Raw genomic sequence first — 50,705 nt, 5'->3', positions numbered from 1 at the left:
AACAGTCAAAAAATAGCGACCAACGTTGGTCGCTATTTTGGTCAAACAGTCAAAACTTAATTAGCTACCAAAAATAGCGACCAACGTTGGTCGCTTTTTGTAAATCCAGACTCAAAAACGGGTTTCCCCCTCCCATTCTCTTATTTTCTAAAACAAAATTTCCCCAACTCTCTCTCAACACATTCCCTTCCCCTTCTTTATTTCCCTCACACAAATCAATCCCCCCACCCCGCGCCACCATTGTGACCGCCTGAGCCACCGCCGGAGCCGCCTCTGCCACCGCATCCACTCGCTGCCGCTGCCCCTTTTCTCTCCTTCTCCACCTAAAAAAAAACCTAGGTTTGAATTATAACCTTGAATCTTTGTTATTTCTAGTTTTTGTTACAATTATTTCAATATTGTAGTTTAAGGATATGAATTTGTGTTTAAATTCTTTGAACATTGTATTTTATTGAGGATTAGGGTTTAGGTCTTGTTTTAGTTAGCTTTGTTAATTAATTTTATTAACTAATTAATTTAATTAGTGTTGAATTTAGTTTAGTTAGATTTGAATTACACTTTGTATTGTCTTGATAGTTTAGTTAGAATCTAGGGCTTAGGGTATGAATTGAACCTTTAGGATATGAATTGAACTTTTAGGATATGAATTGAGCCTTTAAGATATGAATTGAACCTTTAGGATATGAATTGGACTTCTAGGATATGAATTGGACTTTTAGTTTATGTATTGGATTTTTAGTTTATAAATTAAAATTTTAGGATATGAATTGAACTTTTGTGGATATGAATTGAACATTTAGGATATGAATTGAGCCTTTAGGATATGAATTGGACTTTTAGGATATGAATTGGACTTTTAGTTTATGAATTGGAATTTTAGTTTATAAATTGAAATATTAGGATATGAATTGAAATTTTGTGGATATGAATTGAGCCTTTAGGATATGAATTGAACCTTTAGGATATTATAACGACCCCACCGGTCGTTTTGAGCTTTTGCACTTTGATCGCCAGTTTTCGGGCATGACTTGCCCCGTGTTATGTATTATGACTAATGTAGATCGTTGGTTTTGGTTTTCAGGAAAATTTGGAATGAATTTGAAAGAAACAGTTTCAATTGAAAGGTTTGACCAAGAGTTGACTTATTTGTATATGAGCTCGGATCGGAGTTTTTATGATTTGGTTAGCTTCGTTAGGTGATTTGTGACTTAGGAGCGTGATCGGAATTGATTTTGGAAGTCCGGTGTAGAATTAGGCTTGAATTGGCGAAGTTAGTAATTTGGCGAATACCAGTTGATAGGTGAGATTTTGATCCGAGGGTCGGAATAGAATTTCCAGAGTTGCTGTAGCTTCGCTATGTCATTTGTGATGTGTGTGCAAAATTTCAGGTCATTCGGACGTCGTTTGGTCGGGTTTTTGATCGAAAGAGTAATTCGGAAGTTTCTGAATTCTTAGGCTTGAATCCGAGGGTGATTCGATGTTTTGATGTTGTTTTGAGCGTTCCGAAGGTTGGAACAAGTTTAAATGATGTTATGGGGTGTGTTGGCATGTTTGGTCGGGGTCCCATGAGGCTCGGATAAGTTTTGGAGGAGTTTTTGTAAGATTTTGCCGTTTTGAGCATAAGCATGTAATGATCCAAAGGTCCATTTTTAGTTCTAGAGATCGAAATTTGATTTCGAGACTTCCGGAATTTTGACAATGAATTATAGGAGTGATCTGGAAAGTTTGGTTTAATTTCATCAAGTCGCGATTGGGTTTTTGACGCGAAACATGAGTTAATTGTTTAACGAGCGAAATGCGTATCACACTGAGCAAATCAGCTCCGAATTGAGTTTCGATTGAAGGGCTATGTTCGTATTATTATTTGTGACTCATAGGAACAAGAATCATCGAATTCCGAGTTTGTATGATGGAGTTAAAGCCTTTTTAGTGAAATTAAAGATTGCTAGTGCATCAGATCTGGTGTGCACCTTTTAGCGACCAGATTTGGCACTTTTAGCGACCAGATTTGGCTTTTAGCAACTAGATTCGGGTGTACTAGTGTTGTTCTATTTTTTTTGCTCATTTTGACATTTTTTTTTTGTGAAAGAACACGGCTTGGGGCGATTTTTGAGCAAGAAATCATGGAAAATCTTGAGGTAAGTCACTTGTGATCATTTCTACTCCATAATATTGAATTATCATCGAATAATCCGACTAGATTACATGTTTTTGAGGTGTAAATTGGGGATTTGGACCTAGGGATTTGAAAATAAGATTTGAAGATTTGGAGGCCAAATTGTTATCGGAATTTAGTAATTTTGGTATGGTTGGACTCGTGGTTGAATGGATTGTCGGATTTTGTGAGTTTCGTCGAATTCCGAAGCGTGGGCCGGGGGGCCGGGTTTGAGCAATTTTGGGATTTTGATGTTAACTTGGATATTTTCGAGTGGGCTTTGCTCCCTTAGCATATTTTAATGATTATGTACTGATTGTGGCTAGACTTGGAGCATCCGGAGGTCGATTCGTGCGGGCGAGGCATAGCGGGCTAGAGTTTGGACCGGATCGAGGTGAGTAATGATAGTAAATGATGTCCCGAGGGTTTGAAACCCCGGATTTGCACAACGTAATGCTGTATTGAGGTGAAACACGCGCTTAATGGCGAGCGCAGGGTTGTTTACTACTGGGGATTGTGACTTGGTCCGTCCCGATTAATATTTTTACCGCGTATTTTACTGAAATGTATTTGTTATCAACATGACTTGGGCCTATTGCCATATTTTGGGCTTCATGCCGACTGCTTGAATCCTTCGTGGATTTTTTATCACTGTTTCCTCAGTATTTTGATATACTACTTGAACTCAGTCCTGTTGATTATACTGTTTTACAAACTCAGCTGCTTTAATTGAACTTTGAGACTTAAATGATATTTCCACTGTTGTTTGGGCTGAGCACTACTATTTTATTGATGCCTGAGGGGCTTATGATGTTTTTTGGACTGAGTGAGGCCGAGGGCCATATGTGAGGAGGCTTTCAGGCCTCGAGTGTATTGTGAGGAGGCTTTCAGGCCTCGAATGTATTGTGAGGAGGCTTTCAGGCCTCGAGTGATATGTGAGGAGGCTTTCAAGCCTCGAGTGATATGTGAGGAGGCTTTCAGGCCTTGAGTGTGATGTGAGAAGGCTTTCAGGCCTTATGATATATGCCACGAGGTGGCTTGATATTGCGCTTGGGCCGTAAGGGGCCCCTCCCGGAGTCTGCACACCCCTAGTGAGCGCCGTCGACGATAAATGGATCGGGCTGCACGCCGCAGCGAGATATGGATCGGGTTGCACGCCGCAGCGATATGTGGATCGGGCTGCACGCCGCAGCGGCTACTATATGATACTGTTCTGAGAGTGATCTGAGAGAGAGAGAGAGAGAGCCCGAGGGGCTGAGAGTGTTTCTGAGAGTGAGCCCGAGGGGCTGGTACAATTTTGAGATATTGCCCGAGGGGCGAACTTTTATGTGCTCATCTTGCATATTTACTTACCTTTTTCCTGTTATACTGTGGTATTTGTGCCCGAGGGGCGAATTTTCTGTGCTTATCGGCACTAACTATTTTGAAATCATTTTGTAACTGTTGGAAAGATCATTTTCAAAAAGAGATTTAAACTGAGTCAAGAGATTTCCAAAGAATTTCACAGTTTCACTGCTTTCTAAAAGGATTGTACCCTGCTTCTATACAGCGTATTGGTTGCTTTACGTGATTTCTTACTGCTCAGATGTTATTTAGCTTTATTACTCACTGAGTTGGAGTACTCACTTTACTCCCTGCACCTCGCGTGCAGATGCAGGTATTTGTTCACCCGGTAGCGGGTTTTGAGCTGATTAGAGACTATGCTATCAAAGTTGGGCGAGGTGACTGCTAGCGTTCGTGGCACCACATTTCTTCCTTTTATTTATAAATCTTATTTTGTATATTTCCGGCTTGTAGTTGTAACTTCACTCTAATAGATGCTCGTGACTTGTGACACCCCGGTTTGGGCTGTGTCGGGATGGTTCTACTATTATTATCTATGTTTCCGCAAATTATTATTATTAAATCATGTTTCATAATTGCTTAAATGGTGAGTTACTGCTTAAAAGAAGACTGGCTGGCCTTGTCTTCACGAGAAGCGCCATCACTACCGGGCTTGGAAATTGGGTCGTGACAAGTTGGTATCAGAGCCTAGGTTACTAGGTCTCACGAGTCATGAGCAGGTTTAGTAGAGTCTCGCGGATCGGTACGGAGACGTCTGTATTTATCCTCGAGAGGCTGTAGAACCTTTAGGAAAACTTCACATTCTTGGAATTCTTATCGTGCGTCCTTGATTCAACTTGAAATGTAACTCTTGAAATTTCCTTCCACGCGTTCGTATGCGCACATGAGCGCTCAGTATCAGATGTGCCTTGATGGCTTGTGATTCCCCGATCGAGGGGCGAGATGTGATTTCTGTGAGTTGATGTTGGGGCCAGTCTGAAGGACTTGAGGCCGGATCTTTGCCTATGGCTTGAGCACCGAGGTGCTGATTGTGTGAATAAGTGATTTGAACTTATATGTTCGGTAGTGTCCCTATTAGTGGAAGTGACAGCTGGGTAGTTATGTGAAGAATGTATTAGTACTGCGGGATGTATCTATGTGACTTGGAAGTGACGAGGAAGGTCTGCTCGATGAAAGATGAACTATTAAGTGTATGATTTCCATTGTGATTGGATGTGTAGCACCGAGTTATGGGCGCGTGAAGAATCTTTTCGTGTCTCCTAGTTGAGAGTGAAGTAAATTATATGTTGCGATATGAGTTCAGACTCAGGAAGACTAAGTGGCTGTGTAATGTGTATGACGGTGGAAGGTATACGAAAATGTTATAGTGAGGCGAAACAGGTGGGTTATCTCCTGCGGAGTGTTCTGAAGTGGTGTGATCCTTATGTGTATGTTAGAAGGTCTCATGTGTAATTGAAGGGTACGTGTTGAAATTTGAAATTTTGGGGTCGCTTAAGAGAGTGGGCTTAACTGTTGCGGGGATGAAGAGGTTTGTAGAAGATTTACAGTACTAGATGATCTGTGTTTTCACAAACTTATAAATGATTTGAGTTTAATCTCGCTATGGTATGGTGGCATCAATAGAGTAAAAGTGTTATAAGTTATTGAGCGTATCTTGATCTATGGCTTCGAGCCAAGTGGGGGAGTCTGTTGTGAGCAGTTGATTGCACGGTTAGTGCTTATGTTTGGTTCCAGTTTGGGGCGTGCGAGTGAATTAGCTATGGCTAGAGTAAAGGAAGAGTTTGACAAAGGATATATTATGCTTCACAGAGTATGAGAATCACGGAATGTCTAGAGTGTTGTTGGTAAAGGATGCTCGGCGCATAGAGCAGGAAGTTGCTTGGTTGTATTGGGATGAGGATTTCATTTTGCGGTATCGGAGTGCCAATGAGGCACGGGTGGTTCTGTTCGTTAGTGTCCAAGTAATGCAGTTTGAATAAGAGTGAATGACTTGCGAGGATGGCTCTAATATGTTCAAGATCCTACAGGGAACAATCGGGTATTTTAAAGTTGCATATGTGGTTAGAAGCTGTTGTTTTCATTGGAAGGGGGCAAGACTTGTAGTATTTCGATGTGAATTATGGGTTCCTATGTATCAGTACCAGGAAAGTAAAGGTAACGGATTCGGATTCGCAGGAAGTTCTTCAGATTAAAGTATTCGGGAACGTGATGTTTTAGGAATATTTAAGAGAGTATTCAGCGGCTTATGGGTCTTAGACAGCGTGGACTTATGCCTGGATCTCGTGAGGTAAATCTGGGTTGAGAGATTGTGGCACTACAGCAAGAGGAAGCATCAAGTTGGAAATGAATCAGAAGGAAATTTAGATAGATGGAGTAGCTCGATAGTAGATCGAATCGGTATGGTAAGGATATGATCAATTCTTTATATGTGTTTGAGGTAATGGGTTCCTACAGGTATTTTGCAGCAATGCTCATGGGTTTTGATGGCTTGCTTAGCTTGGTATAGTTAGAAGGATTCAGTCCTGGCAGTTTAATTTGTGCAAACGGAATTGGGGGAGTTCTTGTTGATTCCTACCGTGGCTGGGGCAGTGCATTTTCTACGAATATGAGAGGTATGGGATGTGTAATGATTTTTCTTCTAGGTGGGATAAATGGAAGTTCTTGGCTAGTTGAGTGCGTAGATGTCTGTGGCTTGGAAGGGAGATAAAAGTTTTCCTGTTATCCTTGAAGGGTGTGGTATAGGCGGTATGTTGTGGAGAATCGAGATCTGCGTGTATGAGGTTTCAGTTCAGTTCTGAAAGGAAGTTCATAACACTCTTAGGCAGCGGGTAGCCTCAGATGGTTAAGGAAATGGTATTGTTATTTGGAAGTGATTTGACGAGAGTATAGGTTTCAGAAAAAGGGTAATGTGATTAAGTTGATAGCACTTCGGTAGTATTGCAACACTTCTTGTCAGATCGGCTGCTGATATTCGAGCCTACTTGGCAGCACAGAAGAATCTTAGAGTATCTCTCGTGGAATGATTGAGTACTAGAGGTGAGTTATATGCGAGTGGCGAAATTGGGATCAGATATGGTAATTCGTGTGTTTTAGGGACTTGGAGATCGGAAGTTCCCATATACAGGTTAGCTCGTGGTTGTGGATGACAAATGTGGGTAAGTTAGTCGATGTTAGTATGCGCTATGATTCAGTCATTGTGAACTTTCGAAGGATTATTTATCCATTGTGGGTAACTAGAGTTGATGTGTAGTCTATTGGGAGACCTATATGGATATGTGTCCGGCATCGGGACGGCTTGTTGACTTCGAGTTGCTGCTGGCGAGGGATGTGTTGATTCGGTTGTTAATGAGCTATTAGCAATTAGGGGGATCTATGAGTTATCTCTCAACATTGTGAGACGTTACGATCTGTTGGTTATAGGCACCTATGGTGCGGTTCTATCGGATATGTTCTACCGAGTTTGCGTGGTATGTGTTACTTATTTCACCGTGGGTATAATGATTTGTTTCGGTTCCCGACATCAAATTGTGCGTGGCTGTCGATTTTGATCATAGTGACTCGAGGTGTTTCATGTGTAACAGTGTTTGGATGGGATCGCGCATTGTAGCGAGGCTACGTGGAAACATGACCTTTCGGGGTAGATTCATGTGTTCTATTTCTAGGATGTGAGACGGGGTCTCAGCTTTGTGTTGTGATGGTACTGATGAGCCTGAGGTACAGCTCTTTCGTCTGGGGGTCATTTTCATGATTTGAGTATGTTCAGACCGTTTTTTATTGGTGCGCGAATTATGCAAGTTGTGGCTTAGGCCTGTATTGATGTGTCATGTCACCAGAGTGGTGTGTTGGATTTGAGGTGATCGTTGGGGTCATTAATGAATACGAACGGATTTGATTTCAGCTTGTTGGAAGGATAATATCGAGGTTCGGCTCGGAAATCTGCTGTAGTATTAGTCAAAAGGGAAGTGGCTTCTTGAATGGTTGACCTGAGAAATGGTTACGGTTTATTGCGTGTTTCATTTATCGTCGGCAGTATATAGAAGTATTGGAATATGACCTTAGTTGATAAGAGGTTTTCTACCGGTATTCGGGTGTTGTGTGCAGCTGCTGTGAATAAAAGTTATCGTGAGTGTTTGAGTTATATGGTATATCATATGATTACGCCTGAGGTTGCAGGTATGGGTTATTACAGCTGGTTCGGGCTTATTCTAAATATAGATGTGAGGTTCTGATCTTGTGTATGATTTCGGAAAGTGAGATGTGGTTCTATGATTTATGGGCTAGACTGGATTGTGTGATTTTAGTTAAAATGTGTTAGCGGACCTATATGAGATAGGGTGACGTAGGATCACCCCCGGGTATATGCATGGTAAGGTTATTCAGCTATTGGTTGGCTTCTAGGACAATTCTGGGTACGTTCGAGGACGAACGTGTGTTTAAGTGGGGGAGGATATAACGATCCCACCGGTCGTTTTGAGCTTTTGCACTTTGATCGCCAGTTTTCGGGCATGACTTGCCCTGTGTTATGTATTATGACTAACGTAGATCGTTGGTTTTGGTTTTCAGGAAAATTTGGAATGAATTTGAAAGAAACAGTTTCAGTTGAAAGGTTTGAATTTGAAAGGTTTGACCAAGAGTTGACTTATTTGTATGTGAGCTCGGATTGGAGTTTTTATGATTTGGTTAGCTTCGTTAGGTGATTTGTGACTGATGAGCGTGATCGGAATTGGTTTTGGATGTCCGGTGTAGAATTAGGCTTGAATTGGCGAAGTTAGTAATTTGGCGAATTCCGGTTGATAGGTGAGATTTTGATCTGAGGGTCGGAATGGAATTCCGAGAGTTTCTGTAGCTTAGTTATGTCATTTGTGATGTGTGTGCAAAATGTCAGGTCATTCGGACGTCGTTTGGTCGGGTTTTTGATCGAAAGAGTAATTCGGAAGTTTTGGACTTCTTAGGCTTGAATCCGAGGGTGATTCGATGTTTTGATGTTGTTTTGAGCGTTCTGAAGGTTGGAACAAGTTTGAATGATGTTATGGGGTGTGTTGGCATGTTTGGTCAGGGTCCCATGAGGCTCGGATAAGTTTTGGGGGAGTTTTTGGAAGATTTTGCCGTTTTGAGCATAAGCATGTAATGATCCAAAGGTCCATTTTTAGTTCTAGAGATCGAAATTTGATTTCGCGACTTCGGGAATTTTGACAATGAATTATAGGAGTGATCTGGAAAGCTTGGTTTAGTTTCATCAAGTCGCGATTGGGTTTTTGGCGCGAAACATGAGTTAATTGTTTAACGAGCGAAATGGGTATCACACTAATGAGCTCTGAATTGAGTTTCGATTGAAGGGCTATGTTCGTATTATTATCTGTGACTCATAGGAACAAGAATCATCGAATTCCGAGTTTGTATGATGGAGTTAGAGCCTTTTTAGTGAAATTAAAGATTGTTGGTGCATCAGATCTGGTGTGCACCTTTTAGCGACCAGATTTGGCACTTTTAGCGACCATATTCAGGTGTATTAGTGTTGTTCTGTTTTTTTTTGGTCATTTTGATGTTTTTTTTGTGAAAGAACACGGCTTGGGGCGATTTTTGAGCAAGAAATCATGGGAAATCTTGAGGTAAGTCACTTGTGATCATTTCTACTCCATAATATTGAATTATCATCGAATAATCCGACTAGATTACATGTTTTTGAGGTGTAAATTGGGATTTGGACCTAGGGATTTGAAAATAAGATTTGAAGATTTGGAGGCCGGATTGTTATCGGAATTTAATAATTTTGGTATGGTTGGACTCGTGGTTGAATGGGTTGTCGGATTTTGTGAGTTTCGTCGAATTCTGAAGCGTGGGCCCGGGTTTGAGCAATTTCGGGATTTTGATGTTAACTTGGATATTTTCGAGTGGGCTTTGCTCCCTTAGCATATTTTAATAATTATGTACTGATTGTGGCTAGACTTGGAGCATTCGGAGGTCGATTCGTGCGGGCGAGGCATCGCGGGCTAGAGTTTGGACCGAATCGAGGTGAGTAATGATAGTAAATGATGTCCTGAGGGTTTGAAACCCCGGATTTGCACAACGTAGTGCTGTATTGAGGTGAAACACGCGCTTAATGGCGAGCGCGGGGTTGTTTACTACTGGGGATTGTGACTTGGTCCGTCCAGATTAATATCTTTACCGCGTATTTGACTGAAATGTATTTGTTATCAACATGACTTGGGCCTATTGCCATATTTTGGGCTTCATGCCGACTGCTTGAATCCTTCGTGGATTTTTTATCACTGTTTCCTCACGATTTTGATATACTACTTGAACTCAGTCCTGTTGATTATACTGTTTTACAAACTCAGTTACTTTAATTGAACTTTGAGACTTAAATGATATTTCCACTGTTGTTTGGGCTGAGCACTACTATTTTATTGATGCCTGAGGGGCTTATGATGTTTTCTGGACTGAGTGAGGCAGAGGGCCATATGTGAGGAGGCTTTCAGGCCTCGAGTGTATTGTGAGAAGGCTTTCAGGCCTCGAGTGTATTGTGAGGAGGCTTTCAGGCCTCGAGTGATATGTGAGGAGTCTTTCAGGCCTTGAGTGTGATGTGAGAAGGCTTTCAGGCCTTATGATATATGCCACGAGGTGGCTTGATATTGCGCTTGGGCCGTAAGGGGCCCCTCACGGAGTCTGCACACCCCCAGTGAGCGCCGTCGACGATAAATGGATCGGGCTGCATGCCGCAGCGAGATATGGATCGGGCTGCACGCCGCAGCGATATGTGGATCGGGCTGCACGCCGCAGCGGCTACTATATGATACTGTTCTGAGAGTGATCTGAGAGAGAGAGAGAGCCCGAGGGGCTGAGAGTGTTCTGAGAGTGAGCCCGAGGGGCTGGTACGGTTTTGAGATATTGCCCGAGGGGCGAACTTTTATGTGCTCATCTTGCATATTTACTTACCTTTTTCCTGTTATACTGTGGTATTTATGCCCGAGGGGCAAATTTTCTGTGCTTATCGGCACTAACTATTTTGAAATCATTTCGTAACTGTTGGAAAGATCATTTTCAAAAAGAGATTTAAACTGAGTCAAGAGATTTCCAAAGAATTTCACAGTTTCACTATTTTCTCAAAGGATTGTACCCTGCTTCTATACAGCATATTGGTTGCTCTACGTGATTTCTTACTGCTCAGATGTTATTTACCTTTATTACTCACTGAGTTGGAGTACTCACTTTACTCCCTGCACCTCGCGTGCAGATGCAGGTATTTGTTCACCCGGTAGCGGGTTTTGAGCTGATTAGAGACTATGCTATCAAAGTTGGGCGAGGTGACTGCCAGCGTTCGCGGCACCGCATTTCTTCTTTTTATTTATAAATCCTATTTTGTATATTTCCGGCTTGTAGTTGTAACTTCACTCTAATAGATGCTCATGACTTGTGACACCCCGGTTTGGGCTGTGTCGGGATGGTTCTACTATTATTATCTATGTTTCCGCAAATTATTGTTATTAAATCATGTTTCATAATTGCTTAAATGGTGAGTTACTGCTTAAAAGAAGTGTCCTGTATTGGTCTGGCTGGCCTTGTCTTCACGAGAGGCGCCAACACGACCGGGCTTGGGAATTGGGTCGTGACAGATATGAATTGAAATTTTTGTGTATGAATTGAACTTTTAGGATATGAATTGAGCCTTTAGGATATGAATTGAAATTTTTGTGTATGAATTGAACTTTTAGGATATGAATTGAGCCTTTAGGATATGAATTGGACTTTTAGTTTATGTATTGGAATTTTAGTTTATAAATTGAAATTTTAGGATATGAATTGAACTTTTGTGGATATGAATTGAACTTTTAGGATATGAATTGACCCTTTAGGATATGAATTGGACTTTTAGTTTATGTATTGGAATTTTAGTTTAGAAATTGAAATTTTAGGATATGAATTGAACTTTTGTGGATATGAGTTGAACCTTTAGGATATGAATTGAACTTTTAGGATATGAATTGGACTTTTAGTTTATGTATTGGAATTTTAGTTTATAAATTGATATTTTAGGATATGAAGTAAGGAATGAATATCGGACCCTACTGACGTTCAACCGACGACCGGGCCTAGTGGTGCTTGCGGCTTTTCCTATTTCGGCTTGGATTGAAAATACTGGAAATTGAACTTTTGTGGATATGAGTTGAACCTTTAGGATATGAATTGAACCTTTGAGATATGAATTGAAATTTTTGTGTATGAATTGAACTTTTAGAATATGAATTGAGCCTTTAGGATATGAATTGAAATTTTTGTGTATGAATTGAACTTTTAGGATATGAATTGAACCTTTAGGATATGAATTGAAATTTTTGGATTATGTATTGGAATTTTAGTTTATAAATTGAAATTTTAGGATATGAATTGAAATTTTTGTGTATGAATTGAACTTTTAGGATATGAATTGAACCTTTAGGATATGAATTGAAATTTTTGTGTATGAATTGAACTTTTAGGATATGAATTGAGCCTTTAGGATATGAATTGAACCTTTAGGATATGAATTGGACTTTTAGTTTATGTATTGGAATTTTAGTTTATAAATTAAAATTTTAAGATATGAATTGAACTTTTGTGGATATGAATTGAACTTTTAGGATATGAATCGAGCCTTTAGGATATGAATTGGACTTTTAGTTTATGTATTGGAATTTTAATTTATAAATTGAAATTTTAGGATGTGAATTGAACTTTTGTGGATATGAGTTGAACCTTTAGGATATGAATTGAGCCTTTAGGATATGAATTAGACTTTTAGTTTATGTATTGGGTTTTTAGTTTATAAATTGAAATTTTAGGATATGAATTGAACTTTTGTGGATATGAATTGAACTTTTAGGATATGAATTGAGCCTTTAGGATATGAATTGGACTTTTAGGATATGAATTGGACTTTTAGTTTATAAATTAAAATTTTAGGATATGAATTGAACATTTGTGGATATGAGTTGAACCTTTAGGATATGAATTGAGCCTTTAGGATATGAATTGGACTTTTAGGATGTGAATTGGACTTTTAGTTTATGTATTGAAATTTTAGTTTATAAATTGAAATTTTAGGATATGAATTGAACTTTTAGGATATGAATTGAGCCTTTAGGATATGAATTGAAATTTTAGGATATGAATTGGACTTTTAGTTTATGTATTGGAATTTTAGTTTATAACTTGGATGTACAATAGGATTTATCCTAATCGGCGGGGATTGCGGGATGATTTTGTAGAAGGGGTTGATGACTTTATTAGACATGCAATGGAACTTCCATCAAGAATAACTTATATACAGTACCTGGTAGAGTGGGTCTTTAATTGTTGTTCTCATTAGTGACAATGATGATGAGAAGGCAATGGCATGTGTTTCAAACGGTGATGGTGTAGGTAGGAATTTAACATTTCCTAAGTAGATAAAAGAAGAGGTTATAGAGGAATTCTCTACTTCATTTTCCAAGAGGAAAAGAAGTTTAATTGAGAGTGACAAGGTTGACGGTAATGGAAAGCTGTCCGTTGCTCATGGCAGTTCCCATAAAACGGGGATCATAAGACTCTGTGATGACAAAGACGAAAGGAAGTTTTATTCTCAACTTTCTTCCAAGTCTGATCCGTACAATCTTAATAGGATTGGTGATATTTCTTCGGATTCAGACAATGATTTGAGTGACAAAAGTATGGAAATGCTAATCAAAAGAATTAAAGGTAAAACGTTTTTTTGGAAGAGAAGGATGCTGAACTCTGCATGAACGTGATATTTGCACTTTATAGGCAGCAGATTTCTCCAAACTTCTCTTTCTTAGAGAAGCGTTTTACCTTTAATTCTTTTGATTAGCATTTTCATACTTTTGTCACTCAAATCATTGTCTGAATCCGAAGAAATATCACCAATCCCATTAAGCTTGTACGCATCAGACTTGGAAGAAAGTTGAGAATAAAACTTCCTTTCGTCTTTGTCATCACAGAGTCTTATGATCCCCGTTTTATGGGAACTGCCATGAGCAACGGACAACTTTCCATTACCGTCAACCTTGTCACTCTCAATTAAACTTCTTTTCCTCTTGGAAAATGAAGTAGAGAATTCCTCTATAACCTCTTCTTTTATCTGCTTAGGAAATGTTAAATTCCTACCTACACCATCACTGTTTGAAACACATGCCATTGCCTTCTCATCATCGTTGTCGCTAATGAGAACAACAATTGATCAAAGACACACCTTGTCAGATACTGTATCCAAGTTATTCTCTGTATCCAAAATGACAGAGATATTATCTTCAAAAGCTCTACTCCCGAAGTATTTTCAGAAAATCAAGGTTAAAAATATTAATAAAAATTATTCAAGTTTATTTGGTGTAAACCAAACACAAGTTTATTATACGTCTTATACTTCATCTTGGTCCAATGAATCAAATATCTGTCAATAAAAGTATATTTAGTAGTAAATATTTTTGTCATTATTTAATTGTCATATTATAACTCCACGTTATGATTCCAATACTAATTTGTCCACAGACCAGAGCAAGAGACAAGAAGTATGGATTCTTCAATGTCAACTGACTATTTCATTATGGTAATAATTTAAGAACCAGATCATCACTATAATAATGTACTAGATTGACTGTCTGCATTTAGTTATGAGCTACGTTAATATTCTGACGGAGGCCTGAATATTCCTAACGGGCCACAGTTTTTATCTTATTGGCCTACTTAAGATAAATTTGGCAGGCGGAATTCTATGTCCCATCCTTCCCATTTGAATCTTTTAATGGATTTCAACTGTGAATTTTTTTACGGGAAATGATATTGTATAATCTCTCTCTATATATATATATATTTTTCGATTACATATCTGTCAATAGTTTCCGGCGTAAGCTAAACATGATCTTTGCCCTGTTTATAAGGTAAAAGAGAGTAAATCATCTCTTTAACGAATAACTTAATAGCAATCTTCAACCTTTATAAGGTAAAAGAGAGTAAATCATCTCTTTAACGAATAACATAATAGCAATCTTCAACCTTCATCAGAGGTTTCAAGTTCGAAGTGTTTCTCCGTTTAATGGATTTTATACTGTGGGCGAATTTCGAATTAGTTAGTCCAGTGAATTTTGAGCGGATGGTTAAATTTATTTGTTTGTTAAAATAAACGGGGGGGGGGGGGGGGGTCAATATAAGAGGCCACAGTTTATATTATAGTACTGTTGTCTGGTTGAGTTTTCTCTACTTCATGTTAATGATGCGAAATAAATAAAAAGAAGGCAATAGAGGATTAAATCTATTGGCTTGAGGCGAAATCATCATTTTCTGTCCTGATATAATTAATTTAGGACGGAACCTGAAGAGAATGATAATATGATTACTGTTATATATTTTTGAAACCATAGACTAACCGATCAGTATAATAATATGGTGTCTTGTGTACAAAAGATGAGAGAGGAATTAGGGTATAACAAAACCAAGGGAATGGATGGCTGTATACTTGCATGTTAAAAAAAGATGGAGTAGTGTGAAGGACATAAAATATAACGTTGAATTGTGAGTATTAAGATTGTAACTCTTGTCCCACCATGTTCATCATATGAGAATATTAATTCTCCTGTGTGTTTCTAATAGATCTAAAAATATATATGCTAAGTGTAACAAGCATTTTTATGTACAAACTCAATATGTTCTGTTAAAAGACCCAACAAAAAATTGTGGTATATCGTTCAAAAAAGAATATAACAAATTTTCAGTTTGAAAAATAATCAAGACAAGAAAATAGTAACAAATGTAATATTTGATTTCGGTAAGCGATGAGGATTACAATATCTCAAATTTAAAGAGATGCAGTCCTCAGATTCTTCTCCTAATAAACATCAATCAAAGGCTTGAGAGTTTGATCTTGAACTTGATGGACTTCGAATTTGATTCAAGAGCTTGGTATTGGTTTATTGTGCGTCGTTAATGTGATGATCGTCTGAACCAGAATTTGAGATTCGTCTATCATGAACGGAAGATTCGAGACCGCCTGCTTGGAATCTTGATTTGTACTTCATCTTCGGATTTGATCACGTTCGAAGATCTCACATTTAGAGGGAGTTGAATGCTTCATAGCTTGACAAATGGTAGGATTTTATGAGCCGCTTCATTTGACTTGGCGCCACGTAATTTGGCATGTGGCGTTGGGCTGGGCTTTAGGGTGAACTCGTAGCCATTTGGACCTTAGGCTAATGAAACAAGCTTATCTTTTAGAAGCAAATTAGCCGAGATAAAGTAAGACCTTTAATTCAAATCGATGTGGGACTTAAATAATTTATCTTGATTTGGGTTTGACATTACTTGAATTTAGAAATTATTGAAGTTTAATATGAACTTTAATCTCATAAAGTTCATATGTCTACAAAGAATCCAACCAAACTTATACTTACTAGCTACATGTTTATCATTTTCTACAATATGTTAAAAAAGAAATATTTTTCTAGTTATATACACTGACGATGTAATTTTTGTTATACTGTTAGTATTGTTTAATTCATAATAGCAAGTTAGTTATCATTTTTATTAAGTTAATAATCTAACAACAGGTCTCTCTAGCCTAGGGCTCTCGGCGCACGTTAAGTTAACATACGCCAACTGTGGTAGCTATGGCCAGAGGGTGAGGTCGACCGAAGAAACACGCAATTGTAATAGTGGGACGTTAAGTGCTACGGTAATAGCATAGACCCTAGAAAATGGAGGTGAACAAGGAATTGCAACACCTGTAGCGACTCAATTCCCATCTCTTTCACCCTTAGCGTCGGCGATGAAATTGACCACTGGATTGAGAAATTAAACCTCAATGGAGATCCAAAGGCGCAATTGAATGGAAATTAAAGACCACAAGGAAGCACAAGCGCTAATGTTCCAAAGACTAAATACCCAACACAAGGGAACTCTGAAGCGGCACCGAAGCAACAAGTTCCAGAACCTACTTGGACTGGGCTGCTCACTCGCAATCGCGTTGTAACCAATGATATGTCTCTGGATTATATACCCCCGAAATTGGTTTAAGGAAATGTAATAGTAAAGCTTGACAAAGAAGGAACGGAAAAGGAAATCAATAAATGGAAGTCGGCATTAACAGTTTGTGTAATAGGAGAAACACCTGGATATAACTATATGAAGAAGTATGTGAAGCAAAATTGGAACAGTGTTGTAGAACCTGAAATCTATTATCATGAGGAGGGATACTATGTTGTTAAATTTCAAAGCATAACAGATTTGAATAAAATTCTATTTGCGGGCCCTTATAATATTAATAATAAACCTCTGATCTTAAAGCAATGGACGCTAGATTTTGACTTTAATGCAGAATTCCTCACAGAGCTACCTTTATGGGTTAAGTTAAATCTGCCCATGAGCTATTGGAGTAGGGTCTCACTGAGTAGGATAGAAAGTGCTATTGGTGTCCCTAAATATGCAGATAAGTGCACGACAAAGCGGACAAGAATATCTTGTGCCAAAATGCTCATAGAAGTTAATGTCACCAAGCCTCTGCCATCTGAAATAATAGTGGATCCTTCAGGGAAAATATTCCAGCAGACATGTGCTTTTCGAATGGAAACCTGAATACTGTGAAGGTTGCTTAATGATCGGGCATAATTGTGCTGCACAAAGGTTGCGTGAATTGAAAAAGGAGGAACCAAAGCAAGCTGACCCAACAAAAATGAGGAAAGGACATCAAAAATTGGTTCCAACTTGGGTGCCAAAGGTTGATAATCGCATGCAAGCTACTTCCGATGGTGATCAGCAGGGGACTAGCTATGCAGCTGTCACCAAACAGGTTCAGCAACCAGAAGAGACAGTGGAAAATAAAGGATAGACCCACAAGCCAAGGAAAAATAATTATTTAAATGGAAGGCAGCTAAGGAAATAAATGGCAGACTTATAAATCAAATAGTGGAAGTTGCTATACTAGTGAGGAATGAGTTTGAAATCTTACAACAAGATGAAGTTGTAGTGGCAAACCTACTCCTTTCTGATTTAGGAGGGGGATTCATATGCCATCAATAATGTCCTGGTTAGCATGGAATGTGAGGAAGTTAAATAAAAGTTATAAACAAAAAAAAAATAGCTACATACCTTAGAGAGAATAAAGTAAAGTTAGTAGGATTAGTGATAACAAGAGTAAAGGAATATAATGTAGGCAACATTAGCAATAAAATTTCTAGATGGGGATTTGAAGCTAACTATACACATGCAGTTAATGGGAGAATCTGGATCCTTTGGGGTAGTAATATATACCATATTAAGATTATACAGTAGGCAGCACATCTTCTATATTGTAATGTGGTTATCAGGAATCAAGTCATTGATTGTGATATGACAGTGGTGTATGGTCACAATACACTAGAACAGAGGAAGGAATTATGGCAACAACTTATAAGAATCTCACAGGATATCTCCAAACCTTGGCTTATCTAGGGAGATTTCAATGCCATATTATGTCCACATGATAGAATACATGGTACAACAGTAACTAGTATGGAGATAAGGGATTTTGCTGAATGTTAACTTGATGCTAAATGAGTTACCATGGAAGAGAGATTACAATACTTGAACAGATAGACAACAAGGGGAAGACAAATCTGGAGTAGAATTGAAAGAACTATGAGGAATGCAGACTAGATGATGCAGTTTGGACACCTCACTACTGAGTACAAGCTACCACATATCTCAGATCATAATCCTATGTTGATACCTGCTAACATGAGGGAGCCAAGGATCAAACCACCATTTAAATTCTTCAATATTTGGTTAACACATGAGAAATTTCTTAAGCTAGTGGAGGAATGTTGGACACAGAGCTTGCACCTGGATAAATTGAGAAACATCTGGCTAAAATAGAAAGACCTTAGGGGAAAATTGAAGATTCTAAATGAAACTGAATTCGAGGGTGTTGTAATGAGAATTAAACAAGCCAGAGATGACCTGCAAAAGATCCAGACCAAGATGAATATGCAATATATAGATGCACTTGCATAAGAAGAGAAGAGTATAATCTGTCAACTTGAAAAGTGGTCCATGGTTGAAGAAAGTGGTATGCAACAAAAGGCTAGGGCGATGTGGATAGAGCTTGGAGACTCTAATACTAGCTATTTCTCAGTTGTTATGAGGGATAAAAAATAAAAATAAAAATAAATCACAGGGACTGATTCTTAAGATGGAAGGACGCTGGTTGAAACAACAAAAATAAAGGAGTAAATTATTCAGTTCTATCAGTTACTCATGGGCACAACATTACCCAGTGTGACTGTAGTAAATAGAAATACCAAGAGAAGAGGTAAAATCGAGAACCATGCCCAGTAGCTCAATTTACGTGAAACAATAACAGAGAAGGAAATCTATGAAAGATTATGCTCCATAGGATATGACAAAGCACCAAGGGTGGATGTATATAATGCAGTATTTTATATATGTATATAAAATAAAAATAAAAACATGGCCAATCATTAAGCATGAAGTCATAGAAGCAGTAAAGGAGTTCTTCACAACAGGTATCTTGTTCAGAGGTATCAATTGTACAACAGTTACTTTGATTCCAAAGGTAACCAACCCTGCTACAATTAAAGAGTATAGGCACGTTGCTTGTTGTACTGTTCTCAAAAAAATCATAGCTAAAATCTTGGCAGGAAGAATACAGAAGGTTATTGCTAGCATCATAAAAACTCAAGTTGGATTCATTCCTAGGAGAAAGGTTGTAGACAATGTGATCTTGGCATATGAATTGGTTAAGGTATACAAAAAGAAATATATCTCACCTAGATGTATAATCAGGGTGGATATTCAGAAAGTCTAAGACACAGTAGATTGGAGGTTTTTAGAAGCTGGAAGAGTTGCAATTTCCTCCAAATTTTTTTTAGATGGGTGATGGAATGTGTTTCAACAGTCAACTACCCTATAGTAATTAATGGAGAGCCAACCAAATCATTTGATGCTTCAAGAGTCTTAGACAAGGGGACCCAATGTCACCCTTTCTGTTTGTTATATTCATGGAGTAATTAAACAGAAACCTTAGTGAGTTGAGGGATGAGAAGCAATTTAAATATCCTCCTAAGTGCTTAAAAATGAATATCACTCACTTGAGTTTTGTAGATGACTTGCTAATGTTTGCCAAGCGGGATAACTTCTGTAGGTCTACTGCACAAAAAGTTTGGCAACTTCATAGTTGTCTCAAGTTTGCAAGCTAATCTGTCAAAGAGTGCTATATATTTTGGTGGAGTTTCAGACCCTATCAAACATGATATCCAGCAGTTGTTAGGATATGGGCAAGGAAAATTACCTTTTAGTTACTTAGGGATTCCATTGGCTACAAGAAAATTGAAGCTAGTTGAATGGCAACCCCTAATCACCAAGATCACTGCAAGGGTATCTCCATGGGTAACAAAGAAGTTGTCATATGTTGACTGAGTCCAATTGGTGAAATCAGTACTATTTGGAGTTCAATCTTATTGGGTTCAGTTGGTCATAATACATGTTAAGGTGATAAATGTCATAAAAGCTTATTGCAGAAACTATATTTGGTCCAGAGAAAATGATATTACTAGAAAGTCATTGGTGTCCTGGAGTAAAATGTGTGTGCCAAAATCAGCTGGAGGTCTAAACCTCACAAATTTGAAGATCTGGAACAAAGCAACTATAGCTAAAACTTGCGAGAAATTACATAGTAAAAAAAATACTCTATGGATCAAATGAATACATGTGTATTACATAAAGGGGAAACAATTAGTGAATATGTCTATTCCCCAGTAAACAAGCTGGATGATAAGGAAAATAATCAAGGCAAGGGAGGAGTTGGGTAATGTATGATTCATCAGGTAGCAGAAGCATGATTGGGAGCATTTACCTGAAAATGATTGGGGAATTACCAAAAGTTACCTGAAAGAATTTAATGTGTATGAATGCAGCAAGGCCGAAAGCAGTTTTCATGACATGGCTCCAACTTCAAGACAAACTACTCACAGCAACAAGGCTGAAGCGGGGGAATGCAGATAGATACAAGGTGTCAAATGTGCAAACTAGCAAAGGAGAGCAAGGATCACTTATTTGCTGAGCGTGAATTTAGTAGACGAGTGTGGGGTAAGCTAATGGCTTTGATACAAATTGCTTGGCCAACAATGACTTCACGAGATTAAATGCAAAACTGGATAGAGCGAAGTATAAGAGGAAAGACAAAACAAGCAAGAATTGTAAAAATGATATATACAGAGCTCATCTATGTAATATGGATTGAGCGAAATAACAAAAGTTTTGTGCAGAAAGAGAATACAAGTGATGTTATAGCTAGAGAAATAGCTTATACTTGTCATGTTCGCGTTGCTGATAACCTTAGGATGCCTCTATAGAATTTTAGATTTCCTCGCTAAGATGTACATGATAGTCTCCATCAATGAGGTTCTTTCGTTTGATATATGATCCTGAGTTATAAAGTTTAGCTGGATTTGTAAATATTTTACTTGGTAATTAATGAAAGTTGATAGTTACCAAAAATATAATCAATATTTATCGTAGAAACCCATTTATTATCTGATAAGTAACTTAATTGACCAAATTTTCTTACCCTATCGATATATAAATCAAACTCGTAAAATATTAACTGCAGAAATTTTATACGTAGTGTTTGACCATAAAGTGTTAAACTTTTTGTTAAACTAATTAATGATAAAATATAGGATAAATCTTAGATAAGGATAATTAACTCTAGATCTAAATATTTTGAACAAGAAAATGAGATATAATCAGACTTATAGCTCGATTTAAGATCATTAAAAAACATCAAGTATAAACAATAAGCTTACATCTTTGGCGTGTCGTTGCATAATGTAAGAGCAAAAAGGAAAAAGAAGGAATGCCATTAATAACTATGAGATCTATCTTTATTGATTTGGCAATGATGATTACAGAGATTGGTATATGCTATCTAAGCCTTCTCTTGGTCCTCAGTTCTTTTCTTTTATCCAAGAGAGGAAGCCCCCCTTTCTTGTCTTCTTACCTCCTATATATATTATCAATATTCTCTTTTGTCCATCGGTCCTTAACCAGAATGCCTTCATCCCTTGACTGTCCTTCACGTCGCATTCCTCAAATATATGATATTTACTTCACCATACAGGATTTTTGATGGTTTGATCTCGACAGTGGTCGAGGTCTTTGTTTAATTACACCCTGTGGGTACAACCACGGCTTAGTCGACCTTTTACTATTCCTGTTAGCGCTAATCCGCGTGTGGTCAGAATGCTTTATGCGAGGGGGCGAGAATCTCTTGGCGAGATAGCGACGTGACGCTTCGAGAACCGCGTCGGACCGTTACGTCAGTTCAAGATTGGATCGTCACGTTAGTTCAGGGTGTCATCAATATTCCCCATGCGTTATTATAGCGCACGTTTTCTAGGTATTGTGTCGTTTCTCGTGCCCTTTCCCATTTTCTAACTGGTGGCTCTTGGTTTTCCCGCTCAGGACATTTATATCCCTATGAATAAGAGGGGAGCTCCTCATTTGAATGTTACGTTTTTCAATTGTTTAAGAAAAAATTTCACAAGTCTTCTCTTCTTTCTTTAATCTCTCATATCTCTGCTTCTGCTAGGATTTGCAGTGACCATTGCCTTTTTCATTTATCATCTTCGCTTCTTTCGATCAAAGAGAACAAATGGCTAGTACTTCTTCCCGCTCTGATAAAGCTGTAGGTTCTCCGGTGCCGGAGAATGACGCACCCCTACTCGAAGAGGGAGTGGAAGATGAGGGGTTTCCGACGGTGGATGAAGTGGTTCCTCGCCCGGGGAAAGCGAGGACCGATTTTAACAGTCCCACCGGAGATGAACCGAAGCCCGTTCCTTCCACGATGGATGCTGCGGCGATCGTGGCGTTCAAAGCCAAATGGGGGATCCCTGGTCATATTGAAATGGTGCCGGCGAATAAGGATATAGTGCATTTACATCGCTCGGGCTACTGCGCGTTTTACGCGTATCCCTTTGTCATCGGGTACACACTTCCCCTTCCTTCCTTGGTGGTTGATTTTTGCCGTTTTTATGAGGTGTGCTCGGCTCAACTCTCTCCGTATGCGTATAAGCTTTTCCTCATGCTTATCAAATACGCCAAGCTGGCCGGTCGAGGAATTTCTCTAGGGCACATGCTCCACCTCTTCGCCCCCCATTTTCTTCAAGGTACGATGATTCATATGTGTCATCGAGGAACCAAGAGTTTCTTGGTGAAGATGGATGACAAGACCAACCGCCGCTTCTGGGAAAACTACTTTTATGTCCGAACAGGGCATGTCGTATCGAACCCGACGGGGTTTCCTGAGACGTGGAATTTCGCTCGTACGTTCTCTTTTCCGTCTACTTTGTGCAATTTTTCTTGAGATGGTTGTCGGTCGTCTCCTTTTAACGACTTCGCTGAGGATTTGCTTTTGTTTTTGTAGCCGAGAGACTACCTCCCCCGCTAGTTTCCAAATCCATGAGTGGGTGAGCGCGATTCTCCCCCACACAGTGGGGATTCGTGAGTGGGCGTCTTTCCATGAGAAGTTTGGGCGCAAGCTGCTTACTGGTGAGTTGGTTCGTTGTGGTTCCGCTTTGTTCTCTTCTTCACAGTTTTTTTTGTTTTACCTTGTCGTTATGTAATCAAATCCCTCCTTACTGACATGTCGGAGAGGAGTGAGAAGGACGAGGGATCCTCCGCTCGTATTCCGTCAATCGGTTCCCTCTACCCGACCCGCACCAAGAGCTTCTGCTGGTGAGGGTATAGAAGGTCTGGCCGCACGTTGGACCGCACCCGCGGCCAAAGCCGTACGCTTGGACGTTACTCCTCAACCGGAGACTCCGGTTCCCGCAGTCTGTTCAATAGACGAGTCTTCCCGCGTTATTAGTGGAGAGGCCCCATCGAAGAGACGAAGGGTAGTGTTGGAAGGGGCTTCTTTAGCCGAAACACCCTCGAGGGAAACCTTATTTCGACGACACCCAAGACCGGTGGTGGTACCAGTCTGGACGCGGAGATGACGCTCGTTGCGAGCGTTCAAGAGGCTATTGTGACAGAGGGACGGAGTTCTGAGGCCGTTGTTGTTGTTCCGAGCAGGACATCGTCATCTCGACCGAGTTGCACCCCTTCTTCGGTCAATGAGAGGGGGAAGGCGTCATGGTTGAGGATTATGAATCCGAATCCGACATCAGCCCTGAGGACGAAAGGATATTCGAGGAGGGCTTCACCCAAACTTTGGTAAGGGCGGAAGGCCCTTCCCGTATACTCGAAACTTCGTCGGATCTCAACCTGTTGCAAGATACGGTGGATTTGGTGCCACAATTTGATCTCTTGTGCTCCGCCGCTAAAAGCAAATCTCTTCAGGAGGTCAACGACTCTGGGTCGTCACGCGGCATGGCCGCGACGGCGTTAAGGGTAAGTTCCCCTTTGATCTTTTTTGTTTTGTGACCTTTGTCATTATACTGACTCGTCCTCCCCTCTCTTCTTTTTATTTTTGTAGACTTACATGCTGGAGATCGAGAGTGCTCGTAAGGCTGAGACGCGGGCTGAGATTTTTCTGAAAATGGCCGAGAAGCACCGGCAGTATCGCAATAGGTGCCGTGAGATGCACGAGCAGCTCAAAGTGGGCGCCAGCACCCAGTCCATTAGGGAGTAGTTGGAGAAAAGAGATGAGGAGCTGATGTGGTCTATCCGTAGATGTAGTGAGCTTGAGGGACTGCTCCATGCCAAGGATGAGGAGCTCGAGGTGGGCAAAGGCGTTGCGCAGAGTGTGAGGACCTTCAGGCGAAGGTTCTATCTTTACGAGCTGAACTTGAGCAAAATGCTACTAGAGTCGACACCCTGAGTGCAGAATGGTCGGAGAAGGTGGCCGAGCTAGAAAGGAAAGTGGCCGAAATGGAGAGAGCCGAGGGTGCTCGAGTGTCGCGTTTGGCAAGGGCGGCGATTCTAGAAGATACTGCCCGCGTCCTCAAGTCCGAGCAGGAATCTGAAAGGGAAATGGCCACGCTGAGGGAGGCACGGCTCGAGGAGCGAATTGGTGAACTTGATCGGGATGGTTCGATCTTGGAAGATCGGGTCGCAACTCTTGAGGCCGAGAAGGCGCAATTGTTGGCAGGCCGAATTTGTCTCTACCGTTGTCCCCCGCCGCTTGTATGAGTTATGGGTTCATGCCGAGGCCCAACGAGATATATACAAGGGTTTATGGGAGGCGGGGAGTGTTCCTGAGGCCGCCTTTGAAGATGCTCGGGCGAAGGCACGCGAGGCTCGTATTTCCTGCAGTTATGACCCTGCGACACCCGAGGCTGGTGAGGGCGGTGAGGTTGAGGATGGACTTTCTGATGATGAGGATGCTGGAGACAACGGCGGTGGAGATGACGCCGAGTGAAACTTTGTCAAAGCTTTGTACTCAAATTTTTTTGTGTTCCTTTTTACCTTTTTCTCGAGGGCCCGTTTCGGCCTTTTGTAAGGCGTGGCTGTTGCACGCGTATATTTGAATAAAATAGTTGCCTCGCCTTTGTTTGTGTATCTTTTGACTTCCTTTCTCCTCCTCTCCTATTTCTTTTGTTTCTTTTTTCTTTCTTGGAGAGAAGATTTTCGGATTTCTCCGTGATGAGTCCCTAACCTTTTAATTGGGAATTCGAATGAGGGCGAACCTAGTTTGCTTGATCCAAGTAAAGTTGGATCTGTTGTGTGAGTTTGAATGAAGTCACTTCGGCTCTGCAAGTTCGGGCGAGGTTGACTTCTGACTTGCCAACTTGGGCGGAATCAACCTTGATTTGTATATTTGAATGAGGTCGAATTTAGACTTGCCAACTTGGGCGAAGTCAATTTTGACTTATATATTCAAACGAGGTCGAATTTACACTTGCCGACTTGGGCGAAGTCAGTTTTGACTTATATATTCAAACGAGGTCGAATTTAGACTTGCCAACTTGGGCGAAGTTAATTTTGGCATATATATTTGAACGAGGTCAAATTTTTCTTTCGTTTGGCAATGGCCGATGGCTGTAAGGGTGTTAATTCGAGCGAAGTCAAAATTGTAGCCCGTTGTGAATTCGAGCGAGGTCGAATTTTTGTTTAATTTGGCGATGGCCGATGGTCGTAAGGGCGTTAATTCGAGCGTGGTCAAAATTGTAACCCGTTGTGAATTCGAGCGAGGTTGAATTTTTCTTTTATTTGGCGATGGCCGATGGCCGTATGGGTGTTAATTCGAGCGAGGTGAAAATTGTAACCCGTAGTGAATTCGAGCGAGGTCGAATTTTTCTTTTATTTGGCGATGGCCGATGCCCGTAAGGGTGTTTATTCAAGCGAGGTCTAAATTGTAACCCGTTGTGAATTCGAGCGAGGTCGAATTTTTCTTTTATTTGGCGATGGCCGATGGCCGTAAGGGTGTTAACTCGAGCGAGGTCGAAATTGTAACCCGTTGTGAAATCGAGCGAGGTCGAATTTTTCTTTTATTTGGTGATGGCCGATGGACGTAGGGGTGTTAATTCGAGCGAAGTCGAAATTGTAACCCGTTGTATTGCTTTTGTTGGAGAACATTACTCGTCACTGTATTGCTTATACGTGCATCGGGGTGAGTCCCGATCCGTTTAACTTTGCTTTTATTGGAGAGTACTGTGCGTCGGGATGAGTCCCGGTTCGTTTAGCCTTGCTTTCATTTGAGAGTACTGTGCGCCGGGATGAGTTTCAGTCCGTTTAACTTGGCTTGCATTGGAGAATACTGTGCGTCAGAATGAGTCCCGGTCCGTTTAACTTTGCTTTCATTGGAGAGTACTGTGCGCCGGGATGAGTTCCGGTTCGTTTAGCCTTGCTTTCATTGGAGAGTACTGTGCGTCGGGATGAGTCCCGGTCCGCTTAACTTGGCTTTCATTGGAGAGTACTCTGCGTTTCATGGGCCTCTCGCTCAGTCCTCGGTTCCGGAGATTGTTTCTTCATAACGTCGACCTGCTCTGAGCCGTTTCTGTTATTTGTGGTATGGTGCGGCTTAGAGGGCTTTACTCGGTCGTTACTTGCAAGATGGTATGGTACGGAATATTTTCTTGGTGTGTTTGGTGGCGTTCGTTCCTTGTTCGCGAACCTGTGAGAATGCTTGTGTTCCCGTTCTGAACCAAAAAGAGAGCATGATAAGTTAAACCCAAATGAAATTGCCCATTACCTTGGCCTGGTAAGTTGGTAAAAGGGGGAAAAGCATTGTAGGGTCGCTCGCTTCGCCCCGTGCTTGCATGGCAGTTTCAGATTCGGTAGATGTGTTTGGCTTTGTTGTTAATCGCGTCTAAGCTTCTTATGGGTTAGGCTTACCTTGCCCGTTGGGATATCGAGACCGAGCCCCAATCCGATCCCGTCCGACATGCACAAACAATAAGGGAAACATGTCATACTTTGTTCATAAATCACATAGTGCGTGTGGGTACGAAAATAAGGCAGGATACACCCGTTATTTCAAAGAATCACACAGTAGGCTATCGTCCCTTCCTAAGAGGTGGGAGTATAGGCCGATATATAAGGTGAATACGTCAAACAGGATAGTGGTCATGCCGGTGCGCAGTGGCCGCGACCCTACTTTAAATATGCATATGACGTGCCAAACCCATCGCTACAGATGAGGCGTGGGTTTTGTATAGACATCGGACATAATTTCGATTTCAAGTAGGATCTGACCTAGATTAGTTCGGTTATCTCAAAGGCTTATCTATCACTTTTCGAGTTGGTGTTTACACCGAGATGGTGAGGCTATGACAGCCTGGAGGTGATACTTGGCTGGTTTTAGATCTAAAGGAAACTAAAAATTTGGCTAAGAAATCTCCACAACGGCGCCAAATTGTTTGACCAAAAAGTGTTAAACTTTTTGTTAAACTAATTAATAATAAAATATAGGATAAATCTTAGACAAGGATAATTAACTGTAGATCTAAATATTTTGAACAAGAGAATGAGATATAATCAGACTTATAGCTCGATTTAAGATCATTAAAAGACATCAAGTATAAACAATAAGCTTACATCTTTGACGTGTCGTTCCATAATGTAAGAGCAAAGAGGAAAAAGAAGGAATGATATTAATAACTATGAGATCTATCTTTATTGATTTGGCAATGATGATTACAGAGATTGGTACGTGCTATCTAAGCCTTTTCTTGGTCCTCAGTTCTTTTCTTTTTTCCAATAGAGGAAGCCCCCTTTCTTGTCTTCTTACCTCCTATATATATTATCAATATTCCCTTTTGTCCATCGGTCATTAACCAGAATACCTTCATCCCTTGACTGTCCTTCATGTCGCCTTCCTCAAATATCACGATATTTACTTCACCATACATGTTTTTTGATGGTTCGATCTCGGCAGTGGCCGAGGTCTTTGTTTAATTACACCCTGTGGGTACAACCACAGCTTAGTCGACCTCTTACCATTCCTGTTAGCGCTAATCCGCGTGTAGTCAGATTTTGACCCATACACGTAGAAGTTTCAATTTTCAAATTAGTTTCCCTTTACTAACCTTAGAAAAATTTATAACGGCCATTGAAATAGGAAAATATTTTTCAAAGGCTAAAAAATAAAACGAAAGAATACAAATTAATCGAGAAATAAGGCAAAAGAATCGAGTCATGAATGCATAAAGCGTGTCTCTCGGTTTCTGTTCTTCAGACATCCATTCCCTTATATCTCCTATTCTACACTCCTACATAACGTTGCCTTATTTAATTTCTACGTTGAAACTCTTTATCGCAATCTCTACGGTTTTCAAAAGAAAAGCTCAGCAACAAAGGTGAGAATATTGATTTCATCCCTTTTAATTTGCTTTTTTTTTTCTTGTTAGATTTTACGTATATTTGAGTTCATTTTAAGTTTTTAATTAGAATTTAGCATGTGTATGAACTATAGTTAACCTGAATAGTTGCGCCTTTTTTTTTAATTTATTGTTGAAACTAAGGTGACAAAGATGATCATAATTTCCGCCTTTGAATACTCTATACAACCTATAATTACAGTTTTAGGCTTTTGAAATCAAAGCAAAGGTGAAATTATGATCGATTTAATTTCCTTTTTACAAGTATTTTGAGTTTTGCATATTCATTTTCTTGTGATCGTAATTAGGTTTTCGGAAATTACAGGTTCCGGAATATAAATTCAGCTCGCATATATATAATAGTGTAAGCATGTGTCTATGAACAGATCAATTATCAAAATAATGAAAAAGAACGTGAATAATTTAGGTTCATTTGGAATTTTGTAAACGAGGTGTAAATTGTAAAACATTATTGGAAATCAGCTTGCAATTTATGATGCATTGGCTTTATCATTTGGTATAATTATATTTCATTTTCTTTCTGAAATGTGTTTGTTGGAATATACTACCTTTGCCGTCAATGTTTGAATCTTTTGTTTACTAAGCTGCCTAATGTATTGGACAAAGAACGCAAATCTGCTGCAAATTATAAAAGGCTTAATTCGTGCTTCGTTAGCCTTGTTTTTTCAGTTGGTTATAACTTTTTTACTTGTTTGAAAGTTTTAGAAAATGGCCGATGTTGAGGACATTCAACCTCTTGTTTGTGACAATGGAACTGGAATGGTTAAGGTAATGAATTTGTTTCCAGTTGTTAGCAGTTTCTTTTAAATTTCCTCATTCATCCTAGTTTTTAATCTCTCTGTAAAATTAGGATGCAATATATGGTTAAAACAATTTGATATTTTATTGCAGGCTGGATTTGCGGGAGATGATGCACCAAGGGCTGTTTTTCCTAGCATTGTTGGTCGTCCCCGTCACACCGGGGTGATGGTAGGCATGGGACAGAAGGATGCATATGTTGGAGATGAAGCACAGTCAAAACGTGGTATTCTCACACTGAAGTATCCTATTGAACATGGGATAGTAAGTAACTGGGATGATATGGAAAAGATTTGGCATCATACGTTCTACAACGAACTTCGAGTTGCTCCTGAAGAGCATCCTGTTCTGCTCACTGAAGCACCTCTTAACCCGAAGGCTAATCGTGAGAAAATGACTCAGATAATGTTTGAAACATTCAATGCCCCGGCAATGTATGTTGCAATTCAAGCTGTTCTGTCTTTGTATGCTAGTGGACGTACAACTGGTAAGATATTTACCGTCTGCACATTTTTTAGATGGTAAATATGAAGTGTATTGTGGTTGAATATGCATAATTTTTGTTCTTGGGAATTTACGCAGTTTTCTTGCAGGTATTGTCCTGGATTCCGGAGATGGTGTCAGCCACACAGTTCCTATTTATGAAGGTTATGCACTTCCTCATGCTATCCTACGTCTCGACCTTGCTGGTCGTGATCTCACTGAGTACATGGCGAAAATTCTCACTGAACGTGGATATTCCTTCACTACAACTGCTGAGAAGGAAATTGTGAGGGATATGAAGGAGAAACTGGCATATCTTGCTCTTGATTTTGAGCAAGAATTGGAGACGTCCAAGACAAGCTCATCTGTTGAGAAGAACTATGAACTTCCTGATGGACAAGTGATTACTATTGGGGCTGAACGTTTCCGATGCCCTGAAGTTCTTTACCAGCCTTCCTTGATTGGAATGGAAGCTGCTGGAATTCATGAAACGACGTACAATTCTATAATGAAGTGCGACGTGGATATTAGGAAGGATCTCTACGGAAATATTGTACTTAGTGGTGGATCGACTATGTTTCCTGGCATTGCTGACAGAATGAGCAAGGAGATTACAGCCTTAGCACCAAGCAGCATGAAGATCAAAGTGGTTGCTCCTCCTGAAAGAAAGTATAGTGTCTGGATAGGAGGTTCCATTTTGGCATCCCTCAGTACCTTCCAGCAGGTTAGTATTTTCCTTTTTTTTCGGTTATTTGAGTTTAGCCATCCGGTTTTTAAAATCCATTCGCTCGGCTAATCCAGATCGTACCGTAGAAAGCCCACTTATTGGGGGTTAGCATTTTCCTTTTTTTTTTTTGGGTTTAACCATCCGGTTTTCGAAATTCATTGGCTTGACTAATCCAGATTGCATCATAGAAAGCCCAATATGGGGGGCGGTTAGCTTTTTTTTTTTTTTTTTAACCATCTGGTTTTCGGAATTCACTAGCTCGACTAATCTAGATCGTGCCATAGAAAGCCCACTATTCAGGTCGGTTAGCATTTTCCTTCTTTTTTCTTTTGGGGTGTAACCATCCGGTTTTTGAAATCCACTGGCTGGACTAATCCAGATCGCGCCGTAGAGAGCCAGCTATGGGGGGTTTAGCATATTTTTTTTGTGTATGTTTAACCATCCGATTTTCTCTGAGCTCCTCAACTAATTCAGTTCGCGCCGTAGAAAGACCACTATGGGGGTTTATCACTCCCAACCAAAGAGGGGCATTTTCCTTTATTCTTATACATATATTCTCTTTTCAACTGGTTAACTCATTTATCTTTATGTTAATGATGATAATTAACATACTTACAATTCTTTGGATTGTAGATGTGGATTGCTAAAGCAGAGTATGATGAGTCTGGCCCCTCCATTGTGCATAGGAAGTGCTTCTAATCATAACAATTGATAAGGCAGTTGAGTTTGATTCAAGATTTGAGTTTCTGGTCATGGCGATGGCCCCTCTTCTTTTGGTTTCATCTCTATATATCGTTGGTGTAATTTTTAGTTCTTTACTTTTAATCAATTGTATTCAAAAGATCATGTTGTATTTCTATATTTTGTTCTTTTTCTGTAGTACCATTTCGAGAGGACCATGTAATAAGTTTTTCAGCTGAATAGAACTGTGCATTTTTATGCCTATGTCAAAGCAATGTACAAATCTACAATTATAGAGCATCATCAAATTTTAATATTTGATCGACCTAACTTTATTTCTATTTTCTTAACGAAGAGATAATAAGAGAAATCCCGATAAAATATATTGAAGTTTAAGTGGCACTTTGTCCCTCATCCCAAAATCTTGAAATTGAAATATTAAAGACTAAGCTGCCGGGAAGTGTGGAAATACTATAAATACTTCTAAATTAGGGGGAAAAAAAAAAGACAAAAGTCAAAAGTTTACTGAATCCTAGAATATTTAAGCGCAGCCATGGCGCCAGAGAACTAAACGGATATGCTAAATTTGTGTAGAAATGGCGTGGGATAGTCACTTTTTAATGTGGTATTTAATTTTTATCCAGTTTTTTTAATGCTAAGTAAAAATAGCCACTAATCTATTAAAATTAATACAAAAAGACGGTTTTACCCTTTCATGAGTGTTGTGTACATAAAGTTTAACAACAGAAGGTGCAAATACATGACACCATGTCCTTAATATTTACACAACACTCATGAAGTGTCCTTAACATTTACATTGCACACATGAAATTAACGACACCATGTCCTTAACATTAATACTGCACATATGAAGTTAAGGACATGATGTCCTAAAGTTTAACAACAGAAGGTGCAAAATATGAGGACACTTTGTCCTTAATATTTACACAACACTCATGAAGTTAAGGACACCACGTCCTTAATATTTACACAACACTCATGAACTTAAGGACAACATGTCCTTAATATGGCCTTAGCATTTACACTGCAAATATGAAGTTAAGGACATGATGTCCTAAAGTTTAATAACAGAACGTGCAAATACAGGACACTTTGTCCTTAATATTTTTACACAGCACTCATGAAGTTAAGGACACCGTGTTCTTAGTATTTACACAGCACTCATGAAGTTAAGGACACCATGTCCTTAATATTTACACCGCACATATGAAGTTAAGGACATGATGTCCTAAAGTTTAAAAAAGAAGGTGCTAATTTAGGACACTTTGTCCTTAATATTTATGCAGCACTCATGAAGTTAATGATACCATGTCTAGCACATGGGTATTTTTGTTCGGCGGGTAAAAGTTTATTAAAACACTGGCTAAAGAGTAAATACATTTTAAATAGTGGCTAAAAACTAAATACAGCTTTAATTAGTGACTAACTATGCATTTCCTAAATTTGTTTAGTAAGTTAAAGAATACATTTTTTTTTTTTTACACAGATCTAACTTTTCTTAAAATGGTTAGGAATAAAAAAAAAATTCACACAAACTTTGACTTAGAGTTTGGTAGTTTCAAATCCTTCCTACTGAAGTGGAAGTATCCATTCTGGTACTATTCATATGTACATCTAAGCATCCGCATCGCAAAAAGATCATTAACTAAAAATATATTTAATAAATTATACGTTTCGTTTTGTTGTTGTGGAGAGAAGATTTGATGCAATATTAGAAGTTGCCGCCGTATAAATAGAAATTACGGGTTTAAGTCGCGAAAATAACAAGGTAAGATTACATACATAAAACATAATATGATTCGATTTTTTCCCAAATCTCGCACATAATAGGATCGTAGTCCTTTTACATGTTTAGGTGTCTATGTTCATTGTAATTTTCTTCCATCTTTAATAAAATGACCAAAGTTCATCTTCTTCTAAGGTTGTTGCATTTCATTCATACTAGTATAAGGGTACGCACGATAAGCGTGAATCTTATCTCAATGGATATAAATTTATTTAAAAATAGTATTGAGTTATAAAATAAAAGTGTAAGTTCCTAAAGATGGTCATGAATATGAATTTTGTATAACTAACTCAATAATTGAAGAAATTATCTCATAAGTCCTCAATCATCAGTAATTCAACTAAAATTTGTTCCAGGTCTATAATTTCATAATTTCAATTTCTCGACAAGAATCTTGAAAATCTAAAAAACAATAATGAGCAAAAAGAACATTAAAAAAAATAAAGCAAAGAGAATCTACAATTCCTATGTTTGGAAAAGTATCCTCAAGGGGTGGTCTATATGCTCAAAAGGCATCACATGGCATCCCCGCAAAAATTCAAATCTCAATCTTTTGACCTCCAATTGGATTCCAAATTGTCAAACCCTAAGACAATACATAAAAGGTCCTCTCAAACAAGAAGAATCAACCATGAAGATTAAGGACATTCTCTTCAATGATCACTGGAACCTATCGAAAATATCCTTCACTAGTCCTAAGGAGGTCAAAACAAACATCAACAAAATTCCTATACCTTTAAACACTAGCCAAGATACTCCAATATGGTCCCTTAACTCCGACGGCTGCTTTACTAGTAAATCATGCTTCAAAATTATACAAGATGCCAGTACCCATCAATACAATTTCACGTGGATTTGGAAACTTAACTGCCCTAATAAAATTAGATTTTTTCTTTGGCAATGCCTACATAACAGAATCCCATGTCGCCAATACTTGTATCACATTGGCATTAATATAGATAATATATGTGCCATGTGCCACAAGGAAGAGGAATCCTCTAGTCACATTTTTCTAAGATGCCCCATTGTTCATAACCTATGGGCCAACCTAGGAATTAAAGTCTCCTCCACAATTATAACCCAACATTGGCTGCTGGAAATAAATAGAACAAGTTTTAGCTCCGCCTATATCGATTTGCAACAACTTTTCGCGTTCATAATTTGGGGAATTTGGATAAATAGAAATAAGAATAACACCAACAATACGACTCTCAGTCCGTGTATCCAAAAAATTACAAATCATTCTCTAGAATTCTACTTCATGACCTCTATAAATCAACCCATCAAAAGCATGAGAACCATCAATATCAAATGGCATGCCCCCCAAAAGGGCTGGCTAAAATTTAATATTGATGGAGCTTTTGAAAATCTGAAAAGTGGTCTAGGCGGGGTATTCAAAGATAATAATGGGAAATGGATAATAGGATTTCAAAAATTCAGTCATGCTCTATGCCCGCTTCATATCGAATTGCAGGCACTCCATGAAGGACTATAACTGGCACACAGGTTCAAACTATTTTTATTGGAAATAGAAACAGACTCCACGGAAGTGATTAAGGCTATTAGGAACGGTCATGTCGTATTAACTAACCTAATTCACTATTGCAGGTCATTAATGCACCAGGAGAAGGGCCTTCTACTTCTGCATAATTTTAGACAAGGGAATGCATTTGCGGATGCGTTAGCAAAGGATACAAAAAATCAAAAAAAAAAAAACAAACAATATTTGCCCGGTGAAATTAAGATATTTGGTGCACCGCCGCTTTTTGTGGAAAAAATGCTTACCAAGGATATGAGCGGGGATTATATTTTATCAAAAAATCTTCCTATAAATGTTTGTAATATGCTTAGAACCCTAGGTCACCAAAACATTGCAAGTGACAATATCTTTTTGCATGAAGGGTCTACGTACCCAAGCTCCTACCCTAATGTCACATCAGGTGATTCTTTGCTATGTAATATGTTGAACTCTGTTTAAGTAGTAATATATAATCCTATTACTGATAAAAAAAATACAATTGAAAGCTAGCTAATGAACCCACTCATATTTAACTAAATATATCGTAGATTAAAACTTAAAAAAACTCTTAAATTATCCTGTTATTTTTGTGCCTATTATTGATTTATGCTCAACATTTCGCGTAGTTATAATGGTGCATTTAAAACTTTTAAAGTTAAAATTATAATATTGAAATTGGTGCAGTAGTCTTGCATATTTTTAAGTGAACTATCCAAGAAAATATTTAATAACCAAAATTTTAGGTAATTTAAATATCCTAAGTATTAGGAAAGTAACTTAAATTACAAGTGTGTCCAATGTAAAATATATTTTTAGATGGTAAAAAGGCGAACGATATCTCACTAAGGGCCTTCGTGCTTTTAATATAGTACTAGTTCCCATGTACGTGCGTTGCACGTTAATAATGACATAGTCAATTATTTATATGAAGGGGCACCAAATAATAAAAATATCTATAATAAAATAACCTTAAAATATATGTATATATGACGCGGCCATAATTTAAAATATCGAAAAATATTATTACATATATACTAGCATAATATGTGATTCAAACTAATTGGATATTATCGTCTGACCCTGCAAAGATGATCAATTAAGTCATGTTAATTACGTGCCACTATTATGCAGTTATAGTTTTAGTTAGGTACTACTATTATGTAGTTATAGTTTATAAATATGCAATGTGATGATATCTTATGTGATGACCCAAAAGGGTCATCACTTGTTTTAAAATGAAATTTTACATTTCGAGGCCTTAAAAACCTCTTTTAGCATCACCTCGATATGCGTGCGCAGTCCGGGCGCGTAACCGGAAAGCCTATATGTGAAAATCTGTGAAAAATAATAAATTTTGACTATAAAATGAATTAATTTGACTTCGGTCAACGTTTTGGGTAAACGGACCCGGACCCGTGATTTGACGGTCCCGGAGGGTCCATAGGAAAATATGGGACTTGGGCGTATGCCCGGAATCGAATTCCGAGATCCCAAGCCCGAGAAATAAATTTTTGAAGAAAATTGTTTTCTGAAATTGTTTATAAGGTTTGGAAATGAATTTTGATTAGAACATGTTGGTATCGGGCCCGTATTTTGGTTCCGGCGCCCGGTACAAGTCTTATATATGATTTAAGATAATTCTGAGAAGTTTGGTAAGAAACGGAATCCATTTGACGTGATTCGGACCTTAAATGCAAATTTGATGTTCAAAGAAGTTTTGAGAAATTTCATTGATCTTGAGGTTTAATTCGATGTTCATGATGTTATTTTGGTGATTTGAGTACGCGAATAAGTCCGTAGGATATTTTTGAGGTTGTGTGTATATTTAGTTTGGAGCCCCGAGGGCTCGGGTGAGTTTTGCTAGGCCACGGGGTGAAATTTTGGACTTAATGAATTGCAGGCCTGCAGGCTTCGCATTTCCCAACCTCCCTTCGCAATTCCCAGGCTTCGCATTTCCTAACCTCCCTTCACAATTCCCAGGCATCGCATTTCCCAACCTCCCTTCGCCATTCCCAAGTTTGCATTTCCCAACCTGCCTTCGCAAATCCCAAGCCAGCAGAGGTCGGGGTTCGCAATTGCGAACCCTGTTCGCAATTCCCATATCAGAGACCTGCAACTTTTATACTTAGACGATTTTAAAATCTATTTTTCATATTCTCTCAAACATAAACACACTTAGGCGGTTTTTCAAGAATTTCTTCTTCTCCAAATCAATTGTAAGTCATTTTTAACTAACTTTCTTCAATTCTTAATATTTTTTAACATGATTTCAACTTCAAATCAATGATTTCCATGGGGGAAATTGGGTGTTTTGGGTAAAACCTAGGTTTTTTCAAAAATTGGGGATTTGGACCTCCATTTGACGTCCGATTTCAAAACAAATTATATATTTGAGTTCGTAGGGGAATGGATGATCGGGTTTTGGTTCGAACCTCGGGTTTTGACCATGTGGGCCCGGGGGCGATTTTTGACTTTTTGGGTAAAACTTTGGAAAATTTATTTTTATGCATTCGAATTGATTCATTTAGCGTTTATTGGTGTAATTAAGTGTCTTGTGACTAGATACGAACGAATTGGTGGTGGAATCGAGGGGTAAAGCTATAATTGAAGCGTGAATTGTGTTCGCGGCATCGAGGTATGTGTTTGGTCTAACCTTAGCTTGAGGGATTAGGAGTTGAGTCCTATTTGCTATGTGATAATTGTTGAGTACGATGTATAGGCATGGTGACGAGTATCTATACGTTGGTGTCTAGCATTCACGTGAGTCTTTATATTGTGATTATCATGACTTCGTTGTATCTTTCATGCCTTAGTGGTGGTTTCTATTTGTGGTATAAAGTTTGTGTAACGACCCGACCGGTCGTTTTGAGTTTTTGCATCTTGATCGCCAGTTCTGGGGTATGGCTTGCCCCGTGTGATGCATTACGACTTATGTAAATCGTTGGTTTTGGCTTTCAGGGTAATCGGAATGAATTTGGAAGAACAGTTCCCAGTTTGAAGCTTGAAATTTGAAAGGTTTGACCAATATTTGACTTATTTGTATATGATCTCGGATCGGAATTTTTATGATTTGGTTATCTCCCTTAGGTGATTTGCAACTTGGGAGAGTGATCGGAATGCATTTTGGAAGTCCGTGGAAGGTTTAGGCTTGAATTGGCGAAAGTGAGATTTTGGCATTTTTTCCGGTTGATAGGTGAGATTTTGATTTAGGGGTCGGAATGGAATTCCGAGAGTTGCAGTAGTCCCGTGGTGTCATTTGGGACGTGTGTACAAAATTTCAGGTCATTCGGACGTGGTTTGATCGGGTTTTTGATCAAAAGAGTAATTTGGAGGATTTTGAAATTCTTAGGCTTGAATTCGATGCGAATTTGGTGTTGTGATGTTGTTTTGAGCGTTCCGAAGGTTGGAACAAGTTTGAATGAGGTTATGGGATATGTTCGTGCTTTTGGTTGAGGTCCCGGGGGCCTCGGGATGGTTTCGGATAGTTATCGGGAAGTCGAAATTAGAGTTTTGCAGCATAAAATTTGCTGCCTCTGTTGTTTCCGCACCTACGAATTTGATGACCGCAGGTGCGACGCCGCTGGTGCGAGAAGGAGACCGCAAAAGCGGTGCTGGTCGCAGAAGCGGAGACCTTGAACGCATCCGCGGGACCGCAGGTGCGATACCTGGGTCGCAGATGCGGAAGCTGAAGGAATAAGTGAAATCCGCAGAAGCGGGTGTTTTTCCGCAGAAGCGGAAGCGCAGATGCGCTTATGGGATCGCAGATGCAAAAGTGCTGGGCAGAATGTATAAAAATGCCCCTTCGCGATTTTCAGTCTTTTGTTCACCATTTTGGTGCCATTTTGGAGCTCCAAGCTGTGATTTCAAGAGGGGATCAAGTGTATCAACAGAGGTAAGCTACTTGGGCTTTATACCTTGTATTTATGGTGATTATTTCATTGTTTAATCATGAAAATTTGTGGGAAATTAGAGGAAGAGTTGGGAAATTAGGGCTTGAGATTGGAGAGTGAGTTTTTAGAGTTTGAGTGACCATATGATGTTAGATTTTGGTAAATTGGATATATATGAACTCGTGAGAGGATGAGAATTCCATTGATGTTATTTTTATCGGATTCCGAGACGTGGGCCTGGGGGCCGGGTTTGAGCAGTTTCGGAATTTTTGATTTAAATTGGATATTTTCGAGTGGGCTTCGTCCCCTTAGCATATTTTAATGATTATGTACTGATTGTGGCTAGATTTGGAGCATCCGGAGGTCGATTCGTGCGGGCAAGGGCATCGCGGGCTAGAGTTTGGACCGGATCGAGGTAAGTAATGATTGTAAATACTGTCCTGAGGGTTTGAAACCCCGGATTACACATCATTATGTTATTTTGAGGTGATGCACACGCTAGATGACGAGCGTGGAGTTGTGGACCGTTTGGGATTGTGACTTGGTCCGTCCCGTACGATTGTTAAGTCGCGTATTTAATTTGAAACCTTATGATATTCCATGTTCTAGAGATTGATATTATATTTTGGGTTGTATGCGATGTTTGGGGCCTTGTGCCGACCTGTTGAGACCCTTAAGGGCATTTTTACTATTTTTCCTCACTCTATTTGTTTTGAAAGCATATCCTCAGTCATGTTTTTACCTGGTTATTGTTTAAATCTGGTTTTATCACTATATTTCTTAAAAATGTGAAAAACTGCTTGGGCTGGGTTCCCTGTTTTACTGATGATCTGAGTGATCGTGAGTTCATGACTGAGATAGACCGAGGGTCTGATTGTGAGGTTGATGACTGAGATAGACTGAGAGTCTGATTGTGAGGTTAATGACTGAGAGAGGCCGAGGGCCTGGTTGTGAGGATTATATATCTATGGATCGGGCTATATATATATATATATATATGGATCGAGCTGCATGCCGCAGCGATATATGGATCGGGCTGCACGCCGCAGCGGTTACTATATGGTACCTATTGAGCGTGAGTGCTGAGTGTGAGCGCTGAATGGTAGGAGTTGAGTCACGAGGACTGTCAGTGGCTAGCCCGAGGGGCGATAGATATATACATGCACATGAGTGATGTTTGCCTGAGGGGCCTGATTATGAACTTATTGATTTTCACTTCTCTTTAAAGTGAGTTTCTATCGAATATGTTGATTTAGTGACTGTTTTCACTCATCTTTATACTGAGCCTCTGTCGAAAATGTTAGATAAATGTTTTAAACAACTTTATTAAGTTGGGTTTATGAGATGTTCAGACTTAATCATTGATTTGGTCTTTTGTTATTTCCACTGAGATTTTCTTGTTAGGAGGTGTTTATGACTCCTGTTTTGCCCGAGGGGCTATTTATGAACTATGTTTTGCCCGAGGGGCCGATTATATTTTTATCTCTTTTATTAAAAATGGTATTGAACCCCTACTGAATCCGCCGGAAGGCATTTTAAATGATTTTTTACCAAAAGCTGAATTTTAAAAGAGGCGATTGACTCGTATTCTGATTTAGCAGCCTGTGTGCTTATTGAGTGTAACATAAATGTGGATTCATTGTTTCCTACTGCTCAGTCTTTATTTACTCTTATTACTTACTGGGTTGGAGTACTCACATTATTCCCTGCACCTCGTGTGCAGATTCAGGTATTTCGGAACCCGGTAGCGGGTGTTGGTTGCTCAAACGCGGAGTCATCAGAGTTAGCAAGGTGGCTGCACGACATTCGCAGTACCGCTTCCTTCCTCTCATTTCATTTCTGTACTTAGTACATTTTACTATTTTTGTTGTATTCAGACCTTGGTAGATGCTCATGACTAGTGACACCCCGGTATCGGGCTGTTTTGGGTTGTATTTCGCGGATTGTATTGTATTATCATCGTTATTTCTGAGATTATATCTTGTTTTAGACGAAATTCTTATTGTTTAGTTGCTTAAAAACTGGATTGGAAATGTGTCGGCTGGCCTTGTCTTCACGAGAGGCGCCATCACGACCGGGTCTGGGTTTAGGGTCGTGACAAGTTGGTATTAGAGCCTAGGTTACATAGGTCTCATGAGTCATGAGCAGATTTAGTAGAGTCTCGTGGATCGGTACGGAGACGTCTGTATTTATCCTCGGGAGGCTGCAGAACCTTTAGGAAAACTTTACATTCTTGAATTCTTATCGTGCCTCCTTGATTCAGCTTGAAATGTAACTCTTTGAATTCCTTCCACGTGTTTGTATGCGCACATGAGCGCTCAGTATCAGATTTGCATCGATGGCTTGTGATTCCCTGATCGAGGGGCGAGATGTGATCTCAGTGTGTTGATGTTGGGCCAGTCTAGAAAGACTTGAGGCCGGATTGTTACCTATAGCTTGAGCCCTGAGCGGTTGCTTACGTGAGCACGTGTTTCTGGATCTATATGTGTTGTTGTGCCCCTATTAAGGGAAGTAATGACTGGTTAGTACGTGACGAGTATGATGTGACTGCGAGATGTATTCCTATGATTTAAAAGCGGCGAGAAAGGTCTGCTGGAGGATAGAAGAACTATTAGGTGCTTGATTTCCATCTTGATTCGAGGTATAGCCCTGAGTTATGGGCGTGTGAAGAATCTTTTCATGTTTCCTAATTGGGAGTGAAGTAAATTTCATGTTACGGTATGAGTTTAGACTCAGGAGGACTAAGTGACTGCGTAATGGTTATGATGGTGGAAGGTATATATATAAATGTTAGTTTAAGGCGAAGCATGTGGGTTATCTCCTGCGAAGTGTTCTGGAGTTATGTGATCCTTATGTTGTCGGTTAGAATATCCCATTTACAAGTGAAATATATGCGTGAATTTAATTTGGGTCGCTCAAGAGAGTGGGTCTAATTGCTACGAGAGTAAATGCGAGATTTGCAGAAGATATGAAGCACCAAATGGTCTGTGTTCCACGAGCTTATGAAGGATGGAGTTAATCTCACTATGGTATTATGGCAGCACTAAAGTATATGCGTTATGAGTTATGGTGTGTGTCTTGATCTATGGCTTCGAGCCAAGTGGGGGAGCTTGCTATTGAATAGTTGATTGCACGGTTATGTGCTATAATGGTTCCAGTTCGAGGCGTATTTGTGAATCAGTTATGGCTCGAGTAAAGGAAAATTCTTAACAAAGGTTATGGGATGTTTCACAGGTGTGTGAGAATCACGAAATGTCTTGAGTTGTTGTTGATAAAGAATGCTTGGTGCATAAGAAAGGAAAGTGGCTTGGTTGCATCAAGGTAAGGTTATATGCTGCAGTGTTAGAGGTACTAATGAGGCGCAGGTTGTTCGGTTCTTTTGATCGGGCTAATTGGAGTTTGGGTAGAGTGGATTACTCTAAAGAATGGTTCTAATGTGTTCAAAATTTTACGTGCAATAATTGGAGACTTTCAAGTTGTACTTGTGGCTAGAAACCGAGTTTTCAGTGGAAGATGGCAAGACTTGTGGTATGTTCTATATTAATTGTGGGATAGCTTGGTAGTGGCCCGAATTGGTGTGGTAAGGATATGGTTAGTTCCTTGGATGCCTATGAGGTAATGAGTTTATACAGGTGGTTAGCAACAATGCTCTTGGGTTTTAGTGGCCTGCATAGCTTGGTTGAGTTAGAAGGATTCAGTCTTGACGGTTTAGTTGGTGCAAATGAAATTCGGAGAGTTCTTGATGGCTTTCTGTCACGGTTAGAGATGTATATTTTCTATGAGCATGAGGAGCATGGGATATGTAGTGTTTTTCTTCTAGATGGGACCAATGGAAAGTTCTTGGTTAGTTGAGTACATAGTTGCTGGTGGCTCGGAAGGAATATGAAGTTCTCATGATATCCTAGGATGGTATGGCACATGTGATATGTTATGGAGGATGGAGAATTGCGTGAGTAAGGTTACGGTTCAGTTCTGAAATGAAGGACATAAAATTCTTAGGCAGCACGGGCAATTTCAGATGATTAAGGAAAAGGTACTGCTGATTGGTGTGGCTTGATGAGGGTATACATTTCAGAAAGGGCGATGTGTTTGAGTTATGGATGCTTTATTGATATTGCGGCACTATCTTGTGTTATCGACTAAAGATATGCGAGTTTGCTAGGTGGCACAGAAGAATCGTAGGTGTACCTCTCGTGGTATGATTGAGTATTAGAGGTGTGTTATATATTCGAGCGGCGAAATTGGGGTCAGATATGGTAATTCATGTGCTTTATGGGCTTGGAGAGTGGAAGTTCTCATAAGCAGGTTAGCTCGTGGTTGAGGACGGTAAAGATGTGGGTAAGTTAATCAGATCATAGTATGTGCTATAATTCAGTCATTGTGAACCTTCAGAGGGTTATTTATCTGTTGTGAGCGACTAGAGTTGGTGTATGGTTCATTAGTAGACTTATATGGATGCGTGTTCTGCATCGGGACAACTTTGTTGACCCCGAATTGTATTGTTGAGGGATGTGTCGATTCGATTGTTATTGAGCTTATTAGTAATCTGGGGAGGTCTATGAGTCACCTTTCTGTGTTGCGAGGTGTTATGATCTGTTGGTTATAGGCACATATGGTGCGGTTCTATTTTGGTTTCATAGTGGGAGTCGAGCGGGAGGAGTAATTGGGTGTTGCTCGGTGAATGGCGTATCGGTTGTGTCCTTTCGAGTTGGTGTGGTGTATGTTATTTGCTTCACCGTGGGTATGATGATTTGCTTTGGTTCCAGACATCGATTGCGGGTGGTCGTCAATTTCGGGCTGAATGACTCGAGGTGTTTCATGTGGACCAGTGTTTGGATAGGGTCTTCCATTTGAGTCACTTTCATGATTTGAGTATGTTCGGATTGTTCTTATTGGTGCGCGGATTGCGCAAGTTGCGACTTTAGTCTGCATTGAGGTGTCATATCACCAGAGTGGTTGTGTTAGATTAGATGAGATCATTGGGATCTTTAATGAATACGAACGGATTCGATTTCAGCATGTTGGAAGGATAAATATCGAGGTTCGGCTCAGAAATTTGCTATGATCTTTGCCAAAGGAGAAGTGGCTTCATGAATGGTTGATCTAAGAAATGGTTATGGCATACTGTGTGTTATATTTATCATTGGCGGTATATGAAAGTGTTGGAATGGAACTTTAGTGGATAAGAGGTTTCTACCGGTATTCGCTTGTTGTGTGCGGCTGTTATGATTAGAAGTTATCGCTGCAAGCGTTTGGTCGTGTGGTATATCATGTAATTTCACCCGAGGTTGCAGGTATGGGTTATTACAGCTTATTCGGGCTTATTCACGGTATAAATGTGGGAATCGGATCGTATTGAAGATTTCAGAAGTAGAAATGTGGTTCTATGGTTTATGGGCTAGATTAGATTGTGAAATTTCAGTTGCGATGTGTTATCGGACCTATATGAGATAGGGTGACGTGGGATCACCCCCGGGTATGTGCATGATAAGGTTATTCGGCAATTGGTCGGCTTTTGGAACAACTCTGGGCACGTTCAAGGACGAACGTATGTTTAAGTGGGGGAGGATGTAACGACCCGACCGGTCGTTTTGAGTTTTTGCACCTTGATCGCCAGTTCTCGGGCATGGCTTGCCCCGTGTGATGTATTACGACTTATGTAAATCATTGCTTTTGGCTTTCAGGGTAATCGGAATGAATTTGGAAGAACAGTTCCCAGTTTGAAGCTTGAAATTTGAAAGGTTTGACCAATATTTGACTTGTTTGTATATGATCTCGGATCGGAATTTTTATGATTTGGTTAGCTCCGTTAGGTGATTTGCAACTTGGGAGTGTGATCAGAATGCATTTTGGAAGTCCGTGGAAGGTTTAGGCTTGAATTGGCGGAAGTGAGATTTTGGCATTTTTTCCGGTTGATAGGTGAGATTTTGATTTAGGGGTCGGAATGGAATTCCGAGAGTTGCAGTATTCCCGTGGTGTCATTTGGGACGTATGTGCAAAATTTCAGGTCATTCGGACGTGGTTTGATCGGGTTTTTGATCAAAAGAGTAATTTGGAGGATTTTGAAATTCTTAGGCTTGAATTCGATGCGAATTTGGTGTTGTGATATTGTTTGGAGCGTTCCGAAGGTTGGAACAAGTTTGAATGAGGTTATGGGATATGTTCGTGCTTTTGGTTGAGGTCCCGGGGGCCTCGGGATGGTTTCGGATAGTTATCGGAAAGTCGGAATTAGAGTTTTGCAGCAGAAAATTTGCTGCCTCTGTTGTTTCCGCACCTAGGGATTTGATGACCGCAGGTGCGACGCTGCTGGTGCGAGAAGGAGACCGCAAAAGTGGTGCTGGCCGCAGAAGCGGAGACCTTGAGCGCATCTGCGGGACCGCAGGTACGATACCTGGGTCGCAGATGCGGAAGCTGAAGGAATAAGTGAAATCAGCAGAAGCGGGTGTTTTTCTGCAGAAGTGGAAGCGCAGATACGCTTATGGGATCGCAGATGCGAAAGTGTTGGGCAGAATGTATAAAAATGTCCCTTCGCGATTTTCAGTCTTTTGTTCACCATTTTTGTGCGATTTTGGAGCTCCAAGCTGTGATTTCAAGAGGGGATCAAGTGTATCCACAGAGGTAAGCTACTTGGGCTTTATACCTTGTATTTATGGTGATTATTTCATTGTTTAATCATGAAAATTTGTGGGAAATTAGAGGAAGAGTTGGGAAATTAGGGCTTTAGATTGGAGAGTGAGTTTTTAGAGTTTGAGTGACCATATGAGGTCGGATTTTGGTAAATTTGATATATATGAACTCGTGAGAGGATGAGGATTCCATTGATGTTAATTTTTATCAGATTCCGAGACGTGGGCCTGGGGGCCGGGTTTGAGCAATTTCAGGATTTTTGATGTAAATTGGATATTTTCGAGTGGGCTTCGTTACCTTAGCATATTTTAATGATTATGTACTGATTGTGGCTAGATTTGGAGCATCCGGAGGTCGATTCGTGCGGGCAAGGACATCGCGGGCTAGAGTTTGGACCGAAGAGGTAAGTAATGATTGTAAATACTGTCCTGAGGGTTTGAAACCCCGGATTACACATCGTTATGTTATTTTGAGGTGATGCACACGCTAGATGACGAGTGTGGAGTTGTGCACCGTTGGGGATTGTGACTTGGTCTGCCCCGTACGATTGTTAAGTCGCGTATTTGATTTGAAACCTTATGATATTCAGTGTTCTAGAGATTGATATTATATTTTGGGCTGTATGCCATGTTTGGGGCCTTGTGCCGACCTGTTGAGACCCTTAAGGGCATTTTTACTATTTTTCCTCACTCGATTTGTTTTGAAAGCATATCCTCAGTCATGTTTTACCTGGTTATTGTTTAAATCTGGTTTTATCATTATATTTCTTAAAAATGTGAAAAACTGTTTGGGCTGGGTTCCCTGTTTTACTGATGGTCCGAGTGATCGTGAGTTGATGACTGAGATAGACCGAGGGTCTGATTGTGAGGTTGATGACTGAGATAGACTGAGAGTCTGATTGTGCGGTTAATGACTAAGAGAGGCCGAGGGCCTGGTTGTGAGGATTATATATCTATGGATCGGGCTGCACGCCGCAACAATATATATATATATATATATATATATATATATATGTGTGTGTGTGTGTGTGTGTGTGTGTGTGTGTGTGTGTGTGTGTGTGTGTGTGTGTGTGTGTGTGTGTGTGTGTGNATATATATATGTTTTGCCCGAGGTGCCGATTATGGTTTTCAGCTCTTTTATTAAAAATGGTATTGAACCCCTACTGAATCTGCCGGAAGGTATTTTAAATGATTTTTTACCAAAAGCTGAATTTTAAAAGAGGCGATTGACTCGTATTCTGATTTAGCAGCCTGTGTGCTTATTGAGTTTAACATAAATGTGGATTCATTGTTTCCTACTGCTCAGTCTTTATTTACTCTTATTACTTACTGGGTTGGAGTACTCACATTACTCCCTGAACCTCGTGTGCAAATTCAGGTATTTCAGAACCCGGTAGCGGGTGTTGGTTACTCAAACGCGGAGTCATCAGAGTTAGCAAGGTGGTTGCACGACTTTCGCAGCACCGCTTCCTTCCTCTCATTTCATTTCTGTACTTAGTACATTTTATTATTTTTGTTGTATTCAGACCTTGGTAGATGCTCATGACTAGTGACACCCCAGTATCGGGCTGTTTTGGGTTGTATTCCGCGAATTGTTTTGTATTATCATCGTTATTTTCTGAGATTATATCATGTTTTAGACGAAATGCTTATTGTTTAGTTGCTTAAAAACTGGATTGGAAATGTGTCGGCTGGCTTTGTCTTCACGAGAGGCGCCATCACGACTGGGTCTGGATTTAGGGTCGTGATAGTTTGTGGAAAGAATTGTGACCTATGAACATTGAGGAGCGTTGGCTCAAGTTGTATAACGAATTGTGAAAGTATAAGTGACAATTGAACTTTTAGAGCATTGGCTCGAGTTGTGAAATGAGTTGTGAAGGCATAAGTGATAATTGAACTTCTAGAGCATTGTCTCGAGTTGTGAAGTAAAAGTGATAAAGAGAAGAGATCATTATGTTGTCACCCTTGCCGGGCTATTGTTGATTTATTTGTTATCTCCCTTGCCGGGATGTTGATGTTATTGATGTTGTTCCCTTGCCGGGATTTAATTGTTGACTTGTTTCTCCCTTGCCGGGATTCTTATTGCGAAATTTCCTTATTTCATTGCCCTATTGTTTGTGATTGTTGTTTGGGTGAGGAAGAGAGTTAAAGCACGAAGGGTGATGTCGTGCATTGTTTATTTTGTGAGGAAAGAGTGTAAAGCACGAAGGGTGATGCCGTGCTGCACGATGTACCATTCCGTGCCTATTATATTGATTTCATGGTGAGGAAAGAGTGTAAAGCACGAAGGGTGATGCCGTGCACTTGTCTTTGATTTCCTAATTTTTATTGATAACTGTGTTGCGGTTTTCCTACACTAAATTGCTGGTTCCCTGTTGATTCTTGTTGTACCTCGCAGCATGATTTCCCCTTCCCATTTTCAATTGAACTGTGGTGATCCTCATATTTATGTGCTGCCCTTTTGTTACTATTCGATGTTTCCCCGCAACATGTTTTCCCTCTCCCATGCTTGACTGTATATGACTGTTTCTTTCTGTTCTTCTTTTCCGCTGTATATAGTTAAATTGCACAGGTTTATTTGGTAGTCTGGTCCTAGCCTCGTCACTACTTCGCCGAGGTTAGGCTAGACACTTACCAGCACATGGAGTCGGTTGTGCTGATACTACACTCTGCACTCTTTTGTGCAGACCCCAGTGTTGTGGACTTCGGACCGCAGTGAGATTGCTGATTCTTGATCATCAGGCGACCCGAGGTAGTCCTGCAGGCGTCCGCAGGCCTTGGTGTCTCCTTCTATCTACTATTCCTGTTTCTTTCATACATTTCTAGAAACAGTGTTGTATTTATTTCTTTCAGACCCTTTATTTGTAGTATTCTTAGACTGTCTGTGAAACTGTGACACCAGTTCTGGGTAGTCGAGACTCAAACAGTTGTATTGGATTCATGTTCAGCTAGCTTATTGCTTTTTCTTTCGCTTATGTTAAATTCCGCTGTTTAAATGATATTACTTCGCAATTGTTAATGAATATAAGATGGGTAAAAAGGTAAGTTGTTCACATAATTGGCTTGCCTAGCTCACATTAGTAGGCGCCATCACGACTCCCGAGGGTGGGAAATCCGGGTCGTGACATCTTACCTAAGACTTCTTTGTAGACAATGTTTTTTGTGTATGTTCCTTTCTGATGCTTTGGTTCTATCATAATAAGAACTTTTGTTGTGGACATCGATATTCCTCTTGAAAGTGCAACATATAGTTGTCCATGCAAGAAAATATTTGCGGAAGATACAATCCAACATTCGGAATTGTTTGTCCTTGTGCTTTATTAAGTGTCATTGCAAAACACAAGCATATTGAAAATTATTTATGGACAAACTTAAAAGGATATCCTTCATTTTTCGGAGGTGAAAGTTGAATTTTGGGGATGAACACATGCTTGGAAGTACAATGACCCATTATAATTTCTACATGTACGACGTTGTTGTCAAAACCTCTATATACTATCCTTGTACCATTACATAAGCTATTTGGCAAATCTAAGTTTCTCAATAATATGATGGGTGCAATTTTTCTTCAAAATTAACCTATATGCAAGGAAAAATCATTTTTTAATTATTCATATTATCATCAACTCTTCAGTAAAAGCAGCAGACAATTGGGGGGTGGGTGGAGTAATGCATCACGAAGCGACAAAATAAACCAAAAATGTAAAATAAAACTAAAGTGATTTAGCTGTCAAAATAAATTAAAAACTTCATAAAGCATGTTTTTTGACTATTATCTTTCAAAAACTTACTAACTATGACTGAGAAAGAGGAAGAAGGCATACAATGAAATTTATACAACTGAAAAATCTGTAATGGTTCCTAATTGAATGAGAACTCTTTAAGCATTTAGAGAGTTGGAACGTAATCCATTACAATTTGGTGTAATAGCGGTGTGAGAATTTTTATGCCTGTTATATACAAAAATGATAGCAATATATATATAAGGAATAATGAACTTGACAACGAACCTATGTGTTTGAAGGCCACATGGTTACAGTTTTACGATCACGCCTAAATTTTACAATTGAATTATGTATTAGTTACAAGTAATAAGTAAATATTTTATCTGTATAATATTAAATAGGTTAACTAATTTTTACTTACGTTTCATCTGTAACTATTATTTCGAGCCTCTTTTCTCCTCCCACCATTAATGGCCCCTTTGCTTTTATCGGTATGCAAATTACGTGAAAAGTATTAAGAGAAATCACACGTAAGTTACAAAGTAACTATTAAGGAATTAATGTGAAATACTTACATACATTACAATAAAAGTATCCAAAGTATTATCAAAAGATTGTGAGAAGGAAATACGAAATAATATTTTGATGGTGGATTTTGTTGCCTCTTCTAAAGATAGAAAATTATTCGAAAATTTTGTGGTCAAAAAGTGGCTGGTGCATTCCGTAACTGTAGTATAATTGCTAAAGATATTTTCAACTCCTTGATAAATAGGTAGAATGAGCGGCCTTCACGCGGCTGTTTATAATGTAATAGCTTTTGTTCTGTTGAAATAAGTTTTTCCAATCTTCAACATTTTATTGAAAAGTATTGTCTGAATATTTGTCCCCTATAAATTAATAGAAGTATAATTTTTAGATTAATTAAAAATAATACGAATAAGTAATAAATTATAGCAAAATAAATATAAAAAGAAGCCTACCTCTTTGTCAACAAATGTTAAATGCCAACGCAAACTCTCTCCTTTGTCGTTCTTATATTTTATTATTAGTCATCTTCGAATAACCAATACCTTAATTACCCATTCAATATCATAAGGCTTAAGGTTATTTCTTGGGACACATTATTTTTTCAAATCTGATTCCATTACGCTGCGCGAAATATCTGCAATATATAAGAAAAAACTACAAAATATTATCTATTAGCTGAAAATTAATATTGCTACACTAAAATTAGTTGAAATAACACAAATCATTGATCTCTAAAGGTATACAACTTAAACATAATACTACGTCAATGTAAAAGATTTTGATATCCAAAACTAAAAACTATGCCGAAAAATAAAGAAGTACGACACAAAAACAATTACAATAAAATTAAAAATGTCATTGTTTTTCTTCTTAATTCATATACATGACCTTAACGCATTACTCAATTACGAAAAAAGGTAACAATAGAGAGAACTAATAATACCTTTGGAGAAAATATTGCTTCTTTCTACACTAATACCTTTAAAGAATAATGAATAATGTGGAACAATGTCATCTTTTATAGAAATAACTGGCTTATTCTTTTCCTACATGGATTCGTACAATAAAACTGAATTCTATAAGATTAAATAAGGAAGTACATTGTTGTCAAAAAAGGAATTGGCTAGCCAAAAAAAGAAGTTGTGGGTGAGGAGTTAACTCCAAAAACCCAAATCGACCATATTTTATCCAACAAAAAGTAGGATAACAAGAAAGAATGAGTCCGAAACCTAAATTCCAATATTTTGGACTCAAAACACGTTTCTACAGTGTAAAAAAAAAATTGCTTTTCTATATAAAACGCGGTATTATACCACGTTTTACTTTAACGGAGTTTTAGCCGTTAAAGTAAAGCGCGGTATAATACCGCATTTAATTTCTTTTTGGGCCCACCAATAAGTGTCCTAAGGTTAACTGACATAACAATAATTCAAATATACAAAACGCGGTATTATACCGCATTTTACATCAAAAAATTTTGCCCCCCCCCCCCCCCGAGCTAGGACTTGCCTTATTTAAAGGCGCTAGGATTTTATGAAAATCCATTCAAAACTTACCTTCAAACTTCCGTTCAAACTTTTCTTCTTGTTATCAAGCATTTTTTATAATGTCTGAAGAGC

At 39.2% G+C, this 50,705-nt stretch overlaps 1 protein-coding gene across 2 annotated transcripts; it reads left to right on the top strand.

Moving 5' to 3' along the window:
• Positions 1-28,105: 28,105 nt before the first annotated feature.
• LOC109237224 (actin-71) lies at positions 28,106-31,307 on the top strand. 2 transcript variants are annotated; one of them, XM_019403501.1, is made up of 5 exons: positions 28,106-28,260; positions 29,008-29,070; positions 29,194-29,587; positions 29,694-30,307; positions 30,944-31,307. In XM_019403501.1, exons 2-5 carry the CDS (start codon positions 29,011-29,013, stop codon positions 31,007-31,009), a joined length of 1,134 nt encoding a protein of 377 aa, XP_019259046.1. In that variant the 5' UTR covers positions 28,106-28,260; positions 29,008-29,010; the 3' UTR covers positions 31,010-31,307. The 2 variants fall into 2 exon arrangements, with proteins under 2 accessions (XP_019259046.1, XP_019259044.1); XM_019403499.1 differs by having other exon boundaries at positions 29,002-29,070.
• Positions 31,308-50,705: the final 19,398 nt, after the last annotated feature.

Source organism: Nicotiana attenuata, unplaced genomic scaffold (genome assembly GCF_001879085.1).
Source record: "Nicotiana attenuata strain UT unplaced genomic scaffold, NIATTr2, whole genome shotgun sequence".
In the NCBI taxonomy this organism is placed as follows: domain Eukaryota; kingdom Viridiplantae; phylum Streptophyta; class Magnoliopsida; order Solanales; family Solanaceae; genus Nicotiana; species Nicotiana attenuata.
Note: the sequence above shows the minus strand (reverse complement) of the source record. Positions and strands in the feature narration are given on the sequence as shown.

Bases quoted from the DNA above. Each gene is read 5' to 3' on its own strand.
- LOC109237224 (XM_019403501.1), top strand. From the start codon at position 29,011: ATGGCCGATGTTGAGGACATTCAACCTCTTGTTTGTGACAATGGAACT. The intron at 29,071-29,193 runs GTAATGAATTTG...ATTTTATTGCAG, and splicing joins ATGGAACTGGAATGGTTAAG to GCTGGATTTGCGGGAGATGA. The intron at 30,308-30,943 runs GTTAGTATTTTC...TTTGGATTGTAG, and splicing joins CCCTCAGTACCTTCCAGCAG to ATGTGGATTGCTAAAGCAGA.